The sequence below is a fragment of the Corticium candelabrum genome, chromosome 19, assembly GCF_963422355.1.
Source record: "Corticium candelabrum chromosome 19, ooCorCand1.1, whole genome shotgun sequence".
NCBI lineage: Eukaryota > Metazoa > Porifera > Homoscleromorpha > Homosclerophorida > Plakinidae > Corticium > Corticium candelabrum.
In genome coordinates, this window is record NC_085103.1 from 878,701 (window position 1) to 950,789 (window position 72,089).

The 72,089-nt window shown below is 41.9% G+C and overlaps 2 protein-coding genes across 3 annotated transcripts in view; both read right to left on the reverse strand.

Moving 5' to 3' along the window:
* Positions 1 to 1,460, reverse strand: part of LOC134195164 (uncharacterized) — a 2,077-nt gene extending 617 nt beyond the window's left edge. For both annotated transcript variants that reach the window (XR_009972333.1, XM_062664172.1), the window contains exons 1-3: positions 1,362 to 1,460; positions 1,145 to 1,268; positions 1 to 172 (exon numbers count right to left, since the gene is read on the reverse strand). The exon at positions 1 to 172 is cut by the window's left edge. Coding sequence is in view for 1 of the 2 variants with exons in the window: in XM_062664172.1 (XP_062520156.1) it covers positions 1 to 172; positions 1,145 to 1,195 (223 nt within the window). In the remaining variant the exon portion in view is untranslated. The remainder of the gene's footprint in view (positions 173 to 1,144; positions 1,269 to 1,361) is intronic.
* A 31,674-nt stretch (positions 1,461 to 33,134) lies between these two features.
* On the reverse strand, positions 33,135 to 52,570 carry LOC134195231 (uncharacterized). The gene is made up of 9 exons (XM_062664232.1): positions 52,492 to 52,570; positions 51,751 to 51,873; positions 51,313 to 51,438; positions 50,775 to 50,897; positions 50,313 to 50,438; positions 49,790 to 49,912; positions 42,970 to 43,095; positions 42,445 to 42,567; positions 33,135 to 41,273 (listed from the first exon to the last, which is right to left on the reverse strand). The coding sequence occupies exons 1-9, from the start codon at positions 52,568 to 52,570 to the stop codon at positions 33,424 to 33,426; spliced, it is 8,799 nt and encodes a 2,932-aa protein (XP_062520216.1). The 3' UTR covers positions 33,135 to 33,423.
* Positions 52,571 to 72,089: the final 19,519 nt, after the last annotated feature.

Here is a 72,089-nt window from a genome sequence, read left to right on the forward strand (position 1 = left end):
CCATTTCTTCTATCCAATCAATAACACCATCTACATCTTCTTCAACAAGAACTTTGTCAGATATCAAAGCTTTGATTGCAGATTGAACACAGTCTTGTAGTTGTTGCAGAACACTAGCTTTCTGGGATGAAAACTTTGATAGAGCAGAAGCTAAGTCCGTGACAATACGTAGCTGTAAACAAGGCAGTTATTAGTAACGAATAGTCATGAGTTCTATGCAATTCCCGAGTTTGTGCATGTACGTTATTTGTTTGCGAAGCAAACCAATTGGACATTGTTCATTGTAGTTGACGACACACACACACACACACACACACACACACACACACACACACACACACACACACACACACACACACACACACACACACACACACCAATAAAGTAAATACACATGTATATTGAAAGCGAGGACAGAAAGACAGCGAAAGTAGCAGAAGTTCCGTAGTCTTTCTACAGCAATAAAGGACGCCGTTGTCTCATTACTAATAAATTAAATTAAAAAAGCAACTAAAAATATAGAGTTTATGGCGGTGACAGTGAAAGCATGACATATTTAGTAACTGTCTCTATTTTGACCTAGGATTTCTTCCCCACACATTCCACTCTAACCCTTCTAATCTCCGTCTACGTTCTACTGATAGTCTACCGCGCCTAGGTACGATCTTCAAAATTGTTGCTGCTATTCTAGAGTATCGTTTAAAGCACACCACGACAGATGTGCGTTTACGTTATATTAGGTAAACAGATGCAACATGTCCTGCCTAATATTAGACTAAAGATACTGCAAGGCTGGCAGAGTAGGCTCGGCAACGCAGGTGGGCCATGGCGTACCCAACGTTTCAAAGTTGGACTTCCTCTAACGGGCTCTTGGCTAGAATCAACTTCCAGAAGTATTAGTTCAAGTGATTAAGTACACTAGCTATTTTTTAAGTTGACTGTGTTCGGGGCTTGGCCACACAAAACCTGGTGCACCCAACATCTGCAGTGCTCTGCTCTCCCAGCATGGGAGACTTCAACCACGTCGTGATACGAAATATTGCACCAGAAACAAGATGTCCGTACAATGTATGGCTAGTCTACTGCATGATGCGTATTGCATAATATTTATGTAGTTGGCTAGAGTTGGTGTACGCCTACTCACTTTCTCAGTACCGCCATTCGTTTTGTATTCATCACCAGCAGCTGCAGCCATTTCGTACTTATACTCAGTCACTCTCCGCGTCAGCAAGGACGCAACAAACCGATGCGGAATGTACGTTGAGCAGCTGAAAAGCAGGAAAATTGAACAGGAAACTGATGAAATCACGATATCAACTTTCTACTTTCTAGATAATTCAGAAAGTGATAGACTACCTAACCTGTAGCAGAGTTGTAGTTGACTACGTCAAGCGATGTAAAACTTGAATACAAATAGCAGAAGATCCTATGTAGTCCCACCCACGTGCTTAGAGACAGGAAGGCTTCTACCAACCTAGACAGAAAACACAACAATTAGTTAGCTATAAAACTAAAAGGTGTTAGGATGTATAGTTCATAAAATGCGTTTCTGACAAATATTACATCTAACGATCCGCTCGCGACAATCCCATTATTGATCTACGCTCTATGGGGCGGCCTCACATCTAGATATCACGTGAAGAGACACATTTCAACTATGCGAGTCTAATACACATTTCATGCTCAAGCTACTCCTGCCAGAAGCAGTCTGAACTTACGGTTAAGACGAGCTACTCAAACATATAACATCCAGAAGCACGTGTGACGTCTTTATATCAACGAAAATATGTAATGAACATCAGCAGAGAACATGTTCACATACGCTAGCTTGCCGGTGTGTGTTACTGATGTATCTACTGGGACAGTGGATATTAAAAGGTTTTAAGTAATGCTTTGGTACGTGGATTTTCAAGACAAAGCTTAATTCTAGAGTAATATGTTTTTGTCAGTGCGCATGCGTTATCTCCGTATCTTGTTGCAGTAAATTTTATCGACAAAATGGACTTCTTCGGGTAATGAATAATGTTTTCTTTAATTTAGAATTAATGTCTCTATTTATGGATTTGCAAAATAAAACTTAATTCGTTGCTAAGTTATATCGACCGTGCAATTAGTTGTCGCACATGCGCACTAGCTGGCAGTATACGGTATCTTAGCTGCCCTGCCTATTTGCCCTAGTGAACATTAACTGCCCAGGTAATTCTGCACCACATTTCCAATGCTTTCATTGAATTCGTAAACGGAAAGAATTCAAAGACTAAACTGATTGCATTGGAAATCCTCGCGAAATTTCCCGCTAAGCGTGCTTGCATCCACGCAAACTTGATTGCATAGCTACGCAATCAAGGTAGAAGATTGGGCTGAAGTATACAGCCAGAGTTGAACACGAGACCTTAAAGTCACCGTTAAAAAAGTAAACATAAGGGAGCGATTTTGTGCAGTGCAGTTGGTCCTCTCAACCTTACTTGCAGCTGCAGCGTCAAAGGCTAGGCTCGTACATGCATACTGTTCTACATAAAAAGGAAGATCCCAGGTGACACAATTTGTTTTCTATAGATAAAGAATACCAAATTATTTCCCTAACTTACCCAGTTTTCGCCCCAGCAGCGCTGACAACAAAATTCCCGGATAAGAAGCAGAAACAAAACAAATTAATATGATAATGTTAGCTCTAGGCTCGCGCACTAGTGTTGTGAGTCTTCGAAGCTACAAGAAATATATTTAATTATATTACAGCTCTGATGTAACCTCTAAAATGATATAACAATCTCTACCATAGTTACAAAACCCAAATCCAGTGGAGAAACCACCAAGAGGAACGTACCACTCATCGGAAGCACAAAATGAATTCAAAACACTTGTGAGTGTTGTGAGAAGTTTGTGCTGTCTTTCAATAACCCAAAACAACGTCTCAACGTCATGAAGTGCCTTCGACATCGTCAGTCATGCCGTCCAGCTCCTCGAACTTCGCCGGCGTTAGGAACATGGGGTTCCCAGACGTTCCTATAGTGGATGGAGATCCAAGGCCAACGAAAGAAAGGAAGATTGGGCTTCCGAAAACACCTGAAGAACTGGGTTGGTATTGTGTCTAAATTTTGAGTAGTGGTAGCCAACTTCCAGTAAGTAACTGAATTCAGTAGATAACTACTTCAAATCTGCTATCAACAATAGAATAGATGCTACTGAGCAAATACTACTCAATGCTGTGTACATAAAGTTGCTGTCTTCACAAGAATTGAAAATGTAGCCAGTCTTAGTAAATCAACATTACAAGTAAAAACTTTCCAGCTAGACAAAGCTTCATGTATGACAGAATTTATGTAAAAGCCATCAGATTTTACAAATAGACTGACAGACAGATAGACATAAAGACAGGCAAAGAAACAAACAGACAAACACAGAGACAGACAGACAGAAACACAAACATGCCTGCAAACAAGCAAACTAAGGGGTCGTCCGTAATTACCGATAGTTTTCGCAGAACAAAATTATTTCGAACCTGGGTGGTGGGTTGGGGACCAGGACGAATTTAAGAAAATATTGAATCCCGTGTCAATGCATTGATTTCTAATAGTGCAGTAGTAGAGTTTATGATTAATTAAGATCAGTCTACTATTTTCTACTTTGTGGAAGCGACTCACGTATTGAACTCGTCGTTAGTCATACCACTTGCTCGCGACCCTGTGCGCAACACCAGACTGCACGTGTACCACATGATGTGCAGCGGAAGTGTCATTTCTTGACGATGATCGATGATCGTACGCGTGCTTGGTGAGGTTCTGCGTCTGAGTTTCAACGAGATCACGCCTGTAATATGTGTGGGTCATTGTTGAAGGCTTGAAAGTTGAGGTGGAAAGTGCGGCTCGCTAACCTCTCTAAAACATCCGGGACTTAAATGTAGTAAAATCCGTGAACGGAATGTCTGTGCAGACGACGTTGTTCGGGAAGTTAGCAAAGAAGAAACCGTTCTTCGAGAAGTCTCTGTCAGCTGACTCTGGATACTACGCTGTAATTGAAGCACTGTGGAAGGGTGTATATTCACAAAGCGGTAGTGCGTGCAGGGAGCTGTTTGCCAAAGCCGGTAAGGTGAGCGGTGATCGTACTGTTGCGAAGATTTTCGTTGTGGAGAAAACCAGTGATAATACAGAGTCTGTAGAGGTAGTTGACGATGTAGTTGTACCCTCCGCTCCACCTGATTCTCCTGCCCAATCCGCTAAGACTGGCCCAACGATCAGTTCTGCTACTGATGCGTTGTTCGAAGCAATGGGTCTGGCGGCAGAAGCATTCCTGACGGAGGAGGTCAGAAACCAAGAAACCCTGATAAGTAGGTTGTCTCAGGTGGTGAAGAAATGGGAAGAATATAGTAACAATTTGAGTTTCTACAACTCTAGCTCTACGTACACGTGGAAGCAGTCACTTCTTTCACCGGAAATAAAAAATGTCAAGGATCAGGCAGCAGTGCCAGCCAAGGCACTGAATGAGGCTGCATCGATAAAACTTTCATTTTCTCAGATTCTGACATCTACTGGATCACTGTGTATGCGTCTATGCAGAGAAAACAGAAGGCATTGACTGATGTCACCGTCCAGCTGCGTAGCCTGGAGAAACACTTTGAAACTTGCAATCCCCGCCTTCGTAGGCGCAATGCCCAGATGCAAACAAAGGGAGGCATCAAGAAGACAGTCAGTGATATCCGTCTGTACTGCTCTACGACTTCTGGAATAAAATGGGAGGAGTGCATTGACCAGCTAGTGACTGCTGTGGAGGAAAAAAGGCCCTAGGTGTGCCACTGAGCGTACATAAAATCAGTGATCGTCCATGTATTTTGAAGGAGACAAATGCGATGCCCCTTCTAGAACTGCTGCGTGGTATAGAGAGTGACTTTGCTGACAGCACAAGTCAACGTGTCTTCCGTCACATTGTGAATCAGTTGTGTGATTTGCTGCCCGTGTTAGCTGTCTTTCGCTGCTCAACTCAAACCTGGGTGCTGGTCAACTTGGATGATTTCACATTCTCTGCTGGTGTTGACAAATTTGCTGACCTCTTTCTCCTGGCTAACCCCAGTGATTGTCAGGATAATGAGAAACATCTGGTGCATGTACCTATAACTGGAGAGCCAGAAGCTGATAAGGCATATTGCCACTTGCCAAAGCGCAAACCAGTACCAGTGCCAGTTTATCAACATTTCTCACATTTGGTGCAAATAGTTACAGAATTCATTCAAAGCCATAACTTCTCAGCTCAGAGCCGGCGGAGGAATGAGACTGGCAATGCCATGGGTGTGACGCTAGCACAGATACAAGGCCATGTGATAGAGAAAATACCAGAGTTGAAAAAACACGGGATTTCTCGCACAGCTATTCATGAGCTGCTTGTTTCTCCGCGTAGTGGCACAATAAATGCGAGCAGGTACCATGGACTTGTCAAGGCAAGAGTCACTGGAAAGGACAACACTAAGAGGAAGTACCATCAGGATGCTCACCTTGCCTTTGCTCAAGTTAAGTATGTGAGGGAAATGGCTGCTCAGTATAGTGATGAATGTTGCATCCTGTCATGTGATGACATAAACAAGATGAATGTCGGCACTCTTGCCGTCTCTCGATATCACTAGATTGGCAAGTTCTTCCCGATCGTTGACACGCCATCTTATGAAGACCACGACTTTCCCTACCGGAAATCTACGATCATTCCTTCTGGATACATGCTGCTGATTCGTACGTCAACACTGCTGGTGTCTAGGCGGTCTCTTTGTCAGGCACCTCGCCGTAATACTGCACCAAGAACATCAAGGAGACATCATAGTTGTCCACCTGTACGCAGAACTAGTGAGATCCAGTTTGACAAGCTGCATCGTATGCATCACCTTTGTCCACACACTGGTCCAGTGTATGTATTTAATCGTGCTGCCAAGTTCCACAGCTCAACTTCAGTTGCCCATGCTTCAGATTTAACCAGCATTATTAATGAAACGCGGTCTGCACAGAAACCAGTGCTTGCTTTGATAGTGGATGGTGGTCCTGACCAGAATCCGTCTTGCATTGTCAACGTCCTGTCATATGGGCGCCTGTGGAAAGACCAGCAGCTTGATTCCCTGATAATTGTGACACATGCTCCTGGGAAGTCTGCGTATAACCCCATTGAACACGCGTGGTCCGTGCTGTCAAGATGCCTCACCGGTGTGACTGTGGCGATAAACGTTCCTGGTGAACGGCCGCCACATGAGCAACATCTTTCGGATGAGGAGTTGCGGAGGCGGGAAGCCGTTGTCTTTGACGCTGCAATAGATGAACTGTATAGCTACTGGGAAGGTTAAACTTTCGGCAGTCACCGCATTCTACCGCAAAAAGTTCAATGCTTGGAGCCACATCAACGCTACAATGACCACGCTGATCTTGATTGCTTTGCGAAGTCTTCATACAGAGCAATAGCAGATGACCCATCTTTGAGGGCTAAACAGGAACTGCTTGCATTCCTATGCAAGCATGCGGTTCGCTCAACTTACCTGACCCTCTTTTTGCGTTGTCAAGAGCCTTCATGTCAAAATTGCCAAGCACAACCAGTTGAGGCGAAAGAAGTGGCATCTCTTCTTCGATCCTGTGGCGTCCGGCTCTTCTCTCCAACCCCTGACCCAATGCAGCCAGGTCCCTTCTTGACGTTCACGGAATGCTCTATAGTCAAAACCGCTGGAAAGAAAATCAGTGGTATTGACGAAGCCTTACCTTTAAAGACCGTGTCGCTGTGCAAGTTTGCTGTAAGTACGTGTTCTCATCAAAGCGAGACGAGGGCCGACACTACCACTTGGTTCATCCTATCGAGTTCCGTAACCAGCAGCGCCATGCACTTCAGGAGAGGCGTGCTCAGAAGAGAGCTGCGACTGGCACTGGTGCTTCATTACTGGGCCAATTTGCCAGTAAACGGTTTTTCCATCGTTGTACCTTTGATGGCTGTGGTGCAGTGTTTTCATCATACTATCAACTTACCCATCATAACCAGAAGGAGGGCCACACAATGGCCAGAGGTCGCCCAAGAAAGAAGCAAACTATTATACTTCAGTGTGAATGTTTGCTCTGTACCGTGGATTGTACTGTGTCTACTTATATTTTGTTAATGCCATTTACTTCCTTATTAAAAGTTCTTTTGGTTGTACCAGTGTTTATTCAAACATGATTACGCACTGAACAGCTGACGGTATCTTCCGTGGTATATTTAATAATAAAGGCAATAGTTCTGTGAGCGCGGCCCATTGTGTTTGAAATAAACAATGTTTTTTATACTTTATAATATTAAAAATAGGTGCAGTGGCCATTAATATTTTTAGCTGAAAAAGTAGGGGGTGGTGGGGTCTGGTTACTTTGGACTTTGTTCGTTCTGCGAAAACTATCGGTAATTACGAACGGCCCCTAACAGACACACAGACATACCTACAAACAGCAAACTGACAGAAGTACTAGAGTGGAGAGTTCTCAAATACCGGCAAAAATAGAGCTTTTTACCCTGTATACTCCTGAAAAGCACCTCTTTCCAAATTTCACCTACGACGCACACGCCAACCATCCTCTCCTCTTCCTCCCGTCTCAGGGCTTCACCTCCCTAGGCCTAGAAACGAGTTGAAGTTATTGTGGAGAACATAAAACAACTTGGTCTTGCACCAGCACACACCATGATTAATATTGTAAAACTTTTTTCTTTTAAATCCTTTTTTGGATATACATTATCTCTCGCGCCAGAAAGAATTTCGTTGTTAAAACAACGGGGTTTTACAACAGGATGTTGGTCCGAGGTTCCATACCTTATTCCTATATAGATCTTCGCATGTATACCCACCTGGTTGTAGACATATCTCCTCCAACACAACCGGTGGTTCATACATATCATGCAGGGTACTCCGTGGATTATCCTAGGATTGGATTGTATGCACCGTCTTCCACTGTTCCTCTATCTTTTGTCTACTATCTCGTAGAAAATCTCGTTTACGTTATATTGTTCTATAGTGCACCTCCATAGCTTTCCAAGGTACATATCCTAATATACGATCATCCTTGGTCAAACAAGTATCTAGGGTCTTCTCGAGCGATTCTGTGTACCTCTTTATCCATCTGAAAACAAAGGTTCTAGATACTCAACTCCACGAGTACTGCTACAGATAGCTTTCATAATTGCATATAGCACATAGTTTGGTGCAGGCCCAAAGTCTATAGGTCTGATCACAGGTGAGCGTGAGAAAGCTCCATCGTCGGTTCCCTTATCATTAATCCTCTAGTACAAATATACAACCCCAAGCCATAGCGGAGAGCCAACAGTGGTTTGGGTCTTTTTGGTAGGATTTATTGTAGTTCGGTGTAGGTCCTAGTTGTTTTAAGTTACAGAGACGATTTACAGCCTCTAGATACAGATAAAAGCTAGCAATGGGAGATAGATCCAGTCCCATCCATATTTGGGATAAACGTTACCTAGGTATACAACCATTTGGGTATCTTTGATGCGGAGCCTTATAATCGAGTAATACAATATCTCTGGAGATCTTGGATGGAACTAAACCCTTGGTTAGACTCTTGGCCATACCATAGGTCAAACTATGCTTTCGTGTCTTATGAATATGCCTCTTTTTTCAACTACATTTTGTAGACAATACAACACAATAGCCCTCTGAGCTATATCTACATATCCAGCTCTGATCTGGGAAGGAATTGGTTACAGGCAATTAATTACTCTTGACTGGAGCTCACTATTTTAGATAAGAAGTGTGCAGCAAGTGAATCCAGTTGCAGATTTTCCAGCATTATTTGGTCCAGGAATTGATACCTTGGCAGGGGGAGAGGCAGAAGTCACAGAGAAACCTGATGTCAAGTCACGTTTTTACAGGCCCCGCCCTATTCCATCTGCACTGCAAGAGAAGGTGGGCATGAAATTAGACCGAATGACCAATGAGTGCATAATAAGACAAGTCAAGCAGAGCAAATGGGCGGCTCCAATCGTAGTCGTGAGAAAACGTGACAACGAAATACGGATCTGCGGAGGCTACCAAATTACCATCAACCTGCAGGATCTCTTTGCAGCACTACCTGGGGGAACAAGATTTTCTAAGCTCAACATGAAGCAGGCATATATGCAGATGAAGGTCAAGACTGATAGTCAAGAGTATCTTACTATCAATACGCGCAAGGGACCTTTTACATTTACTACAATGCAATTCGGAATCTCGACTGCACCAAGCATGTGGCAGCAGCAGATAGACAGGATTTTGTCAGGAGTCAAGGGTGCACTATGCTATATGAACGATGTGCTAGTCGTCGGAAGGACACAGGCAGAGCAACAATGAGAGATTGACAATTGTGTTACAAGGGCTGGAAAAGGCAGGCCTACAGTTGAAACCTGAGAAGTGTGAGTTCAATAAGACTGAAGTAGAATATCTTGGTCATGTTATTCACCCTTCTGAGAAAACTGTATCTGCGATCCGAGAGGCTCCAGAACCTACCAATGCAAAGGAGTTGAAAGCATTCTTGGGATTGCTCAACTATTATAGGAAGTTTCTTGCCAATCTGAGCACAACTCTGAGACCGTTATATGTATTACAACAGAAGAATAGACATTGGAAATGGACTCAAGGGCACAAGAAAGCATTTAATAAGACCAAGTCAGCACGTCTAAGTTCAGGAGTCTTAACTCACTATGATCTAGAGAAGCCAATTACACTCTGATGTGATGCTTCGCAATACGGAGTTGGAGCATGTTTGTCGCACATTATGCCAGATAGTACACTACAGCCAATAAATAGCATTTGTATCCTAAACTTTTTTTTCTGCACATGGCAATTATGCTCAGTTAGAATAATGGCACTTGCATTGATATATGGCATACGGCAATTTGACAAGTACCTGGCTGGAAGACATTTGACTCTTAGTACAGGTCACCGATCTATAGTGAAGATTTTAGGATCACGTGAAGGTGTTCCTACATTAGCAGCCGCACGCTTACAAAGATGGGCTCTTATTCTCAGTGCTTACCAGTATACTCTACAATGCAGTCCAGATAATCTGATTACTGAAGCAGATCTTTTATCTCGACTGCCCTTACAAGTAAAGGTTAATGATTTAAATGAGAACACAGTTTTCATTGATTACTGCGAGATGTTGCCTCTAACAGCAAATGAGATTAAAATGGAGACAAAGAAGGATCCAATTCTACGAAGAGTCTTCCAATACACCATATTCGGTTGGCCTCAGAACATTGACCCAATGTTAGAACAATATGGAAGACGGAAACATGAATTTTCTATTGAAAATATATGCCTGCTGTGGGCAAGCAGAGTGGTCATTCCGCACAAACATAGACCAAGAATATTGGGTGAACTTCATGAAAATCATTACGTTATGAAGAAAATCAAACGATAGCTAGGACTTTTGTTTGGTGGCCGAATATAGGTACTGACATAGAAGAAACGGTAAAGATCTGTGAGCCTTGTCAGCGATTACTGGCCAAACCTGTGACAGTGGAACCGGCTCACCCATGGATGTACCCAAAACAGCCTTAGGAACGTGTATATGCAGATATTTGTGAGTATGGTCGAAAACATTACTTGGTGACGGTTGATGCTTTTAGCAAATCGCCAGAAGTTTACAAACTGAACAGGCACTCAACAACGACACAGGCGTTGGATGCATTGAGGAGTTTTAGTTATCATGGATTGCCTCATCGCCTAGTGACAGACAACGAACCGCAATTCACTGCAAGTGAATTTCAAGAATTTATGCAGAGAAATAGATGTAAACACCAAAGAACTTCGTCATACCGTCCACCTTCTAACGGCCAAGCTGAGAGGCTCGTACAAGAGCTTAAGAAGAGCCTGAAGAATCGCCCTGATGGCAGGTCTGTCAACAATCAAGCAGGGGCGTACCGTAATAGGGGCCAGAGGGGACAGGACCCCAGATTTCACGGGCGTGCCAAATTATAAAAATGTGTAGACCCTTTAGAATTCAGATTACTGGTTTTGTCCACGACTTTCCACAAGTTTCTCATTCATTCTAATTTAGTAGTAAGTTTGGTTGACTTAGCAATTAGTATTATAGTAAATTTACAGAAAAGCACTCGCAGCTGGCTCTACGCTTTTCTATCTAACAGGCAATCAGATTGGAATCAATAGAAATCTACGCGCGATCAGCAGAGCACGCAGCGTACAGAGCACGCGCAGCGTACACAGCATGCGCATCGTACAGAGCACTCGCAGCGCACAGAACACGCGCCACCGCAGCCACGCAAGTCACGACCAAATTGTTTGTTGCAGTGCTAGCTAGTATTATGAAGAATAGTGTACCGCTCACAAAGGAAAAGAAAATGTTAAAAAAAGCTACTCTAGCAACATGTGAGGTTATAGTCAGTATTATACTGTCATATTTTTATGCTGAAAGTATTTTTCTTACTGTGTAAACACTGACACACACGACTGTTAATACGGATTAGTTGAGAACTGTTTGCAATGTATACGGTGAAGACTTTGACCATGCGCGATTCAAAGCTAAACTAGAACTTTTTAGTCAAGAAGACGAAGGCAAATAAAGGAATGGTCTCAATTTCAAAATACATCAGAAGTATCAAAAGACGTGGAAGACGAATGGAATCAGCTGTCACCAGGAATAATAGATTTGTGCTACATTTCAAAAAATCTGTATTATATCAAAATGCATGCGGTGAGGTCTACAAACTACTGAAAACGTACCTCATCATTCCTAGCTGTCTCGTCGGCATCTTCAGAGCGATCCTTCTCTGGTCTAAGAAGATTGAAAACCTGGTTGCGAGGCATGCAGCATGTCTGAAGAAGGGTTGCCTAATATTGCTTTAATGGCAGTAGAAAGAGAAGAAACTTGTAGGCTGGAAAGTTATATATGGCCAAGTACAGTCTCTTGTACAGCAATTTTCAATAGCGTCATCAAGGAGGTTGCTGCTAGTACAAGGTTTAAAATATCAGGTACCATTAATGCTCGCGACTCTGTGGCCCCCAATTTTATGATGCACGGTCCGCGCCTGAATCAAGTATCAAGGTTCTTTCCTCGATATCGAACGACACCTTACAGCACTACTGGCAAGACACTAACAGAATTACTATCGAAGCGCCATCTTAGAAACAGACTTACATTGTTGAGAACGGACACAGAGAACATTGTGGTAAGGCTACAACAAGAACAGTACAATAGAGCTACAACCAACGTTCTAGAATTAATACCAGAAAGGACAGTAAGCGTTTTTAACACGAGACAAAATAACGGAGGTAAATATCTTTGGGGAGTTATTAAACAACGCTCCGACTCAATTATTTGGTCAATGTTCATGGAATTGATCGTTACGTACACGTAGATCATTTGGGAGAGAGAGAGAGAGAGAGAGAGAGAGAGAGAGAGAGAGAGAGAGAGAGAGAGAGAGAGAGAGAGAGAGAGAGAGAGAGAGAGAGAGAGAGAGAGAGAGAGAGAGAGAGAGAGAGAGAGAGAGAGAGAGAGAGAGAGAGAGAGAGAGAGAGAGAGAGAGAGAGAGAGAGAGAGAGAGAGAGAGAGAGATGAAAGAGGTATTACAGACTTTACAGTAGAACTAGTGGACGTATCAGCATCTCTACCACAGCGTCAACCCAGTGAGAGTAAGAAGAAAGGTCAGAGCCAACCGTTGTCGACATCGGAAAGAGTCAGTCAACCGACATCGGAAATTGCAACATCCGAGAGAAGATACCTTGTCAGGGTAAATAAACAGAAAGAGCTGAGGCACAAACAGGACTAAGACTAGTAAGGGAGGAATGTAGTACAATGCTGCTGATGTTAGTAGGGGTGGTTGAAATGGAATTAAGACTTAGCATGGGATCCAGTTGGCATAGTACGTAGCAAGAGTAGTGTTGCTTCCAGTGTTTAGTATGTACGCGTGTAAGCATTGTTTGTGAGTTACAGTCCACCCCTACTTAGATATAACACACACCTGCCAATTACAACTATTCGGCGCTTCTAGTCCTTTCGAAGCTGTCCATATTAACATCTTTGGACAACTTTCCTCAACACTTACAAAAACCGTTGCGTTGTTGTCATGCTTGATTGCTGTTCTTGTTGGACTGAGCATGCTGCAGTCCCGGACATAACTAAATCTACATAGCCCTACCGAGGAGCAAGAATTTGTAGTGTTGTAGCGTAGCTAACGTACGTTAGCTGGTTTAATAACAATTGAGACGTACATAACATGGTACCAAGAGTGAGCACATGGCTCAAAAGTTTGTTGTTCAGCCGCCCCACTGTTTGATTTTACTCATCGCCAACCGGGAAAGGCGTGGCGAAATTGGAAACAGCGATTCCAGATCTATTTGGACGCATCAGACTACGACCGCGCACCTGATCGAAAGAAGACCTCACTCTTCCTGAACGCAAATGGACCGGAGGGCATCGAATTCTACAACACCTTTACGTTTACGGAGGAGGAACAGGTCCAGAACGAGGACACGCCGACATTCACAGCTTTCCTGACGAAGTTCGAAGATCATTTTCAATTGACTGTGAACATTATGTTTGAACGTCACCGATTCCTTGTTCGGGACCAGGCCCAGGGTGAGACAATCGACCGTTACGTTACTGCGTTACGGACTTTGGTCGCTACATGTGAATTCGAGGAGTTGAAGGAGAGCCTCATCCGGGATCGTTTCGTATGTGGATTGTCTAATGCGGTCGTCAAGGAGCGTCTTTTACTCACCAGCGCCTTGAAGCTACAAACGGCTTGGACACCTGTCGCGCAGCTGAGCTAGCTAAAGAGCAAGTCAAGGTGATTGAGTCCCCTTCAGAGGAAATGGTGGCGGCTGTTCGAGTTCCACGACGCCCCACGGCACGTGTACAGGCTGACAGTGATAGCAGTGAACACCACCCAGTGTTTTGTTCGTCAGGATTATCAGCGGGTAAGTGTTCCCTTTGTGGTTATGTGCATGGGTCTATACGCTGCCCTGCGAATGGCAAACCCTGCCACATTTGTAAGGGATTGGGCCACTTTGCCTCTATGTGCATGACAAAACTGAAATCCAACGTGCAGAATTTGCATTCGATTGCTGGTGTACAAGTACCTGAGGGAGAGAGAGACAACTTCTGGATTGGAAATGCCATCCGACAAGTTTAGTACTGAGAAGCAGACTTCGTCGTCCGTCCCATCCATTTTTGTAGGCACCGTAGCTGGGGCTGGTTCGTCTTGGCAAAGGCCTATCATGATTAACGGAGTTGAAATCAGTTTCAAATTGGACACGGAAGCGCAAGTTAATATCATTTCCTAATCAGTTTTGAGGAAAATGAACCCTGGTCCACAGCTTCATCCGGCATCAAAACGATTGTTTGCTTATGGTGCGACATCCCCCTTGTCAGTAGCGGGAAAATGTGTGTGTAAGGCGGAGCTCGACGGTAACCGGTCTAGAGACTTGCTGTTTTATGTTCTCTCTTCGTCGGTGTAGGCGGAGCTCCTTTTAGGGTTACAAGCTTGCGATCAACTGAATCTTCTACGCAGAGTGGCTGTTACCACAGCGTCCCCACCTGGGTTGGAATCAATCCAAAAGGACATTGTTGCTAGTCAGTATAAGAAATATTTTCAGGGTGTTGGCTGCATAAGCGAATATTCATATCTGATCCGGTTGAAGGAAGGACTGCAACCTTACTGTCAAGCAACTGCCCGCATGGTGCCATACAATCTGTATGACAAAACGAAGGCAGAACTTCGACGCATGCTACAGCTAAATGTGTCATCAAAGAAGTCCTGGAACCAACCACTTGGGTAAGCCCAATGGTGGTGATACCAAAAAATACGGCTCTGTCAGAATCTGTGTTTACTACACGAAGCTTAATCGAGTTGTGAAGAGAGAGCGTTTTCAACTCCCATTGGCGGAGGAAATATTTGCGAAACTACGTGGCGCAAAATTCTTTACAGTCTTTGATGCTGCATCGGGATTTTGGCAAATACCCATTAACCAAGGTTCCGAGTTTACAACATTCATCACCCCATTTGGGCGATATCAATTCATAAGACTACCATTCGGTATCTCGGGGCCCGAAGGTTTTCACCGTGCGATGCAGCATGTTTTGCAGGATCTGGACGGCGTAGACTGCTTCATAGACGACGTTATCATATGGGGAGCAACAAAAGAGGAACACGATAGGCGGTTACGCCAAGTTCTCGATCGGTTTGGGAGCAAAGGGGTACGCCTGCAGCCGGCCAAATTTATGTTACGTCGCAGTGAAGTTCATTATTATGGTCATGCGTTGAATGGGTCAGGTGTCACTTCGGATGAGAACAGAGTCAAAGCTATCCTGGAGATGAAACAGCCTGGAAGCCCTGAAGAACTCCGTCGGTTTCTGGGATTGGTAGCATATGTGTCAAAGTTTATTCCAGGACAATGCCAGACCACAGCCCCTTTACGGAACCTGCTACACAATGAGGCGGTGTGGACGTGGACACCAGCTCAGGCTCAAGCGTTTTTTCAGCTGAAACGACTGGTTGCAACGACCCGGTACTTGCTTATTATTCTCAAAGAGCTTCTACTATTGTGTCCGCGGACGCTTCGTCTCATGGTGTAGGTGCCATACTGTTGCAGATACAGGAAGAAGGTCGACGAACTTCGATTATGTATTCCTCTCGTGCCTTGACGGCAACGGGACAAAAGTATTTTCAAATCAAGAAAGGCCCTGGCCATGGCCTGGGCGTGCGAATAGTTTTATTGCTATTTGTTTGAAACTGAAATGCCGTTCGTGGTCGAAACTGACCACAAGCCGCTGCTTGCAATAATGAATACGCAAAGTATGGTTGAATGCCCTCCACGTTTGATTTGCTTGAATCTCCGGATGCTATGATACTGTTTCACGGTCGAATACGTGCCCGGCAAAAAATTAGTCGTTGCAGATGCTCTATCTCGGGCCCTTGTCCTCGCCACCGAGAGTCAGGACGAGATGATGCTATCGGAACTGCTAGAAGAACATATATATGTTATTACGGCATTATTCCCTGCATCGGACGCCCAACTTCAGAGAATTCGAGAAGAGACAAAGGATGATTTACAACTGGGGCACTGTTAAAGATTCTTCAGTCCGCTTGGCCAGCATGAAAGAGACAACTTGATATTGATGTTTGCCCATTTTGGGATTCCAGACATCTCTTCACCCAGGTGGACGGGTTAATTATGAGGGGTCCACAAATGGTTACACCGCGGAGTTTGCGCGGAGCGATGTTAGAGCGAGTGCACAAAGGGCATTTAGGCATTGTGAAGACAAAAGCTCGTGTTCGAGAGGTTATTTGGTAGCCGGGAATGAATAACCCGATCGAACAGTTGGTCTCATCTTGTGAGACCTGCGCTCGATTTCAAAACCAACAGCGTAAAGAGCCTTTGCTATCCACTGACTTGCCACAACGTCCATGGGAGAAAATAGCAGTCGATCTATTTCAGATCGACGGCAATAACTATATTTTACTGGTGGATTACTATTCGCGATTCCCGGAAATACGTTGCCTGTCCTCCACACGGTCAGCGAAGGTGATATCCACTATGACAGAGATCTTTGCTTGTCACGGCATTCCCACGGAGATTGTTAGCGACAATGGACAGCAATTCTCTGGTGCGGAGTTTCAACAGTTCGCGGCCCAGTTCAGCTTCAGACATACAACTTCGCCCCCCCCCCCCGGTATCCCCACGGTAGCGGCTTAGTGGAAAGATGCGTTCAGACTGTAAAAGCCATGCTTAAGAAAATCAAATTTTCTGGCGAGAATTTCCACCTAGCCTTGCTTGCGTACCGAGCAAACCCACATGAGACGACCATGGTGTCCCCAGCGCACCTCCTTATGGGTCGTCGTCTACGAACAACCTTTCCGGTACTCCCGTCACATCTGGAGCCAGAGGTTGTCAGTCGCAACATTGTTCATCCGACTGACCAGGAACAAAAGGCTAAACAAGCGACTTTTATTATCATCGCTATGGATCACGCTCACTTCCGTTATTACAGAAAGGTGATCACGTACTGATTTGGGACATCGACCACAGAGATTGGAGGATTCCAGTAACTGTAATGATGAGAGTGAATCAGCGGTCTTTCCTGGTCCACACGGACAGAGGAGCAGTCGTAAGAAGAAACAGACATCAACTGAAACTCCGGAGAAATAGGAGAGACGGGAATGACTGGCAGGATGGCAGAGAAATAGGGTACGATGAGGATGTGCAGCAGCAGGTTGAGCAAAATGAAACAGTTCAGGATCAAGACGAGCCAGAAGCGGAGGCAGCATTGGACCAAGGCCAAGAAGTAGTTAATAATTTCGGGAGAACCAGGTCTGGAAGGAAGATTCGGCAGCCAGTCTGGAGAAAGGACTATGACACGTAAGACGCTTGCAGTTATTGAGTTGGGTTGAGTTGTCGAGTAGATTGCCTTAGTAGCAATAGTCTACGTACCATGTTCTATGAACTTGAAGAACAGGGGAGGTGTAGTGTTGTAGCGTAGCTAGCGTACGTTAGCTGGTTTAATAACAATCGAGACGTACATAACAGAATTTTCCTTCCTGAGCAAGCATATGGTCTTTAAATTTGCCATGGCTGGGTTAACTAGCGTGCCGGGCCATTTGAAGATTTCTGGTGTTAATTAGTTAGAAGCGTAAAGTTACTTTGTACTGTAGGTACGTCTTGTTTAGTTAATGCAATTATAGATAAGTACCAATTTGCAGACTCTGTTCAGAGCATTTGGATGTCATGCTAAATGTACTGACAGATTAGTAGTCTCGTGTTTTGTTTCTTAATTAATTAAAAAGGAAATTGGGCGTGACGTATAATAGTGTCGAAACGGTGCTACTTGGCGCCATTTAAAACATGCTTGTGCGTGCGTTCTTGCAATATAAAAGTACCCAAAACTAAAAATTGCAAGCAAGTATGCTGTCTTTATCCAGGTTAGTCTATTCTTTGAGAAATGACTGAGAATTGTAGTGGAGAAGATTGCAGCTATAGTTGCAGAGTCCTTTATGGATGGTAGTACAGCTGCACATCTTTATCCGTCTGATGGCCATGCAAATCACTTGCTTGCTTGCGTCCAAGGAGATGAAACTGTTTATTTTCAGCGGCAAGTTCGCTTCTCACATGTTGTGAAGAGAGCTGTCACAAGTATTTGCGACTGCACACAGCTAAAAACTGGCAAGTAACACTACCTATCAACTATTCAAGTATGTGGGTGACACGAGCCTATGATTGTGCCGAAGACACACCCTAACCGGCTGCTATTGGTTGTCTCAGTGCAGTGTTGGACACTTCATGTGATAGAATGTTTGAGGATGAGTTGCACAGCGGCTTGGCTCTAGAGAAAGAATTTGCGTTGGCGTTTGGACTAACTGTATGGAATTGCAAGACTAGACTGGATCCTAAATGTCAGCTTGCCCGAAGCTGTCCATGACTTCTGTTATGGACGTCAAATTGAAATTGATTTATTCTGATATCAGCTCAGCGGAATTTTGTCATTTCCTACAAGGTGCGACATTTTCACCTAGGCTAGGCACTGGCAACTGAGACCGTACACATTGTGTGGTCCACCTGTTCATCTGCATTATTCGAAACCATCCCTTACGGTATCATAAGCATAATTTTAATAACTTTGTCCCTGTAGTACCAAATGTCAGTTGTGTCCAAGTCGACTACAAATTGGAGAACAAACTTTGAAATTGCATATAAACTTGATTCATCAGATGATGATCAGTAAGCTACAACTGATGTTAGTGAAGTAGTTAGTACACAACGTGCACCACAAAAAAGGCAGTGATGCTATGGTGTAGCTATGGGGGCCTGCTGGGGGCACGTCCCCCAGAATCGGCTGCTTTTTAAATTTTGATCCCATAATAAACAACCAATGTTGTCAAATGTAAGATTAGCTAGCCATTAGTGATTGCTAATGCCCATTACAATGATTATAATGATGCTGATTACAATAGTAATATTAATTAAATCGCTTCTAAAGCAAAATTGCCTACAACTGTTGTCACGTGTCAGTGCCAGCGATCAGTGTTCTTAATGTGACCTCATGGCTTTGACTAATGCAAATTCAAGAAAACAGGCTTACCGGAAGCGACACGGAAAGGACAGTATACTGTAAAGGGGAAATTTCCGCGAGGCAAAATTTCAGCGTTTCCTCTCTCAGAGGCAAAATGAGCCATATCTGCAACTCTACCATTAAAGTCAACAACTACTATATGCGTTTACCATACATTTGCAAGAATCTGGTTACGGTATTGATTGCATCCTGGGAACAGCCACGTTGACAAAGCCACTTGAGAAGCGTATTGACCAGCAGAACGTTTAACAGTGTACATTCACTCACATACTCCACCAGCTCATTTTCTCGTAGATGCAGAGAGGTGTCCTAAAACCGCAAGCGGTCATTCCAGTCTCATTGACGGCGATAAGGCTGGCATGTATTTACGCTGCTGACCACTTAGCCATGCCAGCTCTCTCCAGACAGCGTTTATGGTTTGTTGCATGGCACGAATAAATCATGCCTGCCACTACAGCATCGTCAGTCGGTTGTCGTCAAGCTGTTCGCAGCCCTTTGATAACTATTTACGTTTGATTCCGACTGACGTCCAGATGTCTCGGAAGCAAGCTGTAGAAGATGTGTTGGCAAGAATGTCGCAAAATGCAACATCGCAGAACGAAAGCGTAGCTGTCCAAGCACAGAATGATAGAAAATGACCATCGTTTACGTCTTAGTGGAACCAAGAAAGGTAAAAGTATATTTGGTCCAACCGCAACCCAAACATAGCAGTTGTTGATGCAAATGGTAGAGTTACGGATACGGCCTATTTTCGCGATTGAAAAAAATTCACGTGATTCTATCACGTGTTGGTAGAAATCACGCGTCATGCTGCTGAAGTTGTTGAGACGAGCGGGGATGAGGAGAAACGACTGTGTTTACCTCTACCCAATGACGTTCCAAGATTGCGGCCGTCAGCAATGAAGGCTGCAAATGACTGTGTGCATCAAGGTCCACTCCAGAGGAAATGGCATGCTCCAGCCGCCAAACGTCGAATAACGGAGTATCATGTATACAGCCCCTCCCAGTGTCTCAAGTTGGCACTATACGTAGCAGAAAACTGAGTTTCAAGAGCTGCTACGAATTTCAGCAGTGTAATGGGTCATGCCGTCAATGAACAAACAGTAAATCCAGAAGATCCAGCAACAAGTGAAGAGCCGCTTGCATCTTTGTCCCCAAAAAGCGTAGATGTCCGCTGATTATTGGTGATGAGTTGGATTGTATGGTAAGGTCCTACCTTTGTAACTTAGAAATCTGCGGTAGGGGCGTTTCGAGCTACATTTATCTTTTAAGAAACAAGCTCTCTTTCAGCCGTTCAGCATGCCTATTAGTACAGTACAAGTTTTTAGTTGCGGCATCTAGAACTGTTAGTTTACAATCAGTATATTTTATAAGGATTAGAGAACTATCAAAATTTTAGACTTTTATTTGCAGAGCACCAGTGTTCAAACCAAGAACATGTGTGACAAAGGCCACCCTTTCCGGCAAGCCTGATCCATCCTGTCGGTCCTGTGGGATAATAATACCGCAGCATTTGCCCTGCAAGGAGAACGTGTTTTTCAACACCTGGACGATCTACTTAGGGCATTTTGTCTCCAACGCATACCGTTCGCTCGAGATGGTCATTGTCTGATTCCTTCATGGTTGAAAGCAATGTCTCTCCTAGGGCTAGATATCAAGAGCGTCACGCAGACGTTAGAACATGTCAAGAGCGAGAGTTTGACCCATCTAGACGTGTACGGTGGATTTCTGGCAAATTGCGACGTCTGCCGTGAGCTCGAGGCATACCGTGGAGATGGCAACTACGCAGCGAACACAGTACAGCTCCTCATATATGTTCCGGCAACAATACACAGGACCAGGTGTTGCGTTGTCCATGTCTCTGTGCAAGGAACACTGTCGAACAGATTGACCAGTCTCGTGAGACAGCAGCTAGGATAGCTGTATATATTGTATATCAAGAAGTTTGAACATACATTTTCCCGGAAAGTCGTCACAATTGAACTACTCGGTACCTCCAGACAAGGAAAATGATTTGAGTGATACAAGTAGTAGGTATAAATGTACATGTATATAATTGTGTTACATTGTCTAACAAGCAAAATAGTATATCAGTTTGTTTACAAAGTTGTTTACAATGTAAGCTAGCAGAAGCAAACACGTCAATTATCCAATGCAGAACGAGATCACCAATTGCAGCGGCGAAGACGTCGATAACCTTAGCGACAGCCCCCTTACTTCTGAAACAAGAACTGATGACATTCGAAACTCTCGTAGGTTCTTCTACGACGATCCCTTGAAGCCACTTTTCTCCATAGCTTAGATGTCAGCGCAGCAGAGGAGTTGATCCAAACTTGACCGATCCATTTTAGGTATTCTGATAGCGATCAGAAACTTTATAATTGTACGCATGCAATATAGCTACGATCGACTTACGGTTTCTACTTATATATTAGGCGTGCAGAGATTCCTGTTGCATCATGTAAGTTTCATCTCGTATAACTGCGAAACTTCTTGGGTCTGGTGAGTCTGGTCGTTTAGTACAGGGTCACCCTGTGTATATCTGCTAGCTAGGTACACTCTACGGAACTAAGCGCACGCAACGTCTCAGCTTCACAGCGTGTCGAGTGACATAATAGCAAGCCATCACCCAAAGCAGGCGCGTGCTACGCGTCCTATAGAGACGAGGTCACGAGTTAGTCACTCCTTTTCCGTTCCCAATTATCTGCCAGATTTAAAAAGACACTCCTTCGCGTGCGGGTACCTCATCCTCTCTGCTCCTACCCCCTTAGAGAGGGGTATTGCAATAGACTACTAGTCAAACATCATACCTCAGCAACGACGAATCACAATCAGCAGAAGCAGGTCCTATGTCTGCCAATGTCAAGGGATTGGAAGAAGACGACCTAGTGCTTTCGGAAGAATCAGACTTTGAATACTTTACTGTTAGACGACTTGCTCCAATTCTTATGTAGCTGGACGATCACGTGAACAGATGCCAATAGTGTATGTAATTGACAAGTGAAGCAACTTCTAAGTGCGCGCAATATATCTGTAGACTACTATACCTTCCTGTCTAAATCAGTCCCGGTGTAGCGTGCTGAGATTGTCACCGTGCTGAGATTGTATTTTACAGTCTGCGCATGCTCAGCAACTTTGCGCGCGTAAGTCTACATTCGGCGTGCTGAGATTGTTCACACATTTAGGTATTATTATATTGAGGTTTTTTGTTTCTTGGGTAGACAATAGTTGTATGCACTCGCTTGTGAAGTCCATGGATGATCTGAAGCAAACTATAATTGCAGCTAGGAAGCCAGACTGTGTCGTTAGAGAGAGATGCCAGAATCTGGTAACTTATCTCCTGACACAAAGTCTTCCAACAAGGATAGCAAAAAATAAAATCAGAAACATCAAGAACCAGGCCAAGGCTCACCAGTGGGATGTCAAAAATAACAGACATTTATTTGTACAAATGTGCATGTATAGTTATTATGTCTAATTATATTTCCAATTGTATAATAAATTATATATATATATATATATATATATATATATATATATATATATATATATATATATATATATATAATTGTATATAGCATATACATATTATGTAGTACGTAATTATTCTTAACAACTGAATTATTTACTTCAACACAGTGCTTTTACATTGTTGTAACATATTAAAATAGCTAATTAATATATAACTAACAATGCTAATTTTTTTATTTCTTATACGTTTGTAGAATTTTATTATTTAGTGTGTTGGCAGTGTAGCGACTAATGGGTTTTTGGACTGTCGTCTCCTAAACAAATGTTTTGTAATCATTTGACTGATGCTATGTCATATGCTATCACTATTTTGACTACATTGTGTGTGGAGCAATGTTTTAATATCTGATTTGTTTCAACAACAAAACATTTCCATTCATGTACACAATCGAATCAACCTCTATTGGTGTCTAGCAAGATATATGTTTGACAGTATTTCATGTTTCCATTATAGAACAGGAATTAATCTACGTTGGGGTTAAGAAAGACATGAGAAAGAAAGTTATTTATCAGCTAGATGAAATAAAAGAAATTCTTCATCAATACCACTCTATCTATTCCCATGGGTGGACACAGTAGAATCAACAACACACTTGCTAAAGACTCCAAGTTCTACACATGGAATGGCATGATGGAAGATGTCATTAAATATGTAAATAGATATTGTATAAAATAGAATTATTTTGTAAACTATAATTATTTTGCAAACTATAATGATTTGACAATGTCATTCTACAGTGTGAATCTTGTGATCGCTGTCAGAGGTATGACAAACTAAAGATGCAGGCTCCAGAGTTGAAGCCTATTAGGGTAAAGGCGCCTCTAGAACTGGTTGAGATAGATCTTATTGGTATGTACCAGGTTTGTAGTTCTCTTATAAACTGCTAGCTGTGTTGTATCATTTGAATTTTGGTTAACCCCATGTTATTGTTGCTATCCTTTTTAGAACCACTACCAACAACTGATGCTGGGTTTAGGTACATTCTTACCTTTACAGACTACTACACAAAATTTGTGGATTTCTACTCATTGAAGGACAAGACTGCTAATGGTGTGGTACAGAGAATTAGAACTTTCGTATGCGGGTACCAGTTCAATTTACCTTCAATATCAACCATCAGCTACAGGGACTTGTGAAACTGGTAATATTGTTTTGTATTTGACAGATGGGGTGCCACCAAAAGACATCTTTCTGATCAGGGGAGAGAGTTTGTTTCACAAGTAAGAATGACATGTCGATTCTATTTTTCACACTAATTAATTTTAATTACTAAATTAATATACATTAGATATATTTATGAAATGCTGTTTCTTTAATTACATTATTAGATCATGGCAAGCTATGCAGGCTTTCTTATGCATGCTCATTGTTTTGGGCAGCATATGGATTGATGGAAGACTTGGTATTTGGTAGAAGGAATGTTATACAGAATTCTTTCACCTCATGACTACATTTTCTTGTCTATTCAGTTGGTCATGTGATGTAAAATACGTTGCATGTATTTTCAGGTCAACACAGAGTTTTGCAAAAGGTTTAACATCAAGCGATCGGTGACAAGTGCATACCATCCCCAGAGTAATGGCCTTGATGAACGCACCAATCAGACCTTGAAAATGCATCTTGCCAAGCTTGTCAATGAGCACGAAAATGATTGCGACGTCCTTGATTGTTGCCTTTTCCATACGTGCTCAAAACAGACCTCTAGCAAGTACAGTCCATTCCTCCTTATGTTTGTTCGGCATCCAAGAACTCCGGTAGAAGTAAATACTTTCAGTGTTGTTCCTCATTCAGTCTTGAACTACTTTGTTAGCTATAATTATTTTGTAGATGGAAGAAGAGGAAACTTTGGAAGAGAATGCTAACGTTAAGAAGGAAGCTATCTTTGATGACACGTGTTGGCCAACAGGCAAAGAAGCGTTGTACTACTATTATGTCTTACGATCTTAATAGTTTCTGTTAATATTGAAAGGTTCAGCAAAATGTTTTAGAAGTCCAAGCCAAGCAACAGGAACAATTTACTAAACAGAAATCAAAAGGGTTCAAAGTTTTTCAGTTTTCCATTGGTGACCTTGTTCTTCGAAAAGTTATGAAGAACGTGGGACGGAAGGGTGGAAAGGTAGATGCTCTGTGGACTGGCCCTTATAGGTATGTAGATGTATTCAAATCCCACAGTCATAACTGTAATTATGTGTATATTTGAATGCTTATGATAATATTGTAGTTAGCGTTGTATTATAACTCCATCTTTACAGAATTGTTGATATTGATGATCATCAGATGATAGCTTTAGAGTACCCTGAGACTGGGCAACTCTTAAATATGAAGGTACCATATGAACAGGTCTGACCACACAAAACTAGCCACCTTTAAGAACCACAAACAGTGGATTCTTCTGCAACTTTCTCTTTGCATGATGCAATTGCCCTTCAAGCTAAAGGTGTTCCTCAATATGAGGGTTCAGAGCAAAAGAAAAAAGAGCACAGAGCAACTAAAAACGAACTACAGATATCATTGTGGTGTCACAACTGAAGCAAAGAAGAGAAACATTAGACACATGGCAATCAGCAAGTATGCACTATTGAAGAAAGAAGTTTCCTCTCTTATCAATAGTGTAAAGTCTGAAGGAACCTGGTTGGCTGATGAACATATCGACCATGCTCAAGCATTGCTTGCAAAGCAGTTCAAGGAGATAGGGGGGTTGCCAATCAGTGTGTGTTTTTGAACCAGACGAATGTCAGTTTGTTGGAACACCGGACCGAAACTTTATTCAGATCATGAACATAGCAGGTAATCACTGGATTACTGTCCGTAATATTGGCTGTGACAAAGGCGCAGTGGTCATTTACGATTCACTGTATGAAAACATCGATGCGTCAGTGAAGGAGAAATTTGTAAAGCAAATGGCATACATGATAGCTCCAACATCTAAGAAAATGGCTTTGGAGTGGGCTGATATTCAGAAGCAAGTAGGAGGCTCAGACTGTGGACTGTTCGCTATTGCTGTAGCAACTAGTTTGTGCTGCGGTGTGCTGCCTCGAGAATGTTTTGGGACCAGAGTCGCATGCGCAAACACCTTTGTGACTGCTTTGATAAAGGAGTAATGTTTGAGTTTCCCCAGTGGTCAAAGACCAGACATCACAAAGGATGTCGTCACAAGGAGAGGATTCAAATTGTCTGCCATTGCAAACAGCCACATTTCGGGAACCAGTTGATTGTACAATGTGACAAGTGTCATGAACAGTTTCATTGTGAATGTAACAGTTCGTCAAGTTGTTGAAGAAAATGATCCTTTCGTCTGCCAAAACTGTTTGTAATGTTATTTTGATTCTAGTGGTAATAGTGTTAGATTATATTTTAGTGAAGATGGGGTGGCACTGTGCTTTGGGGTAGTTTAGTGATTTGATTGTGTCTAACTGTCTATAACAGGAAAATTGAGATTATTCATTATGCATTTCAAAATGATCATTAACTCTTCTGGTGTGCACAGCAACTCCAGCTGTTATTATTATACCTTGCTGTAGAAAAATTTAATATGCACATATATACTAATGCATAACATTATTTATATATATATCCATGCCCAAAAGAGAGTTTTAGTGTTGCATTACGGATATGGTTGGGTATCCCAATTTTCCCATTCTCAAACTCCAAACGCTGCCCTTGCGGTAACATAATTGATAAATTTGGGCACCATCTACTGGGATGTAATCAAGGACAAAGCTTTACAACAAAACGTCATGATGCTCTATGCTAAGTGGTGTATAACGCACAAATTACAGATGATTGTCGTTGTCGTAGGGAAGCGAGATGTAGCAGTAGCAACGAAACAAGACCAGGAGATGTTTACCATCCCGTCAATATCATCATACCGTGAAGAGCTATTTCTCGCCTTCATTACCCATGATGGAAATTTATACCTTTAGGCCAAAAATCAGCATTCAATAGATTTTCCTTCTTATCCAATACAATTCGTACTCGATCACTAGCAGAATTGTGAATTCTAAACTTTAATATGCAATTGTCTAACATTTGTACATCATTTTCCCGCACAAATGTCTCTATCTTCTCTCTACTATTAACGTCAGCAAGATATCCGAGATTTAAATTCCAAAATTCTTTAGGTCAAGCAGTGGCAACTATGATCGCATGTTGTTTTGAACCACTAGTGTCTCTATTTTCACGTAGAGTTTTGATCTTTCTCCTACGAAGACTGTCAACCAATGCCCATTCACCATAATTATTCTGACTGTTATAAACTATTTGGTGCCCGGTTCAGCGTAGCCGTTGTTACTGAGTCCACCGTCATCACCAACCTCTTCAGCGTTCTTCTGTGCTTCCTTTTTCTTATCAGTCTTTCGGGCTGACTGTGTCTTGATGGCCTCTGCATTTTGTGGAGTCGAAATCAATGATTGTGACTACAGAACGTGACTTATAACGACACACGAACGACCTCGTGGGAGACTATTCGAGAGCAATCGGGACCGAAAGGCCTTAGGCATCATCCATCACACACTTGTATCTCTTTGTGGAACGTTAGGTCGCTGAGGTTGTTGGATGACAGTCGATGAATCACTGTAAAGATGCCGTTACTGAAATTGAGCCCGGTCAAGCCAAGAATTATTAGCACGGGATGCTTCATGCAAAATCACCAAGAAGTATTATTGTATAGTGTAGCAACATTAGATGGAATTAGCTACGTACACAAACTAGAGCTTAATGATCGTCTTTACCGAATAGATTTAAACACGTTACAATGGTCAACGTAGATGCTCGGTATTAGTGGCATGACAAAACTGTATTTCAAAGCACATCCTACTGCCACAGTTCTTTTCGATTCTGTTTTGGTCGTTTATGGCGGGTTGAGTAGAAACACATATGCGTTTGAGGCACACTAAGTCTTTGATATTGCACCGCCAAAACGACGTTTTAGCTACTATAATCAAATGACCGCGAAATTGTGGATAAAGTACTCGACTAGAGGAAAGAAGTCTTCTGGAAGAATTGTTTACGCTTCTACAGCAATTGATGCACAAGCAATGGTGATATACGGAGGAATACCATTTCCTGATTAGTTTATAGAATTTCTACATGATTTCCGGACTTACATTCTTTAACTTCTAAAATAAATTTTTTATAAACTTGGCAGAACAACAAAACGGATTGCAGTGCAGATTAATAGATGCGTTAGGACTTAGTACATCATATGCCATGTCACTAGTAAACATTGATGACATTTTGTATTGTGGGTCAGAAACAGGTTTCACGATGACAGATGCTTTTTATGAAAATTTCGAAATGGAAAGGTGCCTTTTAGATGTCTAAACACATTGTGCACATACTACCACTCAAACCACACTGGATGGGTGCAAATTCGTTATAAAGGAAAAAGCATAGAAAATCGCTGCTTTCATCAGTCACATGCTTTCGGCAGCAAAATGTTGCTTAAAAGAGGTTTCGTCAATACCTTTGCATTAAAGTTCAATAGCCACAGTTTACTTTTGAGATTAATTGTAAACAAGACAAAAAAGGCGGGTAGATGAATTTACGATCCGATCATTATCAGTTGGTTACAGCTGACCGCTCAACCACCGTCGCACATCAACGTATTTGGAACTTTTAGCATTGTGTGGAACGATCTTTTACTGTCTCTCGATAAACTTCCTGTAAAGTCAGTTGACACAATTTACAGCCTTAGCGACTGGAAAGTCTTCTCTTACTTTAAACCTGAATGTCCAGCATGTATGACAATTGCCCATCGGTCAGTTTTTCAGCTTCGCTTTATCTTTGCTCGCACACAAGACGAAGATTCTAGCAATTCAGCCAACTGCAGCCGATGTGAGGATAACAATTGTGGATACGGTACGTGTTATGTCTCACATCCGAGTCTTTCTCAAACAACAGAAGGATTGTGCACCACAAAGACCACGAGCTGCAGGACTTACTGACTAGTATATTTCACCTTGATTCTAAAGAGTTGAAATTACGAAAACGAATTGATAAAAACTGCCCAAGCTTACAAAGCAGAGTATAGATAAATGATCGTAGCCGTCAAGAAGCGCAAGGAATTGACCTGGAACTCGGTCGTATCGAGTCAGAGTTTGAGAGACAGATTGAAGTGATAAGAGCCATCAGACATCCAAACATTGTTCTTTTCTTAGGAGAAAGTCGGCATCACGACGATGGATGTTCGTTCCTTCTAGCAGAGTACATGCCTAGCTAGAGGATCACTAACAAATATGTCAAAAATGGTAAAATAAATTTGGAAGATAATTTGAAATTGAAGTCTAGCCTGAACGCAGCCAAGGGAATAAGATTTCTACACACACAACGCCCAACTCGAGTTCATCGTGATTTGAAGAGCAGCAATCTGTCGGTAGTAAACCATGAGTAGTGGCTGACTTTGAATCGGCTCGATTGGTGAAGGATGAAAGAATCAGTCAACAGGCAGTACGAGGAGCAGGATCACTCGACCTCACAACTCCACGTCTTGGTGCAGATTATCAGTTATCATCAGGTGTCGGAACACCAAGTTGGTGTGCTCCAGAGATACTGAATGGGCAAGGATATGGAAACCAGCTGATGTATAGAGGTACGATTCTAGAAATACTTTGTTGCATTGTAATCAATCAATACTTTTAGCATTTCCGTTTTGCTGTGCATATCTCTCTGCAACATTGTAGTTGCATATATCAATGTCGTCGTTTAAGTTAAACTTCATGAATCTTGTTAGTTGTACCAACTAGCAGTGACCCTTGAAATGAGATATCACTCGGTGAGGCTTACGTTTGTAATCTTCGAACGTACTTTAGGGTCTTTGCTGCCGGTCTTCTAAAACTCATTTTACAAAGTAAGATGGAGTGACCGCTTTAGACGTGAGTAAACATGATTTTCGGAATGCTTTAGCATTTTTGGGTCTGGAAATAGATTGTGGCAAACCAAAATTGCTTTATTGTAAGGAGAAGGTCTTTATTCTTCTCGGAGTTTGGCTTTCCACGTTTAATTAATGACTCTGGCTTCAGATTTTCAACTAAACTTTCAACTTTAGTTTCTTGCAATGCGAATGCTTTTTTTGAAGGTAGTTTGTATGCATTAGCTAATAGAAGAAAGACATGTAACCATAACATGCAGTTATATAGTAATTAATTAAAGATAGTCGTAAATCAAGGGCGTAATATGGCTTATAGATGTGAGGCATAGAGTACATGCTGCTACGAGACACGCCCGCATTTTATTGAATTTTAATTAATTAACTGATACCTTAGTCAAAAATGGCGCATCGAGACTAGAAACACGGTGGACAATTTTACTAAACGTTGGTGAATCCTTTATCTTAATTATTGTCTTATTACCAGATGAATTTCATATCTACAACATGCATATCATCATGGTATATTATATGTGACTCATGAGCAACACGAAACATACGTTAATTAAATTTATTTCTTGTATTTTCAAAATAAATACTCTGAGAGGTTACTTTGTTAATTAACTGACGTATCCAAGGTTGCATTATGATAAACGTTAGTTCCATAGTGAAGTGTATGTTGTGCAAGTCCATTGAGACTTCCTTGGCTCATTGTAGGCTTTAGGTAAGTTTTAGGGCATTAAGATTTTAGGCCACTGATACCGAACTAAAAGGTCCAGAAGCAACTGGTTACAAACGAGAGTAAGAATGTCAGAAAAATAATTGTCAAATTTTTCTATAGAATGCAAAAGAATGTCGGTTGTCTCGGTTCGTTGTCCAGCTCAACAGTTCTCTAACTATAAGTTAAACAGCATTTCCAACATTTACGTAGTTTAATTAAATTCAAGAAATTCTAAGACCATGCCTGCAAATGAGGGGCTATAGCACGGTCTAGCCCATGCCACGCTGTGCCCCTAGTGTACTCGTGTCTCTTTCCTAGTCGCTGTGCGGTAAGCGTAGTACTTCAGACTGATTTTTTGCACTGTTTTGCAATTATATTCAACTATTTACTGTTTTATATTTAGTTTTGGTATTTTAATGTGGAAAATTTGGTCGAGAGAACTTCCGTATGTTGATCGCAGTTTCCAATCTATCCTCGACTTGAGAGCAGGCGTTCTCGGTGGCGTCATGCCAAGCGTTCCACATGATGAACAGATTAACTACGTCGAGCTAATGAGTGACTGTTGGGCGTGCGATAAGAACTCCAGGCCAACGTTTCACGAGAATGCTATCAGACTGGGAGTAATGAGAGACAGTTATTGTTCCTTCGGCGAAAGATTACTTTACGCGTTACCGTTTGCTTGCTGGCATTAGTGTTAGTTGTTTGCTGAACACTAGCATACGATGCTGTTCTGCAATATTTTTTATATATAATTAGCAATATAGGCTGCGTTAAAACTGCTTCAGCTGATACTATTGTTTACTTGCTTGACGTTACAATGTTTTGCTTGTGTGCTAATTAATTAGATCAAAGCAAATTTAGAAAGCTAATGACTAACAGCTTGTATCGACATCATTAAATTATGTATCAAATTTGAAGTTCCAGCTGTCAGCTACGTCATACAACTGAACAAGTGGTGCGTTTGTCCTACTAAACTTGCCATACAGTACTTAAATACTTAGTACTTGACAAGTGGTGCTCGTGTCCTACTAAAGTTGCCATACAGTACTTATTACTTAGTACTTGACTACAGCTTGGGTACCAAGCATTGGATATCGAGCCGCTAAGTACAGAGTACTGGGTATCCGAGCGCCCTAATTCGGATCATTGCAATAAATATGGCAGAGATCTGTAATCTCTTACTATTTTCCTGCTATTCTCGAAGCAACCAGGCACCAGACCCAAATTATTTTCTTGGCGATTAATAGACTTGTGCGGACTTGTAGACTATCGTAGAAACTCATACTAATTATTTCATACTTCTATATTCTACGAACCTTCAGGCGTATTTCAAACTGATTATGCCAACGTACTTGGAGTTGATAACTAACTGGCTGCTCTTAAGCTAAGATTGCGGGCCTATAAGTCATCGTCGTTACAGACAAAGTTGGCATTCTGATTGCAAAAATCCTTTCCACATATACACAAAGAAGGTTTATCTGTAAACTCAAGAAAAACTTGTTTATTGTCACATCAAGTTGGCGTAATGTCAGATTAAATTTAACTATGGTTATGTCATACTTATATTTTAGTATCTTTTCAGTCACATCAAAGTGTTAATTAATCTTTGCATGCTGCTTTTAGCGGTATTACGTTTGATACGATACAACCTGTTAACCTGTTAGAGCTCTTCCAACATGCGACAAGCACTCTGGTGTATTACTTGATACAATGCAAAAACCCGTTGTGAAAATATTTATTATTACTGTAAATTGAATAATGAACTTTTAATTGAATAAGTTATGTATAAAGGACGGCTGTTTGTCTGTTAGTTTGTCTGCATGGCCATGAGTATCTCCGCCGCACCTGGTTCAATGTCCGCCGAATTTATTTCGCCCACGCCGAACTTATACAGGTCAACAGCGAGATTGTCGTCATAGCTGTCGTCTTTCGGGGTGTACTCTCGGAACAACACAATGTAAGTTCATGCCAATCAAACCAGCCTCCAGTCGCACGCGAATTTCGTTGTAACGGCGCATCATATCTCTACCAAATTCAAATTGATTAAACTGCCTGCTCTCGACCTCGCACAGTAGGAACGGAGCGCTTCGTTTAGCTAATACCGGTGCCGTCGAGAGAGACGAGTCATTTACAATTTCTTTGAGTATATCCTAGGCTGGCCTTTATAAGATACGCTTTCTTTTGTTTGCCCGTGTACGCGCTTCAAATACCTCCCACTTTGGTAGGCCTGTTAGCTGCATGTTACGGCAGCAACGTCTTCGAAGTGACCACGTCCAACGGTACTGTCGAAATGGATGAAGGAGTTGGTCTCGTGACGTGTGATTGCGTTATCCGACCGAGTAAGAAACTGCACGTGAACTCCAAGTTTCTTCTGTAAATATATCATTCTAAGCAAAAAACTCGCTGCTGATTTTCACAACTAAACATTGAGGTACATTTTAATTTTTTCCAACCAGATATTAACACAGCAGGCGACGCGCGTCCAATATGACTTTCGAAATAGCTGCGAGGCAAGACTATAACGCAGGTTTTCAGCTAGTCCTTACGACTAGAATGCACACTAGATATAAATTAATTAAAAGTACAAAAGACTTATAAGTATCTACGTTATAATACGCTTGTGAGTGCTTCCGTCCGTCCGTGTGTCACAGAGATTGCGTCATTTCTGCGGAAGTTGAGTCCCGGAAACGGCGTAGAGAAGACAACGCGAGCGAACGCGAATGCATGCGTCTTGCCATTAGCTACCTATGCTAACATCTCGGGACTAAACAGTAAAGTAGTACGTTTCTGGCTTTGTTAGAAGACTATCGACTACTCTTGCAATATAAGCGTCGAGAGAACAGTGCGAGCGTCCGTCCGTGTCACGAAAGTTGTTTCATTCTCCGCGGAAGTTGCTTTATTCTATGATTATTTTATGATAGAAACGTTTCCTGCTCTGTGATGTAGCCAAGCCACCTTACATAACAAGAACAACCCTGTAATTGTCTAATATGCAAAAGCAATTGTAAAATTTTCCACGCGTCCCAGCTAGCTGAAATAAAAATGTCTACACACCAATACATACACACAACATAACAGTCACAGCTGACGAGCCCAACTAACAAAATCTAGACACATTAAAAATGATTAAAATGATAGTGAAAGAACAAATTAATAAAATGGATCGTAAAATGTTCAGCAGTATAGCTCCACTAGTCATACAGTCTGTTGTCTTCCGTTTAGTATTACTAGCACTATCTGCCATCAGTCATTTGTATCCACTGATAGTTTTCGTCTTGTAGAGAGACGCTTTGAAGGCGTTAAGATCTTCTTGCAGCTTTTTACCTGTAGGAGCTTCGTAAAAGTTTGAACATCCGCTCTCTGACATTTTCACCAATGTCTCTCGACCGTTACCTTCGCCAGGCCCAAAAAGGCACGTGCTAAATGTAGCGTCGTATAGTTGAACTAACTCTCTAGTCTTAGCATATATAGGATCTCTGTCCGGGTCATTCGCCTCGCCATCGCTCAAGAAAAAGATTGCTGGTTTATAGTAAGTATCGTCTCCTTCCCTCAAATTTTGACGAGAAATTAGGATTGACTTTACCTGTTCGATAGCAGGGAGATAGTTTGTTCCGAGGTGTTTAATCTCAGTCCACTCAGTAGTCGACAGCTTTTGGCAAGCAGTTGCTACGTCTGCACTGTCTATGGTAACTCGTGCTTCGTTAGAGAAACATATTACAGAGACTATAAAAGTCTGCGATGTTTTGTTGAGTTGTTCCAAAAAGTTTATTGTGGCATTTTTTACCCTATCCAAACGAGTACGCTTCGAGCATGCTGCAGGGTGCGACATAGATGGGGTCGCCTCCAAATCTTTATCCTTATCCATCTCCCTAGTCATGGATTCTGACCAATCCACTAGTACAATTATGTGCTTGTGGTGACGACACCCAAACTGATGCCCATCTAGTACATGGCCGTCCACATCAGTGTCTTCAATAATGTCGTCGTGCCAACGTTCCATCTTGCAAAAGCACTCGCTGTGTGTGTTTGCTTGTATTTCGCTTTCTGATTTTGACGAGCAGTACGTTGGACACATATTAAATATTTCTTGCTGTTCTCTGTCTTTGCATGGATCTTCAAAATGAGCAAAATGTTCCCAAAATGTGCTATGAAGCACTTGATCTAAACGCTGACCACTTTCGTCTACTACAGTGTGATGGCCAGTGCAGATCTTGTCATCTCTTTTGCATGGAACAATGTGGAGATGACCTCTCCCGAGCCGAAGGCAGACATTTCCACACCATTCTCCCTCGCTGGAAGCTTCAGTATAACCTAATGAGTTTTCTATCTTTAACTTCTTGGCTTTTTGGTGTGCGTCGGTATTGCAAAGACCTTCATGGTTTGTGAATCGAGTAATGCGTTGTTGCCCATCTTTGACGGAGACTAATACTTTCTTGCAAAATGCATCACAACAAGGACAGCGTTTGTCGCAAAGGTGAATTTGACCGCAATAATGAAGTCCTTTGTGTGATATTTCACTATGGTCAATGGGTACGACACAAGGATTCGTGGACGCGTAACTGCGACCTGGACAGAGACCACCTTGAACGTTGCAAGTCTTATCGCAGTCGTGCTGTTGCTTATCGCATAGATGACTGTCACGGTTATTTAGATCATGTAAATGATCTTTATTTGCACAGCGACGCGAACATCCAGCATGTCTGCACTTTTGAACGCATTTTCGTTCACCACAGAAATGTAAGTCGCCGTTTTGCATTAGCTGGTGTTCGAATTCTCTGTCGCACAGCTTGTTGCATCCTACTTTTTCAGCTGAACAAAATTCTGTGCATTTGTGATTAGACCCTGGGCTACACAGGTGCAATTCTGGATGGTTTTCGAGTTCGTATGAGCAATCTCCTAAGCAACCTCGTGCCATAAACTTTGAACACTTTTCCGGACATCGATGCTCTGCTCTGTAGCACAGATGCTGGTTATTGTGCCTTGCTCCAAGGCGACAACGAGACTCTAGTGACGATTTCCTTTTGTTTTGCAGGCCAAACGCTATTACACAATGTGAACAGTCATGCGTACATCGATGATCGTATTCAAGGCAGTCACAGCCTTCTCCTCTTCCATTAGCAAAGCATTCAGTTGCAAGTTTTATGCAAGTTCTTTGACATCTTTCACAGTCTTTTTCACGGAGGGAGCAAGTTCGAGAACACAATTTCCATTGCTCTTGAAGGCGGTCAAATATCTCAATGCTGCAACGCTCTTTGAATTCATTCAGCGATGAAGTTACATCTTCTGAGTTTAAGCACTCACTTTGGGGTAGATTCTTTCCTATCCATTTTAGTACGCTCTTTTTTCGCTCTTCGAGAATACTATGTATGTAGTCTTCTAGACCTTTTTTCCATCGCGAATCAGATTCCTCGTCACGATTCCTTTTCTTCTTGAAAGCAGCAATTAATAGAACTAGTAACTGGTGTGTAACATTAACTTGTTTTCCTACAACATTACATAAACGAAATGTATCCTCTCTCGAACCTCCATGACTAACAACTACTAACTCATCTTTTGAAATTTCTGTAACTCCAACTGCCATTTTCTGCTTGACTTCACCTTCCATTTTCTCCAGAATCTGTTTGAGTCCCGTTACTGGAGAGTCAGCAAATGTATGCTTTCCTGTATTACAAAAACCGTCGTGTTTCTTAAAACAAATAGTCTGAGTTGCGGTTTCTGGAATCTGCATTTTAGTAGTACACAGTTTATCGCAGCCACAAGGACATTTCTGGTTGCAGTAGTGAACAAGTCTGCAGTAATGAGATTCTTTGTGAGAATGCTGTTTAGATGGAATGCGGATAGAACATGGAGCAGAAGTTGTTTCGGTTTTTTGGCAACGTCCTTCTTTCACAGAACAATACTGATCAACACAATCATGTTCATTTCCACAGAAATGGGATGACTGGGGCACTTCAACAAAGTGTAAATGATCCTCCACGCATAGGCGATCACAGCCCATTACTTCGCAACGATGAATGCACCGTCGGTTAGTACATCTGTGTAAAGTGTGACTTGAAGTGACATCGTGCTCGAACTCGAGATCACAAGTGTCGTCGCAGCCTGAGCATATTTTTGTACATTTGTGCTTGTTGCCAGCACTGCAAAGATGCCGATCGTGGTTGGTTTCATAAGCAATATTGCATATTTTCATGCAATTTCGTGCTTGCCATTTTGAGCATTTCTTTTTACATTTGTGACTAAGTTCGTCACACCTGTGTGGCACATTGACATCGTGCTCGGCTCCAAGATTGCAACGTTTAGGATTAGACAAACCAGATAAAGAGTTGAGACAGTAATCACAACTATTTGTGCAACTATGATTTTTCTCTAAGCAATGGCAGTTTGACGTGTCATCGGAACATATTCCTTTTAAACGTAAGCATTCTCGTTGACATCGCACAGAACTTCCTGTCTTTTGCCGGCAAACATTTCTACAGAGCGTCCATTCATTAATCAAATCAGAAAAGTAAACCGTTCTGTATCTTTTAATAAGACCATCTAACATCAACAAAAGTTGGCTGCTAAGACGTTCTCTAGCAGGAAAATTGATCTCAATCCAAGAGGTTACTCTAGTAATCCTCCGATCGATGACAGATTTAATAAAGCTCTGACAATTTTCAGTCCAGAGCTTGTCATTTCCTTTTCTACTTGTACGAAAGTTGATTCTGTACTGTCGTATCAAAACCTCAGCTGTCGATGGCAACACTGTCAATCTCATATTGACGGAATCTTCTAACCAGTCACAGAGTTTCAAACCAGCGTCGCAAAATCCTTGAAACTGATCATCTTCATCACCAACAGTCCTTTCAGGCTCTTCAAAACTGTGTAGATGCTCTGTGACAGCATCGTTTGTCATTGATATCGCACCTGTTTGTATGGCTTTAAGAACGCTTTCCGACAAGATTTCGATTGTTTCTTGAAACACTTTTACCGTACCATTAGAGAAGGTGTGTGCCCTAGTAGTGCAAGCTCCGTTGTGAGCATGAAACACGCGTTGACCTGTAGGTTCGTCTGTACTCTTGTTCAACCTTCTTGCGCAATATTCTGAGCATCCACATGGACATTGTTCATCACAGAAATGATCGGTTTTGCAATCGTGATGTCCCACGTGCTCTAATTGTCTTGTTTCTATTTCCAATGAGCACGGAAGCTTCTCATGTGACCCTTTGTTGTTACAGCGACCAACCTCAACCGAACACAGATATCCAACGCAAGGATGAGGTTTGCTACAGAAGTGTGCAACAGGGCCATGGAAGTGGTCGCTGTTGTGACAAATCGCATTGCATCCCTCCATGCAACATTCTACTAAGCAGCGTTTCTCGCCGCAGTCGTGTGCTTTGTAACGATCTTGAACGTGGCCCAAATCAAGACTACAACGAAAACTACAATCTGGAGCAGAACACTTTTTCATGCACTTGTGTTCAGCTTCACATTCGTGATCAGAGTGATTGTCGACAATGCTGCGTTGACAGTATATATTACAACCATGAGATATATCTCGTTTCCAACAACGTTGACTACACAAGTGTTTTGTTTTTCTACAGTCGTGATTGCCTTTGTGTTTGGCTCCTAGTCCACAACGGTTAGGATTTTGCGAATCGCATTCTCTTCCGCGGAGGCAGTAAAAGCATTCCTCGTCGCACAAGTGATTCTGCTCAAGGCAGTCGCAGAGGTCACAACCTTTTGTATTACATTGACATAGAACTGCAAGCCTGATACACAACCGCGAACACGGTTTGTCGACGCTTTCTCTGTGGCTGCAAATGGATTTGCAAATCTTCCAAATATTTCGGAGAGGCTCAAAGTAACGTGAATTGCATATTTCCCAAAAATTTTGCTTTCGCCGTTTCAGTGTCTCGTTGAGAGATTTCTCAGATGGAAGATTTAAGCTAATCCATTTTTTAACTCTCTTAATGCGTCTATCAATCAACGCTGAATAGAATTCTTGTAGTTGGAGTACCCACTTGGTGTCGTCCATGTCTCGTTTTCTTCCCATTTTACGGTATGCTTCCAACAACGATTGTTCTTGTTGCACGTTGACAGACAAAGTATTTCGACTAGTGCTGGCGGCTTCCTTCGCGGGTATCCAAATGCACAGATGTAGTTTTGGGTCTTGAAGAATCAAATACTGTGAGTCCGTCCAGTCTTCAATAACTGCACAGTCTCCTTCATGAGCGGTAAGATGTTCAATGACATTACCATCATCCGCAAGTGATTGGGCTCCAAATGCAACTGCATTTTCCATGTGTCGATAAAGGCGATCTTCTAGAAGGGTATATGTTGTGTCCTCGGCGTTTATAACACCTTTCAAATGTAAATTGGCAAGAATAGATTTCATCGTAATCACCATTTCGCTGTGAGGAATAGAAATAGGCGATTTGTTATCAATTTCTTCCTTAACTGCATCTAAACCTTTATAGAAGTGCTTACTAGTCAAAGGTCGCTGACAAATAACAACGCAGTCATCAAAAAGTTCTTTTCTTAGTTTGTCAGCGTCGCCAACTATTTCTGGTTCATCTCTAGAAATGTTTCGAATTACACTAGACATACGATTCTTAATTTTCTCTTGAACTTCGCCTACTGCTTCCTCGTCACGGTGACTTACATCTTTTAGTACAAAACACAAAGTTCCATTGAACAACGCGTTGCTTCGAAAATTTCCTGTAGAAAGACGCTGTGCTGCTTCTTTGAGAGCTTTACTTAAAAAATCGATGTCATTCCCTTCCACGCGAATTTCGTTTTTCATAACCACGACTGAACTAAGAGCTGCACCAAAACTGGCCATTAGACAATCTTCTTGAACCGTCCGTTCTTCGGTGCTACGGCCTTCGAAATCAAGAAGAACCAAAAGCAAATCTGGTAAAACCTTGGCGCACATCCAAATCCCTTCGGTACATCGCCATCCAGAGGTGTCAAAATGAGCACCTGCAAGATGATTAAGAAAATAACTTTTCCCCGTGCTTTGCTTTCCTTGTGCAGAAACTACTTTTATGGGCAGTTGCTTTCGTGCCGCGTCTGCAAAAAGTGTTTCGACCAAACCAAACGACATATTCGGAACCATTTGCTCAATACTTGCATCATTTTCAACAACAAGTTTAGACCCGTCGGTCTTTACCGGTACGAGACCACGACTTTCAATTCTAGCGATCTGTGCTGGGACAGTGGGAACGAGTTGACGTATCCAGTCCCCGAGAGATACGGCTCCAACGTTCAGCTGTAATTTTAGTGCATCGGCTGAATTAAAAGCACTGATATCTAGCTTGATTTCGTCTACTTTCTTGTGCATGTTTTCTTTTGTCTTGCACAAATAGTCTTGTATTCGTGTTCTCATGCTCGATGTGACCCTGGAAATAAAAGACGTGCTACTGTCATAAACTGGAAATGACAAAGACAAAGGTTTCACAAAGGTTTCGTAACAGTGACGTACAGAATATTCGTCAAAGATAGTTTGGAACCCTTTCATCATGTCTGCAGGGCTAGCAACCTTCATTCCAGCTTGTTTAATTTGTTTATCATCAGCTGCAGTCGTTTTCCTCCACGATACTAATTTTAAAGTGTGAGAATCTATTGCGGTAAAGTAGCAATGACCGTGTAACTTGATAATTCTCAATGTTTGCAAATGAACATTTGGCATGTCTATCTTAGTAGCTCCTAATGGGGATACACGTGAAGTTTCGATTTGCAAAACAGTGCAACTGATACTATTGGAATCTCCGTGAGCACATACTAATTGGGTCGACGAGATGCTGCACAAGTCGAGTAGGCTGTCCGGTAAATCAAACTCTCCAACCACTTCTTTTCTGTTTAAGTCGGCTATTCTTCCTCGACTGCGACAGTCTATAATGAGAAGTCGATCGTCTTTGAGGAACTCTTGAAATTTTATTTCGTCTACCTCTAAATTCTGTCGAAGTGGCACACAACAAACTTGTGGCAATTTCCTATAATCGGTAGCCATTTTGTAAACGCAAACTTCCTTCTTTTCTTTGTCGTACCAGCCGATAAGTTTACGCCTAAACGCAAACGCTGTTGGCACAATTTTAAAGAAAAAGCGAATTGGTCGTTTAAAATTCATCACACGACCACCAAATACAAATACTTTATCACAGTCATTATTACTTCCTCGAATAACTGCTATCAAACACCTTTCAGATGGTGTATCCACACAATGAAGACACAGTAGTTCTTTAAAGTTGATAAATGGAAAATCAATTGGTACCATCACCGGAGATTCAACTGTAGCAAATTCACTTGAGCTTGCATGGAAATCTGCTCGTCGCATGCATTCCAGTCGAAGTGCCGTCAATGTTTCGGTTTGAAAAATTGCGTATCCTTCGTGACCGTATGAAGCTATCAAATCAGTTGACTTTGATACATCAAAGGGTTGCAGCAAATTGCACTGAAAGTCTGGCACCAACTTCATATCATTGCTAATGCTCAACATCTTCTGAGGTCCTAGCCTTTTCTTATAAGCTTTGGGCTCTTCGTCAGATTCGTCTTTTTCTTCTTCGTAATGCGTTTGTAACTCTTTGAGTTGAGTAGAGTTGAAAACTACATATATGTGGGTAGATAGTTCTCGTAAGTATCGAAGAAATCGTACAGAAAATTTATCAATTCCTGAAGCTTTATCTATTCTTGACTGTCTTTGCAAAAACATAACGAACAGAATGTCTGGTTCAGCAAAAAATGCGTAAAGACCGCGAGGATATTCCTGTACGTTTTCTTTTAAAGAATAAACGGATTCTTCAAACTTGCAATCTTCACAGAGGAAATGCACAATTTCTTCATCATTGCCGTAAATGCCGATCACTTTCAAGCAAATATCGTCAAGCTCACTAAGTACTAGCTTTGATGGATCTGCTTTTGCTGACACTTTATTGGGTGCTATCTTGTGGCATAGACGTACTACCTCATGCTGTTGAAGTACAGGCTTTGATGTAACGCCTGTTTCAGTCTCTTCGTGAGTTACCAGTACAAGCTTGAACACACCAGGATAGATTTTAGAATTTAGACCTTTTGGAATTGGTCTTCTAGTCTTCACGGGACTGTCATGTTCATCATCTGCATGAATGAGACAAAAGATCGTAGGTTATTTACACTAAAGCTTGTAACTTTCGACACACACGGAGACACAGAGACAAAGACACAGACAGACAAAGACACAGAAACAGTCACAAAACACACACACACACACACACACACACACACACACACACACACACACACACACACTCACACACACACACGCACGCACACAGAAATGGATATGCCCTTCGGAAAGTTTCGAAGATAGCAATGCTGCCTATTTCTAGGTAAGGACCCCGGCGCTACTCGGAGTTTTAGGCCGCGCCGAGGAACTCCTTAATCTGCGGCCAGAGCATCCAAGGGGCAACAACCTGGTAACCCACATTCTGGGCTTAATTCAGAGTTATCGTATGGAGGCAACTGGTCTATAATGTAGAATTGTGGGTGTGTTGTTTTTGTGGATTACCATCATTCTGTGGTACAAGAAATCACACTAGAAATGTGACTTCTGGTTGGTATCCTAGTTGCGGTTTGGCGCAACAAACTGGTAACCTTCTCTCACTTTTCACGAATGTAGGCATAGGTGATGCTAGCGTGGCTGATTCTGGGGAGTGCGATAACCATTCATGTGCAGCTCTCTCAGTGGAAGTAGAGCAACGAAGTGTCAGATCAAGAAAGTGGAAACGTCATGAAGGCAACTGGGCTAAGATCGCGCGACAGAAGCAGCAAAACTCAGGCGCTGAGTATCAAACTGCTTGGGGAATGGGAGCTACAGCAGATGACTGCAAATGGCCAATAAAATGCTTCCAACAGGTAAACAGCGAGTACAGGCAGCAGATATTCGACGAGTTCTATGCACTTGATTCTCGTGATATCAATGTTCAAAACAGCTACCGAATGCTGATGATGACTTTTTGGATTGAATTCTTGTTATTAGTAACTATGCCCCTGCAGTGCTGATTTAGTAAAAAGCTTTCATGAATATGTAGGAAAAAATTAAGTGGTTTGTTGTCTTTTTAAGCTTGAAACTTCCAGCTGCATTCCAAAAACTGAATCCGTTTTCTCGAATTTGATGTCAATGTGGGCTACCATGTTGTTGCACTAAGCCTTTCATTAATTTTTACCTTCTGGCAAATAGACGTAATAAAGCGGGAAGGTGTTAAAATTTGTTTTGTGTGAAGATTACCAACTAAATATCACATTTTACCTGTGCATAAATCTTCATCTCTTGGTATATCTTTGGGAGAAATTGTGGAACCATGCACAGACTCATGAGATGCATCAGGTGTGGTGTCACTCTCCGAAGTCACACTTGTCTGATTGTCATCAGCTACAATACAGTAAACATCTGTTACATTATACTGCTGCATGTGGGCATGCAGTCAGTTAAGAAAGATTTAATTACTGCTGCAGCAATCTTAAGCTGTGATATATTTCTTTACAGGTGCTATGCAAAATAGAAATGGACACAACTATACAAAATTATAACTGTATTCTATCCCTTGCTTTGAACACATCATTAATTTTGGTGACTTAACCGTGCCTATGTGAATTAATACAAAGCTAAATATTCGGGTGTGCGAAGATAAATTTGGTTGTACCTTCTATATCAACTTTCTTAAATAGGAAAGTTGCAAGACTTGATGCAATTATGAGATAATAAGCAGCAAAAGTGTTGAATTAGAATAGATTAGTTTTGTTAGAAGAAAACCCACTAAATAGAATTTCTTACCTGTATCCAAATTCTTAGGTCCTAGTATAGCGTCAAGAAGATCAGCAGACCCGTGCAAAGTCTCATTAGGTGCTGCAGGTCTGGTGTTGCTTTCTGATGTTGCACTTGGTTGATTGTCACCAGCACCTAAAATACAGAAAGTATGTCTTATACTACACATGTATACTGAATGTGGGCAATCAGTTTAGATGATACATATAGTTACTGCACACTGCAGCAATTTCAATTTGTGATTTGACTCTATCCCTTAGTTTTAGTTTTAAGAAACTCATCAATTTTGTAATTTACTGCTACTACATGTATGTAAATTGATGCAAAGATACAAAATTTTGGGGCAAAGATGTTTGTGTGGAACATCTACATGTGGAGCAAGGATTTGACGGAAAAAGGGATCTCTAAGGCTTTGGACTTCGTGACCACAAAAGTGGGACTCAGAAAGATAAAAGCACTGAAATCTAATCCACAGGTCAAGAAAGTCCTGCTAAAGCGTGGCAAAGAACTCGTCGACAGCCAATCCTGTGTTATCTTGAGCAATATAATTGCGGGTAGTGGTGTCAAATGATTAAAGTGATTTTTAGGTTATCCTATGATATAGCAATGAAATGTCGAAAATCATATTCACCTACTTACTTGTGTTTGAGCCTCCCACCGAGGACGAATCGATCACCGAGTCGAATATCTTCCCAACGATTCCAGCAATGTGAACAAGCTCTGAGAGCACAAGTGAGAGACCCAATATCTGGATGAATACATGCTTCATCGCAAAGCGGTACGCAAAGTCCGAGACAAGCTGGTCAAAGTGGGCCGTTGGTAGCAATTACACCGCCACAAATGGCATCACACTTCTCAACAACGGATAGTCGCTCTTTCGATCTATCCAATACCAAATCGACTGTCATCTACTCAAAGAAGTCAATCAGTACCTACCTCAAGCCAGCACGATCATGAATTTGGTCTAATTGTCGAACAACTACGCTAGAAGTACAGTGACCAATATGCTGTGGTATCACGATTCCGTCAAGAGTGGTGCGAAGCCTAACCAGTTTGGTGTTCTGCAAGGAGCTTTGTTACCATCGGGCACTGTGGCTGATGGTGCCAATCCAACCAGAGCTCAAATTCGTGCTCTAGATTTTGCCAATACACTCAGAAATCCCAACTACAACATGGGATTTTGCAGTATGCAAGACATCACAATGGGCTCAAAATCGGTCACCGTGTTCCTACCCTTGAATGCCATGTTGGGATCCCATCGGGATATCAACACGGTTATTTTAGGAGTAAACCACACCTACATTATAGACAGAAGTTCGCCCGACAACTATATCCATAGAGCTGGCGCTGCGGCTGCAGGCAAATTCAACATCCAGTATCTGTCTGTACGGATGCCCAAGGTTTGACAGTCGCTCTCCATGCGGATGCATTTAGAGGCTTCTGCTGGTGGCAAGCGCTCAGCATAGTCTCTACTTTGAGCAAGTTAGAGTGTACAAAAATCATTTTGGAGCCGCCAAATTGAGACCCACTCGGAGAGTCACCAGTGTTGCCAGCGAGCAATTACCTCGACACGTCTTTGTCGTGTTCGCATCTGTCGAGCGAGATGGGAGTCAACTCCAGAACAACCAAGTCTTTGACAAAGCTAAGCTGACACGGTTGAGCATGCACGTCAATAGCAGACAACACCTAAAAAGAGAGATCGGAACAAACTTTGCTGAAGCCCCTAGAAATGACTCGAGAGCATACATGTTATTCCAGGAAGTGGTCACAAAATATTCTGACACGGATTCGGGAGGCCAAGTGGTGGTAGAAGACTTTGCAGAACTCTACCCGATCATACGCGTCGACTTGTCCGAGCATAGGGAAAGGCTGAAGATGGGCATGGCCAACCTCCAAATACGATGACAGTTGGCAAGCAACTTTAGAAACCTAGTAGACGACGACGATTTGGCATATCACGTCTATGTGTGGTATTGAGTGATCAATACATGACGTTGGAGGAGAGGGAGCGATAACATGAACGTGATCGTTTAATGTAACCTATAAATACAGACTTGAGTTACATCAAGTTTGGGTTCACTCTGACGGCCAGTCAGAAGGAAGCGTTAAAAATGTCCTTCAGAAACATACGGGCTACACCTTAGGATTATCTCACTCTCAGTTATCGGGAGGTGATGTTTCAAATATACCACTCAAAGGCAAAGTCCCAGCAACAGAACATTGATTTGAAACTCTCTAAGTCGTAGATCACTAAAAATGGCGGATCGATCGGCTCGATAATTGATCAAATTGCACCTAAAATCCTCAAACATGCCCCCGCGGTGATCAGCACTCAAAGTCTTGCTGCTACATCGAGTGCTATCTCTGGAGCTACCAAGAAAGATACGAGTCGTAATGGTGCTGCGACCAAAAGAAGAAGAAAGGCTGCTACCACCGAGAAAGCTACCAGTGGTGATGGTTAAAGAAAGACTCCGAAATTGAATCCGACACCTATGCGGACAAAGAATAGTAGGATAGTGCTGAGAACGACGTGTCGGGTGTGTGGAACCAATAAATCCAGATTTATGTCGAGGCAATAAATAATCGAGGGTCGTGGATTGGGTGGAATTATATCTCATATACTGCTCATCCGACTGATACTCAAAGGGATATTAGTTAGTGGAGCCGGAAAAGGTTTGCATTTACCTGGCACGATGGGTGGAGATAAAAAAATTAGTATGGACGAACCAACTCGCCGAAGAACTTCATAAACCTGCGAAACGGTGGTTTTTCCGACTGGACGTGTCAGGGTGGCTGGTGTGGACGATACGTGGTCTGCAGATTTGGTTGACATGCAGTCTTTCTTGAAATGCAACGACGAAATCAAATATCTTCTCAATGTCATCGACGTGGTCAGCAAGTACACGTGGTCGATTTGTATACGTGATAAAACGAGTAAACCTATTGTAGAAGCCATTGAGGCAATACAGAAAGAGAGGCCTAGGAACCTGTGTGTAGATCGTGGTGGTGTGTAAAGTAGCCATGGATTGCTGGTTAAAGAAAAATAATATTCACAGCTATTCCACCTACAATGACCGTAGAGCGGTAGTGGTAGAACGATTTAATAAAACTGTGAAAACAAGAATGTGGAAGTACTTCTCGGCCAACAACACCTACAGGTATGTCAACGTTTTGGATACCATGTTGAAAAAATACAGTACCTCCCATTACAGATCTATACGCATGATGCCCACCAAAGCCAGAAATAACGAATCCTTTGTTTGGAATCATCTGTATGGCGATGAAATATCAGTGAAACAATCAAAATTCAAAGTCGGTGATCGTGTTCGAATTGCTAAGAAGAAGACGACCTTTGAAAAGGGATGCACACCCAATTGCATCGAAGAAGTATTTGAGGTCGTCAAAATACAGAACACCAACCCCATTACTTACAAGATCAAGACTGGAACGAAGAAACTATAGATGGCTCCTTCTATGAACCAGAGTTAAAAAAGACGTCCCAAGACGTGTTTCGTATCGAGAAAGTGATACAAAAAGGATCGACGAGCATTGGTCAAATGGAAACGTTATCCCGATATGTTCAACAGTTGGTTGTCTGTAGACTTTAACACCCTTGGATAAGATCTTCAATAGTATTCCTTAGTTGCTCGTAGTTAATTAGTCTTTTGGGTGGTGTGGGCACATCATTGGGATTGCTCTGGAAGACCAATCCGTTTGAATATCTTGAATAGAATAAAATCCAATACGATGATTTTTCTTGGTTGAACCTATGCCATATTCTCTCTATCTGTCAAATTCTCATCGCGACCGTCCTCTTCTCAGCCTCTGTGAGATCGAAGCGTTCTAATTGTTCGTTGAGGTGGAACTTGAAATTGCATTTGGATCTTTTGACGTAGTGGGTGTTTATGATGTGGGTGAGTCTGCTCAATCTGAATCAATAATGGCCCAGATGTAACACAATTCCACGATGTGATTCCCGTCTTTAACACATGTCATGGCACATTCAAGGTCGGTGGCGCCCCATCTACGGCATAGAATAAAAATCCAAATGTGACCGTACCCGGCGACATGAGCCATTATAGTGTCAAAGTCTTCACCACCCCAATCGTGACACAAGCACACTATAGATTCGCGACAGTTGCATGGAGCAGACACCATAGCCCAGTCGACGTCGGTGGCTTCCAAATCACGACATAGTCGCACGATAGATTCATGGCCTTCTTGTCCGGTCGATCTCGTGGGCGCCGCAATCGACCATACAGGCATAGTCTATGTATGCTGGACAATAACGCCATAGTCCGGTCAATCTCGTGGGCGCCGCAATCGCGACACAGGCAAACTATGAATTTCTGACTCTTGCATGTAACACACACCATAGCCTTGTCAACGTCAGTGGCTTCCCATTCGTGACATAGTCGTACTATATTTTCGTGGCTACCGCTGCTGCCCAGGTCATGGATTGATCGAAATTGGTGACAACCCAATCCCAACAAAGGCGCATGATGCTTTATTGACCACCATCTGCAACCATAGCATAACCCATAGCATAGCCGTGTCAAGATGGGTCACTCCCAATTCTTCACATAAACAGACAACCTACTCGCAACCACCTTCTGCAGCCCATACCATGACTTCGTCGAGATTGACCCTGTCATAATCGCGACACAATCGCACAATGTGAGCATGACCTCCGTATGCAGCCATGTTCATAGCTTCTTGGATGTGAGTGCCAGCCATGGTCATGACTTTATTAGGAGAAAGAATATGCTGGTCTGCAATAAAATCTTTCCCTGTCGGATGCATTAGAACATCCAACCAATAGACTCCTAGAACTTTCTGCGTATGCACAGGAAATTCGGCAAGAGTTGATCCATTATAACGCACCACTTCATGGCGTGTGATGTGTGTCATAATTCCGTCGGCTGTGCTGCGCTAACTCGTCGGCTGGGCTGACAAATCATGTTACCACAACTAATTTGCATCTCATCCCAGCCGACGACAGCGTGTCAAGTGTATCATAATTCTGTCGGCTGGGCTGCAATATCATATTATATGCAACGTACTCATCCTAGCCCATGGACGTAGCTCACATAAATTGTGTCAAATTCTCCTCGGCTAGGCTAGCCTAAATTGTCGCACTCGTTGGCTGGCTAGTGTAGCATGTTCCACTTCTCATTTGACATCTCAGCCCAGCCGACGAGAAGCACATCAACTGTGTCAAATATGCCATCGGAAGTGAGGTCGCTGTTGACAATATGGGAACTGCAGGGAATGGGTTCCAATGACACATGCGCACGATACATCAGTTGCAGATGGACTTACAACTGCTACTCGCGGCTAGATCGATCACAAGTGCAATTGCTCGTCACTCAAATGCACGGGAAATTCTGCAAGAGTTGATCCGTGATAACGCACCACTTGAGCAGTGGCAAGAATTTGTAAAGGTATCGCCATGGTATATATAGTTTGTTGAATAGGAAGCAATTTTGCTACCTCAAGACATATGTTGGACTACCTATAATGAACTGGCAGAAAACGCAGAAATATTGGTAGCCGAAAAATGGGTATCCGAATTGCAAAGTCGTGGTTGCAAAACATTTTTTGCATTCTTATAACAGAATGGTGTGTTCGACTTACATAGCTGTATGAGCTCTAACCGTCCTATAGATAGACACACAGAACAACAAAGGTAGATACCAAACGATAGACAAAGAGAAATACAAAAATACAATACAAAAATACAAGAGGGGACTGACTCTATCATTTGGTTTTGGTTTTGAGAAACTCATTAAATTTTGAAAATTACCGGAACTATGTGAATTGATAAAGTTAAATTTTGTTGGACACAGATATATTTGTGTCGAACTTCTATATCAATTTTCAGAAATAGAAAGTAAAAATAAATTAGACCTTTCAGCAATTTGAAACATTTGTGTCGAACATCTACATTTCCAGAAAATAGAAAATGTGAAAAAGATTTAATAAAGCTTGGGTTTGGAGCAACAACCTGCTAACCCACATTCTGGGCTTAATTGAGTTATCATATGGAGGCAACTGCTCTATAATGTAGAATTGTAGGCGTGTTGTATTTTGTGGGTTACCATCATTCTGTGGTACAAGAAATCACACAACAAAAATGACTTCCGGTGGGTATCCTAGTTACAGTTTGGTGCAACAAACTGGTAACTATTTTCTCACTTCTCTCGAATGTAGGCATAGGTGATGCTGGCGTGGCTGCTGCTGGTGAGTGGCATTCATGTGCAGCTCTCTCAGTGAAAGGAAAGCAACAAAGTGTCAGATCAAAAGAAAGTGGAAACGTCGTGAACGCAGCTGGGCTAAGAACGAGCAACAAAAGCGGCAGAACTCAGGCGTAGAGTATCAGACTGCTTGGGGAACGAGAGCTACAGCAGGTGACTGCAAATGCCCAATAAAATACTTCCAACAGGTGAACAGCGAGTACTGGCAGCAGATATTCGACAAGCTTTATGCACTTGATTCTCGTGATGTTCAAATGGCTACCGAATGCTGATGACGACTCTTTGGATTGAATTCTTGTTATTAGTAACTATGCCCCTGCAGTGCTGATTTTATTAAAAAGCTTTATGAATATGTAGGAAAAAAATAGTTTGTTGTCTTTTTACACTTGAAACTTCCTAACTGCACTCCAAAAACTTTAAAGACCATTTTCTCCATTTGATGTCAACGTAGGTTACCAGGTTGTTACACCAAGCCCTTCATTAATTTTAAAATTTCAGCAAAAGACACAAAAAGCGGAAAGGTGTTAATATTTGTTTTGTGAGAAGATTACCAAGTAAACAACACATTTTACCTGTGTATAAATCTTCATCTCCTGATACATCTTTGAGAGAAATTGTAGAACCATGCACAGACACATGAGATGCATCAGGTGTGGTGTCACTCTCTGAAGTCACACTTGTCTGATTGTCATCAGCTACAATACAGTAAATATCTGTTAGGTTATACTGCTGCATCTGGGCATGCATTCAGTTAAGAAAGTATTTAGTTACTGCTGCAGCAATTTCAAGCTGTGATATATTTCTTTACAGGTGCTATACAAAATAGAAAAGGGGCACCACTATACAAAATAATAACTGTACTCTATCCCTTGCTTTGAACACATCATCATTAATTTTGGTAAATTAACGGTGCCTATGCAAATTAATACAAAGCTATATTTTCGGCTGTGCGAAGATAGATTTGGGTGTAACTTCTATATCAACTTTCTTAAATAGGAAAGTTGAAAGACTTGATACAATTATTGAGATAATAAACAGCAACTGTTGAATTAGACTAGTTTTATTAGAAAAAACACACTAAATAGAATCTTTTACCTGTATCCGAATCCTTAGGTCTTAGTATACCGTCAACACGATCTGCAGAAGCATGTGATGTCTCGTTAGGTGCTGCAAGTCTGGTGTTGCTTTCTGAAGTTGCACATGGTTGATTGTCACCAGAACCTAAAATACAGAAAGTATGTCTTATGCTACACAAGTATACTGAATGTAGGCAGTCTGTTTAGAAGATATACTTATAGTTACTGCACACTGCAGCAATTTCAATTTGTGAATCGAGTCTATCCCTTAGTTTTGGTTTTGAGAAACTCATTAAATTTTGTACTTTACCGGTACTGTGTGAATTGATACAAAGGCAAATTTTGAGGCAAACGTAAATTTGCGAAACTTCTACATTTCCAGAAAATAGAAAATGTGAAAAAAGCATTAAACCTTACATAAAGTGGAAAGGTGTTAATGTTTGTTTTGTGAGAAGATTACCAACTAAATAGCACATTTTACCTGTGTGTAAATCTTCATCTCCTGGTACATCTTTGAGAGAAGTTGTAGAACCATGCGCAGATTCATGAGATGCATCAGGTGTCGTTTTACTCTCTGAAGTGACACTTGTCTGATCATCAACAGCTACAGCAGTAAATACCTGTTAGGTTACACAGCTATAGACTGCTGCATGTGGGCATGCAGTCAGTTTAGAAAGTATTTAAGTTACTGCTGCAGCAATTTCAAGCTGTGATATATTTCTTTACAGGTGCTATGCAAAGTAGTAAAAGAGACATCACTATATAAAATTAGAACTATACTATACTCAATCCCTTGTTTGAAACACATTATTAAATTTGGTAAATTAACGGTGCCTATGTGAATTAGTGCAAAGCTAAATTTTCTGGTGTGCAAAGATAGATTTGGGTGTAACTTTTATATCACCTTTCTTAATTAAAATAGGAAAGTTGAAAGACTCGCTGCGACTGAGGTAATAAACAGCAAAATTTGAATTAGATTAGTTTTGTTAGAAGAAAACACACTAAATTGACTGTTTTACCTGTATCCAAATCCTTAGATCCTGGTATAGCATCAAGACGATCTGCAGAACCATGTGAAGTCACGTTAGGTACTGCAGGTCTGGTGTTGCTTTCTGAAGTCGCACTTGATTGATTGTCACAAGCACCTAAGATATAGAAAGTATGTGTTATACTACACAAGTACTGAATGTGGGCAGTCAGTTTAGAAGACATACTTATAGTTTCTGCACACTGCAGCAATTTCCATTTGTAAATTGATTCTATCTCATAGTTTTGATTTTGAGCAACTCATTATATTTTCTTGGGCTAAGATACATTTGTGTGAAATTTCTATACATGCATCAATTTCCAGACAATAGGTAGAGTAAGAAAGGATTAATTAAACCTTAGAGCAATTAAATTATAAAGCAGGTGTTAATGTTTCATGGGAAGATTACTAACAAAATAATACATTTTACCTGTGTGTAAATCTTCATCTCGTGGTACATCTTTGATAGTTATTGGAGAACCATGCACAAACTCATTAGATGCAGTACGTTTGGTGTTGCTCTTTGAAGTCACATTTGCCTGATTGTCAACAGCTGCAATAAAGTAAATATCTGTTAGGTTACATGGTATATACTGCTGCATGCACAGTGGGCAGTCAGTTTAGAAAGTATTTAGTTTCAAGGTGTGAAATAATTCTTTGCATGTCCTATGCAAACTAGAAAATTTAACTTCAACGCTATCCCATAATTTGTTATCGATCAGTAAATTTGGTAAATAAGCGATGCCTATGTAAATTGAAAGAAGCTAAATTTTCTGTTGTGCAAAGATATATTTTGGTGTAACTATTGTATCATCTTTCTGAAACTAGGGAAGTTGAAATAGAAGAGAATGGATATGCGCCATAATAAGGTCTTTCTAACCCATTAAACTAGGGATGTCAATACTAAATACGTAAAATCTTGCATCTCACCATAGCTAAGAAGCAATGAGAGCAGCTGTCTTTTAGTTGTAGTTCAATGAGCAGCTGGTCTTTTTGTCTAATTTCTAACGCACTATCTGACTGAATTTAGTAGTGTAGAAAACAGTTGGGGCAAATGGTATGCATGTTAAAAAGTTGAGCCCTGACCAAGTGATCGAGGACACAATAATACATTGTTCTTTCAATGCCAGACAGCAGCTTAGCTATGGGAGGGGGGGGCGAGGGAACAGACCTTGCCAAAATTTGTCAATACCGACATGAACTTGTAATACGGTTGGGATTGTTCGGGTGTAGTACGTCACTCGATCCATGTTTATGTGATAACTGTGGAAGCAGTGAATGAACGGCATTCTAATAACAGTGGAATCTAAGCTGTTCTACACTACAAAGTAGTGCTGTTGTATACACGATGGTAATTCAACCGATTTCGAGGATGAATTTGCAATCAATGTATACATACATGCATGAACACATATATGTTTGGTTTGTCTGTCTCAGTATAAAACGTTTACATTGCAATCATACTGCATATACAGCAATTGCTATAGGCAGATTCCATTCTCACACTAAAAGTGGTCTCCAGTCGTAACTAATGTCTTGTCTTTTGCAACTGATTTCCCATCATCTCTATTTACATCCTCCTGGAAAAAGGAAAACAATAAAACTAGGCCCTACGGCAACTGAAGGTGTCCTTACTGCTATAGTTCCAATAGTTGTTTTAAAAGTGTAATCTGTTCACCTTTCGCACAAATCTTCCAGATCTTCTTAATTAATTAAGCTTGGACAGCAATTGCGCTGTGTCGTGGAGTAGTGGGTGTTGTGGTGTTGCTGGTCTTCTGTCACCTGGCTCACGTTTCTTCTTGGAAATAATTGACTGGATGGATCTGGACACTCATCCTCTGCCGGCATGCACAGTGTCTTCAGTGTCCCAGTCGATTTGCTGCAGGAGTAGACTTCCTGATTTGCTGACTGTTTCTACGTTATTGTTTCCTGTTTCGCCCCAGCTCAAATACGAGTGGTCTTGGAGTTTTGTGCTCTTGGACAATAGTGGCCGCCTGCCATTTGTTGGTGTCAGGTGGAAGACACATAATCACCGAGTCTCCGGTTTTAGGTGTAGGCCGGTTCTGCTGTGGCAACGAATCTCAGTTTGATTGCTTATGCTTGGTCTGAGTATACTATAGAATCCATCTGGTAGCGTGTTTAGTGGCCTCCTGCCCATCACCCTTTGAAAAGTTGAGATGCGAATTCGGTCAAAATTCGGTGAGAGGTGCTACGTAGTTGAGCAGAACACGCGCCGAAATCGATGAATTCGATTCGTATTCTGACGGAAGCGGTAGCGTAGCGGAAGTAAGGCAGTATTTCCATCGGGTGGAATTCGGTCCGTATCCGGAGTATGCGGTAGTTGTTCGCCTCGAATTCTGGCCAAAGAACAGGCAGTAGTGATTCTCTTCGAATTCGGGCAGAAGTCTTTGAATCGGAGAGTACTCCAGATGCAACGCGCAACCATCAGATATGCAAAGTATATCCATTCATCTATCTACTAGATCCACTCCTCTGAATCGATGCGATATACTCATACAAGATATAGTTATTAATTATTATCTGATTCGAGATCTTTGGCGTCGCTAGGCAGGTTCGCAACACTCTCAGATCGACTACTAACACCTGCTCTCTGTATTGAACGGAATGCGATAATTGATGAAGTCATAAACACGTGCAATCAGTGGGCCAATGAGCAATGATTATACGTCCATGTGCTCAGTTGTCGCTTACTTATTACCACAAGTCGTGTAGAATGGAGGAGAAGACGAAGACAAAACCCACACGACCCACACGAATTAAACAAGCCGCGAATCGACAAGATGACTACGGAGTGGTTCAGGTAGGTCAGGCGATCGACCTGGTCACGTTTCTACGATCTAGCTTTGTGAACTTCAGAAGTCAAGTATTACTGTTTCTGTAGATTGCTTGACGACTGTCCATATAAAGTTTGATGCGAACAAGGTAAAGGGTGGTCACTGAGCCGTGGCCGGAGGCTGACAGATCGGCATGGAAACGTTGTCGCATTCGACGAAGTTCGTCCACGATGCAGGCTTTCTGTTAGGAAGTGACTGGTGTAGTTTGTGTATGAGACTATTGTTGCAGTGTAGTAGAAGCTAGTACAGCACAGTCACGTAATATGGAGATCAATATTCTGAATTGATGTGGCATATGATACACGCATATGTTGTACACAAAGGTCTGGCGAGTTTCTCGTTCGCAGCTAATTCGGTATGAATACACTCAGTATAGAAATGGCCACAATACGCAGAGAATTCGAATAGACTCCGGTTACGTTTCTGTTCGAATACGATACGAGTTCTGGTGACTATCGGTGTGAATACGGAGCGATTTCTCACCTAATTCCGCGTTGTTTATTAAGTATTCGGCCCGAAGTCACTAAGTAAAAGTGGCCAAAACTTGCAACAAACCCGGAACGAATTCGCTTGAGTCTAGGGGTAAATTCAGTATGAATACGCAACGGATTCTCCCTAATTTGAGTGCAAATCCAAACTATATTATTGCCGAATTCCAGCCGAATTCGCATCTCAACTTTCCAAAGGGCAGTGGCTGGACTGGTGACATATTCAATCATTCTAGTGCAGTTGGCTTGTAGTCAAGCAATGCTTTGTCCTTGTCCGGCGCCTCTCTCCACATCCGCTTAAATTTTAATTGTTTGGATGGCCTTTTCGGTCTTTCTGTTTCCCTGGGGGTTTACAACACCTTTCAAATGCAAACTAATAAGAAAAGATTTCATGGCAGTCACCATTTCAAAGTAAGGAATGGAAATTGGTAACTTCTTATCAATTACTACTACCTTTACTGCTTTTAACCCTTGATAAAAGAGCTTATGAGTCAAAGGGCGCTCACTGGTAATTTTGCAGTCATCAAAAGTCCTCGTCTTAGGTTGTCTGAATCGTTAGAATTATCAGGAGAAATCTTTCGAATTACACCAGGCATACTAATGTGCATTTTTCTTCACTTTGCCTGCCGATTCCTTATCATTGCCACTTACATCTTTTAGTAAAACACACAACGTTTCACTGAACAACGCGTTGCTTTGAGAGTTTTCAGTAGAAAGACGCTGAGCTGCTTCTTCAAGTTCTTCACTTAGAAATTCGATGTCATTGGTTTCCATGCAAATTTCGTTTTTCATAACAATGACTGAACTAAGAGCTGCACCAAAACTGGCCATTAAACAATCTTCTTGAACCGTCCGTACTTCTTTGCTACAGCCTTCAAAATCCAGAAGAACCAAAAGCAACTGTGGCAAATCTTAGTGCACATTCCAATACCCTCAGTACATCAGCATCCAGAGGTGTTAAAATGAGCACCTGCAAGATGATTTAAGGAAATAGCTTTTGCCTGTGCTTTCCTTTCCTTGTGCAGAAACTACTTGATAGGCTGTTGCTTTTGCGACGCGTCTGCAAAAAGGGGTTTGACCAAACCAAACGATATCTTTGGAACCAGTTGCTCAGGACTTGCAACATTTTTGACAATCAGTTTAAATCCGTCTGTCTTTACTGGCACAAGACAATGATTCTCAATTCGAGCAACCTGTAATGAAGTGGAAACGAGTTTACGTATCCAGTTCCCTCGAGATACGTCTGTAACGTCCAACTGAACGTCTTTTGCTTTGCCAGCATTAAAAGCAACGATATCTAACTTCATTTTGTCTTCTTGCTTGTGCAGATTCTCTTTTGTCATCCGTAAATAGTTCTGTATTTGTGTTTTCATGCTCGATTCGAGTCCGGACATAGAAGAGATACCATTTCTATCAATTGGAAACGACAAAGATAAAGGTTTCACAACAGTTTCGTACCAGTGAAGTACAAAATATTCTTCAAAAATTCTTGGAAACTCTTTCAGCATATCTGCGGGCCTAGCAATCCTCGTTTCAGATTGTTTATCATCAGCTGCGGTCGTTCTCCAGGATACCAGTTTCAAAGTGAGATAATCTATTGCGGCAAAGTAGAAATAACCTTGCAACTAATGAACCTTTGGCATGTACATTTTAATAGCTCCTATTAGCTTAGTAGATCCTGCCGAAGTTTCAATTTGCAAAACCGAGCAACCGAGACTAGTCAAATCACCGTAACCACAGACTAATTCAGTGGATGAGATGCTGCACAAGTTGAGTAGACCGCCCGGTACATCAAAGCTGCTAACTATTCTTTTTTCTTTTGGCATCAATTACTCTTCCACAATTGCGACAGTCGACCACGAGAAGTCAATCGTCTTTCAGAGACACTAGAAATTCTATTTCGTCTAAATTCGAATTCTGTGGAAGTGGTAGAGAATAAACAATTGTCAATTCCCTATAATCGGTAGCCATTTCTAAAATGCAAACTTATTCTTCTCTTTGCCGTACCAGCTAATAAGTTTATCCATAAACGCAAACGCTGTTGGTACAATACTCTCGAGAGTGCAAATTGGTCGCTTTGGATTTATCACAGAATCACAAAATACATGGACTCTATCAGTGTCCTTATAATTCTCTCGAATAACTGCTATCAGACGCATTTCAACTTGTGTAGAGACACAATTCAGAAACAAAAGTTCTTTAAAGTTACGAAATGGAAGATCAATAGGTACCATAACCTACGGTCTACGGTAGAAAATTCACTTGAGCTTGCGTTAATATCTTCTAGTCGCTTGCATTCCAGTCGGCATACCCTAGATGTTTTGTGGCCGTATGAAGGTATCAAATCAGGCGACTTTAATGCATCAAAAGATTGCCATAAATTGCATTGAAAGTCAGGAAAAAACTTCATATCATCGTTGCTGATGTTCAACAGCTTCTTTGGTTCTAGCTCTGTTGTATAAGCTATGTCAGATTCCTCTTCTTCCTTGTCGTCATTCCTTTGCTTTTCTAACTCATTCAGTTGAGTAGAGTTAAATACTATGTGTATGTGGGTAGACAGTTCTCGTAAGCATCGAAGAAATTGGACAAAATGTTTTTTCAATTTCTGAAGTTGGAGCTGTTGATTGTCTTTGCAAAATTTACCACTTTCCAAGAAAGCAGGTTTTCGTCCAGATCTCGGGTCTCTATCTTGTGCTCCCTGAGCTTTTTCATGTTGCTGGAGTCGTTGGGAAGATATTCGATGTAGTCAAACTCGGTGATCAAGTCGTCCTCGATGGGAGGCTGAAATACGTGTAAGAAAGGGGATACGATCTTCGAGGTTCCATCGCTATATCATAGGGTTACATAACAATCCCTTTACTCGTTTGACACAACTACTAGCAATTATATTACACAAGATAGCATGAGATCGGCTGTCGACAAATTTTTGCCACGCTTTTGCAGGACTTTTTGGACCTGTGGATTAGAGGTCTATCTGTCCAACTCTTGTGGTCATGAGGTCCTGAGCCTTAGAGATGGCTGCAGTAGGTGATACGAAAAAAGGGTCGACAAACGTTGGTGAAATGGAAAGTATATCCCAATACTTTCAACAGTTGTTTGTCTGCAAACAATCTCACCACCCTTGATTACAGTTTCTTTGCGGATGGGTGCACATCGCTGGACTCGCTGTGGAAGACCCATTCACGTGAATATCTTGGATACAATAAAATCAAATTTGGTAAGGTTTCTTTTGATGGAGACTAAACCATATTCTCTCTATCTGTCATATTCTCATCAAGATCATCCTCCTCTAATCCTCTGTGAGATGAAAGCGTTCCAATTGTATTTGCATGTTGTATTTGAGATTGCATTTGCATCTTTTGATGTAGTGGGTGTTTGGGCCGGCTTTTGGGCTTTCCATGCTGTGGATGCTACTACATCCCACGCATTCGTATTTCCATTTGCACCCCTTTTTGAATGTCGCACCACACTCACATTCTTAGGTATGGGATACATCCACTCCAAATTTGGAGGAGGATGGAGGATGCAAGAAAACACTCTTCGTTGTAGTGGATGTTGATCTTACAATGAGGACACTGAATAACCTTTTGAGGTTCGCAGCAAGTGCCGATGCTGTACCAATTGTCTGCTTTGCATGTACACAGCATCCTATATCTATAAGTTATATTTTTCTAATCGCAACCATCCTCTTCTTCGTTTCTTTTTGTATCTATTGATATAGCCAAGGCGTTCGGTCGCGCTCTATAGCAGTCTACATATCGTATCCAACCACATCCTTTGCACACGTATTCCCATTCGCACACTCTTTCAAATTTTTCACCACACTCACATTTTTAAAGATGGGATTGATCCATTCAAATTTTATTAGAGGATGGAGGGTACAATGCCACAGTCGCGTAGATGGTGGTCCTACAATTGACATAAAGCTCTCGAAGTTCAGTGTTATACCAATAGTATGTCAACATCTCTAAAATCTATAATTTCATTTCTCTAATAGGGCAGCGCAACAGTTTATGTAGCCATATATAAAACCATGGAGGAACTCGAGTAACTCTTGCATTTGTACAAACAAAGTCATATCGGTGCGGAGGCGCTCGATGGTGCTTTATGCGTTCTGAATCCACATAGTAAGGAGCTCATGTGCCTCTTACAACTATACAACCAGGAATGTATCACTAGCAAGGCACTCGACTACGCCTCGCGTGTAGTGGCATTGGAGATGTCGAAAGAGCTCAAATACCTTCTACAACTGCACGACAAAAATATGATACAGCGCTCGACTCGGGCATTGTGTGTTCTGAGACCTTGCATAGATGTAGAGGACATTCCATATAAACCCAAAGACGAGGTTTACGCCAACCCCTGCTGTATACCCGGTTCCAACAACTCCATCTTCAAGAAAGACATGTTGTTCCACGAACTTTGGTGCATGCTAGGGAAGTCATCTACTGAAGCAAAACACATTAAAAATATCCTTTCTATACGATTAATGTTGATGATGCGGGTGAGTTTGTTCAATCTGAATCAATAGCCGCCCACTTCCTCGTGACCCCCTCTTTAGCATATGTGATGACTCATTCAAGCAGTGGCGCCATCTATGGCAAAAATCCTACTGTGACCGTACACGGCGGCGAGAGCCATGGTAGTGTCAAATACTTCAGCAACCCAATCATGACACAAGCGCACTATAGATTCGCGACCGTTACTTGCAGTAAACACCATAGCCTGGTCGACGACGATGACTCCCAAATCACGACATAGTCTCACAACAGATTCATGGCATTCTTCTGCGGCATACGTCATAGTCCGGACGATCTCCTGGAACCACCAATCGCAACACAGGCAAACTATAGATTCGTACTCCTGCTTGCAGCACACACCATAGCCTTGTTGTTGTCAGTGGCTCCCCATTCATAACATAGTCGAACTACAGTTTCATGGCCACCGTATGCTGCCCAGGCCATGGATAGATCAAAATTGGTGACATCCCAATCGCGAAAAACACGCATGACGTTTCTTGACTGCCATTTGCAGCCCATAACATAGCGGAGTCAAGATTGGTCGGTCCCAATTCTCGATATCAACGGACGACGTCCTCCTGACCACCTTCTGCAGCCAATAGCATGATTTCGTCGAGATCGATCTTGTCATAGTTGCGACACAATTGCACAACGTGTGCATGACCTCTATAAGCAGCCATGTTCATAGCCTCTTGGACGTAAGTGGCACCGAGTTGTTGAACCAGGTGCACTATAACGGTGTGTCCTCAAGAGGCAGCCATGGTTATGACTTTATTAGCAGAAGAGTATACTGGTCTGCAATATAATCTTTCATTGGGATGCATTCGACCACCCAACCAATAGACTTCTAGACATTTTTGCGTACGCACAGGAAATTCGGCAAGAGTCGAACCGTGATAACGTACCACTTGAGAAGCAGGAATAATTCGTAAAGGTATCGCCATCGTATATATTATAAATTACATTAGTCTAATACAACGTACTTTTGCTATGCTGTATGCCCTCGACAGTGGGTGGACCAGTGCAAAAGGTTATGACCTAATGATGACGCTCGCGCTTGTTTTTTGCATTTCTCAACTTCTGGTGCAATAGATTTCATTAGGTCTCTTTGGTAAGACGAATGCAACAATGCTGGGACAAATCCGGCACCAGCTTTTTAATAAGGTCGGAACGCATCTCCTTGGCCAGAGTTTGAAGATATCAGAGTTATCTTCTGACCCCAGAGATGCCAGAATTCGTTGATACACTTAATCAATCGTTTTCTGGATGTATGACATTGAGGCAGACCAGGAAATACATTGGATATGTCAAATTTGTAGATTTCGACAGGTCTGTTCACCGTCTCGATAAATCGGTCTGTGATACGAATGTTCTCGGCCTCTATTAGTATGTTCTCGTCGTAGGTGACGAGTGCTCGTTTGACATACCGACATAGAGTCATCTAACCTTACAAGACGGACTATAGACAACAACCTACCTTCGACCTCTCTGGCCACTCCGTGGGCGATCGTCTTACCAAGATCAATGCTTTTATCAGGTAGATCGACAACCAGCAATGCCATATACCAACCACCAGGACTCAGAGGACTGGGTGGGCCGACAATGTTCGTCTGACTCAACTCCATATCCTTGATGGTGACGACTCAAAGCCCATTTTACAATTAGGGTATATACCCGTGACATAATACAGCTCATACCCTAGGATGCTCGCTGGGATACAATTTTTAATCATTTTACGTCTAGCCACCAGAGTAATACATTGAACGAGAGGCAGCGGGTGACCAAATACCTCTGTAGTTATCGTATTAAATTCAGTCAAAGCTGTCATTGTAGACAACTCTGTGGCTATATACTAGAGAGGCTATTTGTCTAATGGGCGCATCTCTTCACAAGGGGGTACCCGCAGATGGGTCGAAGACCCAAGATAATGCAAACATATGGTGAATAGACTGGTGGTATTATCTCATCCCAACTATACTACTGACGGTTATAATAAAAGCAGAAAAATGATTTAATAAATGTTGTAGTTTGCCGTCTCCAAATATTAGACTCTCGCTATGCTGACAGACAAGATATTTTGTAGACCTAGATATAGCTGGAAACAAATGAGCTTCGCAACCACGTCCAGCTACGCTACCACAATCCCAACAAAGAAAAACTACGCAGAACTATATTTAACGGGAAACAGAACACCTTCGCAACTATGTCCGAGCACACGCCCAAAATAACAAAGGTTGCCAACGAAGAAAAGCTATGTAAAGCGGAAAACAAAACACCTTCCTAACCATGTTCAACTATGCACCCCAGAATGCGCCCAACAACTCGAATCAAGCAACATTCGCCAATATGGGTCGTTGTGCTAAGAAGGTTCTGGCCGAGCATTACTCGTGGAGTACTCCTAAGAGAACAATCTCCTCTCCGATATATGCAAGGTCAAACACTTTGCCGGAAGCCAAGGGCCCACCCATATTTGCCTCCTGGTGGAGTTGCCCGTGTTTGTGGACGATATGCACATATTCGGATACCTACAATCGGACGACAAGATCCAAGTTTAAGGAAGCATCTCTTGTATGACCTGAAAGTGTGGATCCGCACAGAAGGTCGTAGGAAAAATACGCACAGCCCTACGAGACACCCTGGGCAGCAAACGGAACCTCAGGGTGTATATTCTACTCATTGTACACCTCGACAAGGAGCCAGGCTCTACCAAACAAAGTGTTCTCTCCAAGGTCGAAAAGCACACGAACTCAGTTGCTCACAAGACGAGGAAAATATGTATTTAGGCATCGAACCCTGCTGGGTAGTCATGAAAAAGATTAACGTCCGAATGTATCTATGGGTGAACTGAAAAGAGGCATTGCCGCAGACAGAATGGAGTTTGCTATGGACTCTATAATAACGACTACTCCCAGGACTTCTCTGGGGTCCTCGATCGCAAAGCTCTAGTGCAATACCTATAAAAAGTCCACGAGTTCCGCGAGGAAGGCGATCTCTACAGAACCCTGAAGAACGACACCCCGACCATTGTGGCCAACACAGGCTCTGTGGGAAACACATATGCACGTGGGTACACAGCTCACCCAACGGATACACGACAAGGACAAAGGTGTGTAACAAGATCGTTCCCCAAATCAAAGTGGGAGAAGTCTACGCAAAGTTTGGTGGCAAGTTGTGCGAGTTCGTCGACTGTGCTAGTCACCACCTACCCAAAACTTTCCTCCACCTCGACGTACAACAAGGATGTACACGTTGAAGTCCCTCTCTAAGTACGTCGAGGTAGAATGCTGTATAGTAACAATAGCCCAGGAGGCTTAATCGCGCTCGCTTTGCTGGCAGACTATCCAGGGCTATTCGTGGTGCAACCTTCCGAACAACAATGGAGAAATCTGGCTTCCAAATTGGATCGAAGCCTGGTCCTAGCCAGTCAACCAATAAGCGAGATCATTGTCTCATGGTACACCAAAATGACAACAGGCAGGGTGGCAGGCATTCGCATGGCACCCACCACGATGACCTTGGAGAACGACAAAGCATGGGAACGCGCAGTATAATGGGCTGCGGCCGACTTTGGGTTTTGCTGCTGCCCAATCTTTCGAGAGGACGTGCTCTCGATAGCTAAGGACGATGTCGAGATAGGCCATCTGCAATGATACATGATAAGAGCAGACATGAAGACCATCCTAGCTGCGTCCAAGAAGCTGACAAAACGACATCGATATGCATTCAACCCCAATGCGTTGCTACCGGAAACACAGTACATATCTTGCTAGTGGCACAGCAGAAAAGCAAGCACACGAGAAATCTAAGATTGCCCTGCTTCCACTCCAACCGACAGATGCATCTTGACTCTATCGAAAGCCAGATGAGACAAACGTCTCCAGGAATTGTGAGGACGCGTTGGTGTGCGAGGAATGAAAGAGAAAGCTTAACACAGGACCTGCACGAACAGTACATACACGGAGACGAGTACCAAAAGAAACAACGTCTCGAATTGAAAGCCTTAAAGGAGAACTCTCACCAAAATCAACTATCTCTCAGATGAAAACTGTCACTTCATAAAAACCCTTTGCAACCGTTTACTGCAAAAGTTTACCGTAATGAAGAAATAAAGCATTGAAATTACCTGCGTAGGCATGTTTAGTACCCGTATGTGGCGTATGCGTAACTCTGATTGTTGGTTAGCAAGGGAGACCAATATCTGTGCACATTTTAAGGTAAGGATTGTGAGACATATAGTGTCAAGTTGTGATTTATTAACCAAAACCTAAGTAGTTGCTTCGAGAGAGTAAGACTTTGCGTACATACGGGGAATCGTCTGAACAACTCGTTGCCGATTCTCTGCTTCTTTGGCTGTCTGGACCGTAGGTTTCCTGCAGAAAGATACCAGGCCTTGCATCTTTCTTTCAACAAGTTTTAGTATTTGGTGAGAGTTCTCCTTTAAAGACCTATATCCAAGCCCAAGCGGAATACTGAGACAAGTCGAGAAAATACAACAGCAAGTGGCTCAACCTAGGAACCTCCTTTCCCACCAAACTATCGAACCAATCCTTCGAACAGTCGAGGTGGCACATCATGGGCTCCGCTCACTTACGGAATATGCCAAACTTAGGAAGTGTGATATTTGTGTTTCTGCAAAAGGAAGCCTGCAAGGTAAGTAGCTACCAAGGCTATCCACGAACTCTTGGAAACACACCAGAAGAGCTTCGAATGCGATGATTGAACCTATTGGCTCTGTGGCCAAGAGCTGTCCATTGACACGACACACTAATACCGACGTGCACGTTTTACAAAGACTCCAAAGAGATCACATGGAAACCCATCGTCGTAGAGCAGACTCTCGACCTCAAACAACTCGAAGAAGTACAGAGAAAGGTCGAAGTGGTACATGTCGCAAACCTATTAGAAAAATACAACCCATACCTTGAAACGAGTATCCCAACCCAAACACACCAGAGAAACCCTCGATCTATCAAAAGGGGAGTACGCATGTAGACTATTAATACTCTACTCCAGCCTTCCGTAGAACAGAAACGTTCATCCTATTCCTGTATCCGATAGACAGATCAGGCGAGGTCGTAGGCAACGAGATTTCAGGACTGAGTGGATTCCGACAAAGCAGTCGAAGCTATCGGAAGGATAGAGCATTGGGTGCTGTGATCGCTCATATTGAATGCAATCCTACAGGTTCTATGCAAAATATAGAAAGGGACACCACTATACAAAATTATAAGTGTACTTTATCCCTTGTTTTAAACACATCATTAATTTTGGTAAATTCATGGTGTCAATGTAAATTAATTTTCGGGAGTGCAAAGACAGATTTGGATGTAACTTCTATACCAATTTTCTTAAATAGGAAAGTTAGAAGGTTTGCTACAACTGAGATAATAAACAGCAAAAGTATTGAATTAGATTAGTTTTATTAGAAGAAAACACACTAAATAGAATCAATCTTTTACCTGTATCCAATTCCTTAAGTCCTAGTATGGCATCAAGACGATTTGCAGAACCATGCGAAGTCTTGTTAGGTGCTGCAGGTCTGGTGTTACTTTCTGAAGTTGCACTTGGTTGATTGTCACCAGCACCTACATACAGAAAGTACGTGCTATACTACACAAGTAAACTGAATGTGGGCAGTCAGTATAGAAAAGAACTAGTCTATCTTTTACTAATGCACAAAGAAAAAATAATTGGTGATGAAGCCCTCAACTCAGGTTGCGTGCGCTGAGATCTCCCATAGAAAATATGCACGTAGAGAAACCATCAAAAGACCTGGAAGAGGATGACACCACATGAGTCGTATGATAAGCCTTGGTGTATGCCCGGTTTCCACGACAAGGCCGACCAACTAAAACATGTTAAAAATAAGCTGTCTATAGGATGAAAGCCTTGGTGACGATGACGGCCACTGTGTATAGTGAAATGATCTATGTGGCAGCGATTCTGTTGCTTAATCAGATTTAAGGGCAAACCAGACGAGGCACAACTGCACAATTTCATTATGATTCTCTTCTAGAGCTACATCCATGGCCCTGTTGATATCGGTGGCACCCCATTCCAGGCACTGTTGCATGATTTCGAGGTAAACGCCAGCGGCCACCTCGAGAATGAACCGATCGTAATTGGTGGCCTCAATTTCGGGCACCGGCGCACGTTCTCGAGATAACCGACCCTGGACACCAAATACATAGCCTGATCGTAATTGGTGGCCCCAACTCCGGCATTGACGTACTATCTCTCGATGAACATACATTCTGGGATGTTGGTGGCACCGATCTACCTCGCCAAATGCACCATAACACTATGACCCCACTTGCAGTTATAATTGTCATTGCACTGGATATAGGACACGTTGGTTCACGACGCATGCTCTTCTATTAGGATACATTTCAAAACCCCAGACTTCTAACTGTCGTTGAAAATGTATAGAAAGAGCGGCAAGAGATTCGCCACAACAACCCACCGCTTGAACAGCGGCAAGAATTCTCAAAGATATCATCGCTGTGCTATATAATACTAGGGCTATTTCTGTAATAGGGTGTAAATTCTTGACACTTTATAAGACTGTCACACAAATGTGCTTACTAGAATTTTAAAAACTTTTTCCCTGGAAAAAGAAATAAATGTAAGGATTGTATAAAATGTAATAGAAACAAGATCTATAGATAATATGAACCAAAGCCAGACATCATTAGTGAATCCTTCCAACCCATTAACAGTAAAATGTAGGGAATGTGGTTGGAAGGATTCACTAATGATGTCTGGCTTTGCTTCATATTATCTATAGATCATGTTTCTATTACATTTTATACAATCCCTACATCTATTTCTTTTTCATGGAAAGGTTTTTAAAATTTTAGTTTGGTAAGTTTTTAGAAGTGCAAAAGCACAGCCTACTCCATTAATTGAACAAAGATTTTATAGCCTAGCAAAAATACACATTTTCTAAACCATACTTGGTCTACATGAATAGTCTCATATCTCGTGCATGTCGATCTTAGGTTTACAGTGTACTTGCAAATATGTTAAGAGCTATGCAGTGTTTGTGTATAGGTGGTTTGAATCAGACGTTACATTTAGTCGCAATAATACCACTAGTAAGTATAAAGCTGTGTTCTACTTGCTTCAGAGCTAAGAGCTTACGTGCATGTAGTTGTGTGTGTGTGTGTGTGTGTGTGTGTGTGTGTGTGTGTGTGTGTGTGTGTGTGTGTGTGTGTGTGTGTCTGTGTGTGTAGATTGGAGAAGGACTTTATGTAGATGATTAGCTGTTAGATCTCCTGGTTAACAATGGCTTACAACAATTGCGGTTGAACGTAAGTAGGGTAGCAGGTTCAAATCCATTCTAGAAATCTTTTTTCTTAAATGGTTTTTTTCCTATGATCAAAAGAATACAGGTCTGCTAATTCTACTTTGTTTCTCAAAGTTTTATCTTTAGATATGCCGTAGTCAAGGAGTTATGCGTGACGAAGGAGAATAATAATAATAATAAGAAGAAGAAGAAGGAGAAGAAGAAAGAAGACAAAATCTAGCGAAAACTCGGAAATTGACGAGCGAGTTTCTCTTTCTGAATTCAGAAGTAGTCAAGCGTAGTTGAACTTGTAAGGTTACTACCTGTCGTTTTCAAGATATTTAACCGCATTTTACGGTGATTTTTGAAGGTCTAAAATATGACCACGCCAACACAACGTGGTCGATCTCTACATACAGGGTACTACCGTACCCTGTGATAATAGATAATATTATTTGTCTAATAGGGTGCCCTATTAGACAATGACTTTCATAGACATAGACTGTACAAGTGTGTATATACTATCGAGCATATGTCTAATAGCTGTTTGCGTCTCGGGTGCAATCATTGCAAGGAAGCAAATGAAACATGTTTTTGGAGAACAACTGAGATTGAAAACAAGTTACCATAAATTAATGCAGAAAGAGTAGAAGTACCGTACGACTCACTCGTACTGTCCGACGATGATCGACCTACGTCGAAAGTTCATAATCTGTACTGCACTTCCGTGTGAAGTTACTTTAAACTAAAACGTGAGCTGTGAGTCACGTCAGGAAGTAAAAAGCACTGCTGGTACGCGGTTATCTCCCTGTGATGACGTCTCAAAACTTTAGGGGGTTCCACGGAACCTCTGGAACCCCCTCTAGATCCGCTACTGAATGTGATGCTCACTTTTGCATGAGAAACACTAGCTAGAAATTCTTCCGGTTCACAAACATAGATATTTTGTCGCTACCTAAAGCGCAGAACGATAAACTATCCAGCGAGTGTTCACACGTTCCATTTCGTCTCCGTTGAAAGAAATGAGAAGTAATTAAATTCAAAAGTGTGCGGAATTGCCCCGTCTGCGGAAATACCCCGGATTACTCTATAAGCTAGTCCTCAATTCTAGCCAACAGTTTTAGCTACCATGTAAATACCAATGCACAATCTGCATTGCCGGCAGCGTCCGGTACCTCTCCATGGCTTAACTACACGCTAATGACATCACGTGATGCTTTGTACTCCACCCATTTCCTGGTCACATGCAACTAGAAAACGATCAAGAAAGTGCTTTCAATACCAAACGATCTCAAGATGTAAATGTGTGGATAAAGAAGCTAACACATTTAGCGTTAGCTTTACCGAAATGTCAAGTACGAGTAGCGGAACCTGCTGTGGCGAACAAGAACGCGATTCTCCTTTCTCTTTGTATTATGAATAATGACTGTATGCCATAGCTCGTGGTTCACCCTAAGATGTTCCTTTGTTCTGCTTCGTTATGACAAAACTTGAAATTGTGGCATGATTTCAAGTTTGCGTGGGTGTACCTGCACGTGCATGGTGGCGGGCACCGTTAATCTTCCTAGAGCAGAGAAAGATCTTTCCGCTGTTGCAGTTGTAACATGTAATGTGCAAAGATTTTCATTAGACGAACGACTTCTGAAACATTCTTTTTACTAATTTCAATGTCTCTGGTGATCTAGCAAAGAGTTCACATATTGGTAAGTTTGGTACTAGTGATACCATTAGTCAACTTTACGTTCCTTGTACGAATCAAATCTGGAAGCATCTGCAACTGCGTTTGCAATTACATCCTACCAAAATTAATGTCATTCCTAGACAATTGCAAGCCGTTGGATACATCAGCTGGATCTCCATTGGCATCAGCTACCAATAATTTCTCGATCACAGCGGCATAGGCAACCCTGGAATCTTCGATTCAGTTTATTAATAACCAAATCTATTACTTCAAAATATTGCCTTCTAAAGTACTCTTGAGAAGTAGCAAACTGATGACTTTCAGAGTACCATCATCCAGCCGCATGGGTTGTTTCTTGTATCTTGGTAATGTTGGAGGAGACGTAACTTCTTGTGATGCTACAACCATGTGTGAGTAAAAGACTTCAAAAGAGCAATCTTGCCTATGTCTCTCTAAAAATTACAGACAGGTCAGCAGCATTATAGCTTCTCCAATAGTAGTGTCTTTGCCTTCAAGAGTGACAGACAGTTGTTCAGTACCACTTACAAGCTTACAAGAGACGATAAGACATGGCAATTTCAATCCAAAGAAAGAAACCCACCGTTTTCTGCCATACTCATCATGACATGTGTTATTGATTTCAACAAGAGTTTCACAAAGGACAACGTAGTTTCTAATACCACGTTTACACTAGAGACCTCAGAACCGTGCTAGGTATAGTTGAAAGTTATCTAGATGGCCGAAGTCAGCATCAAACAAGGCCGTATCAAGTATTTTGAGTAGAGTAAAGTAATTGCAATCTTGAAGAAACTTTATCTGGTCCAACTCGGTTCCGAAGTTGCTAGTGTGAACGTTTTATAAGCTTAGTCTATGACTGAAGACCGCACAGTCCATCAGGCATTGCAAAGAAGCTTAATTGAGGCTAGGAGATCCTGGAGAAAGTTGTCTCCCAAAGTTTCAAATAATGTCGACCGATTAGGAGAATATCGGATTAATTGTGACACCTCTATTACTAGGACTATAGAATCTCATACAGAGACAAAAGAACCAAAAGCTAAATGCAAACAAACGTTAGAGCAATGTGCTAAGCAGTTCACATAAACAGCTGGAGGACAGCCAGTTTAAATATGAGCTGCAACACCTCTCAAGTAGCCACACATAGTACTAGCTCTATCATATGCCAGGCCACGGCAATGATTGATAGGAAGGCACAGCCTTATCAGTGCATTTTTCAAAGTAGTGGTAAGCGTGTTAGCATCTGTTTTTGGAAGATGAACCAATTTAACTAGATCTTCATAAACAGACAACTCTTCATCCACCCAACGTATGTACAACGCCATCTGTTCCTTATTGCTCACATTTGTGGCTTCAGTAGCAATAATTGAAACGAATGCTGCACTTCTGATGTCACTGAGAAGCTGCCTAAGGAGGTTCAATCCCATTAATGAAATCTACTCATTCAGGATAACAGGAGAGAAGGTTCAAGTCCGAATAATCATCACACCTAAGCTTCATGAATTGAATTAGATTGCTTTCCACATCTTCATGACCTCTAATTGCTAATCCTTGTATGAGGAAAAATTTCGAAACTTACTACTGTTTCATGAGATGATTGCGTGGCCAGACCTTACAGATTATCACCTACGCAAGTTCCAACCAATAAACTCAACAGTAACTAAGTTACTTTGCAGAATTTTGGGTGGACACGTGCAACCAGTACTCCCCGGATCATACGCCTATAGAAAATCAATCTGAAGTTTTGCAGACTACAGAAAATGGGTTGAGCATCAATAACGAGAAGTGCTCTTTCTGGCAACAATCAAATCAATACTTGGGACATACTCTGGATTGTGGAGGAGTAAGAGTATCTGAAGAAAGGATTAATGCGATTCACATGATATGAGCACCAAAAGATCAGTCTGAATTGAGATCGTTCTTACACATTGTCAACTATTTTTGTAATTTTCCCACACAAATTTTTAGCTATACGGCGCCTTTTAAAGACTTTACTGAATTGTCAATTACAAAGGCCGACCTACACCACTAACTGAGATAAACGCTCTCGTGCTAACCTGACACTGATTCTGCAATGCAGAATGGCATCGGACTAGCGTAAACATTTGCAAAAGTATAGATCAGGTACCAATTTGTACATCTAAAGTATAAAATTTGGAATAAAAATAGGAATAGAAACAAGACCATGTAAGGTGTGCTGTGACATCTTTTACAGACAATACATCATACCTATATTGCACCATTTTCTAATTAGTAAAGTATAAGACACATATTACAGTGTCTCTAATTGGAGAAAATGGTGCAATGTAGGAATGATGTATTGCCCAGTCTGTCTGCATACGAAAGATGTCGAAGCACACCCTTACATGGTCTCGTTTCTATTCATTTTCGTAAGGCAATCCTACATCTTTCTCATTTTTTTCAAAATGTTTAATAATTTTTTGCCTTCTTATTCTGCATGAGCGTATTATGTGCAGTGGTAACGGTGTACGCAAACAGATATGTACAGTATGCAATTAGCGAGGTTGACAGTGGGGTTTAACACACTCCCTTTGTAGAGTTCAGTACATGAAACGTGTAGGTTGGATTCAGTGCAAATGCAATCAGAATTTAGAGAAAAAAGCTAGCGGTAGAAGAACGGTTTCAATCAGCCTAAAGTCTTAGATCCCTGAAAGCATTGCGGAGGGCGACAACACATACAGTCTATTCAGGACTGATGTGGGCTTGCGTTCGACTGAAGTGGAAGGTGTAGGGTTCCCGTCATCAACAAACTTTACGCAAGGATCGATCCCCCAAGAGAGGACAATACACGGCAATGACAAACTTGAGTAGTCATGGACCTGCTGTGTTGCAAGCCCCGAGGTTTGGCACAAAAATCAGCTTTGTAACATAAATGGTTGATACCAATACCAGGTCTTACAGAAAACTAAACACAAACTCAACCTTACATACCAACACTACCGCGTTGCTGATAGTTCGAATAGACTTAGTACACAACAAATTGAGGTCAAGCAGGACTTTCTACTTTGGAGCAGCTCCTAGCTAGTACTCCAATGAGTAAACCACCTGGTGTGATGTCTACATCATTAACCCTAGGCGTAGCGAGGGGCATAGTAGTCGTCTTATCAAAAGTAGTGAAAGACCGATTCGACGGAAATACCGACTCGATGGAAACGACCATGTAAACAACTTTGGAATGTATAGCATGCGTTCACTGGTAATGCTCATGTAATCTCGACTTATGGTTGTTAAAGCTTGTCTAATAGTCTGGGCGGAGTCACGCAAGACGTTCCAATTTGATTACTGATCGTTATTTTCGAGTGTACCTTCAAGTCACGGCTTGTGCAATTATAAATCTAGCGGCCTAGCAGATCGAGCACACCAGCAGAGTGCCCATGTGAGTATCAAGTGCACCCACCATACATTATTGGGAAGTGTTAGGAGCAACGTCTACCACAGTGGTTTCCCTTAGATGATGAAAATGCCCATTATTTATAGTTGGGTAGTTATGGTTCATTCTGAGGCACGTACCCTGTAAGATGAATGCACATGGTACAGTTCATGCAAAAAGTGAATGAACAAGATACAAAACTTAAAAATTTATTTTAGTAAGAATAACTACACAAATCAGCCAAAAGAGAACAAACAAGTGTGGATCGTTCAATATTGTACCAAATTGAAGGTGACATGACTAACTCACCATTGCAAAAGATTGTAACACAGTGTGAGTTAGTCCTGGCACTCTCAGTTTAGTTCAGCATTGAACCATCCACACTGCCTTGTTGGCTTTTTGCTGATTTGTGTGGCCAATCCTACTAAACTACATTTTTAATGTTCTTGAATCTTGTTGTACATAATACTTGTACCACGTAAATTTTATATGATAGTGCACTCATTGGTAGCTTGACAAGAACTAGATCAA

Bases quoted from the DNA above. Each gene is read 5' to 3' on its own strand.
- LOC134195231 (XM_062664232.1), bottom strand. From the start codon at position 52,570: ATGGATCGAGTGACGTACTACACCCGAACAATCCCAACCGTATTACAA. The intron at 49,913-50,312 runs GTAAAAGATTCT...ACTGTATTGTAG, and splicing joins ACCTAAGGATTCGGATACAG to CTGATGACAATCAGACAAGT. The intron at 42,568-42,969 runs GTAAGAAATTCT...ACTGTATTGTAG, and splicing joins ACCTAAGAATTTGGATACAG to CTGATGACAATCAGACAAGT.